This window comes from Piliocolobus tephrosceles, chromosome 3 (genome assembly GCF_002776525.5).
Source record: "Piliocolobus tephrosceles isolate RC106 chromosome 3, ASM277652v3, whole genome shotgun sequence".
Classification (NCBI taxonomy): domain Eukaryota; kingdom Metazoa; phylum Chordata; class Mammalia; order Primates; family Cercopithecidae; genus Piliocolobus; species Piliocolobus tephrosceles.
In genome coordinates this window covers 79,046,923-79,107,360 of record NC_045436.1, presented here as the reverse complement: position 1 = coordinate 79,107,360, position 60,438 = coordinate 79,046,923, and the positions used below count along the sequence as shown (strand labels likewise).

Here is a 60,438-nt window from a genome sequence, read left to right as displayed (position 1 = left end):
GAGAGACAGTTTGTTATAATTTCTGTTCTTTTACATTTGCTGAGGAGTGCTTTACTTCCAATTATGTGGTCAATTTTGGAATAAGTGTGATGTGGTGCTGAGAAGAATGTATATTCTGTTGACTTGGGGTGGAGAGTTCTATAGATGTCTATTAGGTCCGCTTGGTGCAGAGATGAGTTCAATTCCTGGATATCCTTGTTAACTTTCTGTCTCGTTGATCTGTCTAATGTTGACAGTGGAGTGTTGAAGTCTCCCATTATTATTGTATGGGAGTCTAAGTCTCTTTGTAAGTCTCTAAGGACTTGCTTTATGAATCTGGGTGCTCCTGTATTGGGTGCATATATATTTAGGATAGTTAGATCTTCCTGTTGAATTGATCCCTTTACCATTATTAATGGCCTTCTTTGTCTCTTTTGATCTTTGATGGTTTAAAGTCTGTTTTATCAGAGACTAGGATTGCAACCCCTGCTTTTTTTTGTTCTCCATTTGCTTGGTAGATCTTCCTCCATCCTTTTATTTTGAGCCTATGTATGTCTCTGCATGTGAGATGGGTCTCCTGAAGACAGCAGACTGATGGGTCTTGACTCTTTATCCAGTTTGCCAGTCTGTGTCTTTTAATTGGAGCATTTAGTCCATTTACATTTAAGGTTAATATTGTTATGTGTGATCTTGATCCTGCCATTATGATATTAACTGGTTATTTTGCTCATTAGTTGATGCAGTTTCTTCCTAGGCTCGATGGTCTTTACATTTTGGCATGTTTTTGCAGTGGCTGGTACCGGTTGTTCCTTTCCATGTTTAGGGCTTCCTTCAGGGTCTCTTGTAAGGCAGGCCTGGTGGTGACAAAATCTCTAAGCATTTGCTTATCTGTAAAGAATTTTATTTCTCCTTCACTTATGAAACTTAGTTTGGCTGGATATGAAATTCTGGGTTTAAAATTCTTTTCTTTAAGAACGTTGAATATTGGCCCCCACTCTCTTCTGGCTTGTAGAGTTTCTGCCGAGAGATCTGCTGTCAGTCTGATGGGCTTCCCTTTGTGGGTAACCCGACCTTTCTCTCTGGCTGCCCTTAAGATTTTTTCCTTCATTTCAACTTTGGTGAATCTGGCAATTATGTGTCTTGGAGTTGCTCTTCTGGAGGAGTATCTTTGTGGCGTTCTCTGTATTTCCTGAATTTGAATGTTGGCCTGCCCTGCTAGGTTGGGGAAGTTCTCCTGGATGATATCCTGTAGAGTGTTTTCCAATTTGGTTCCATTTTCCCCCTCACTTTCAGGCACCCCAATCAGACGTAGATTTGGTCTTTTTACATAATCCCATACTTCTTGCAGGCTTTGTTCATTTCTTTTTCTTCTTTTTTCTTTTGGTTTCTCTTCTCGCTTCATTTCATTCATTTGATCCTCCATCGCTGATACTCTTTCTTCCAGTTGATCGAGTCGGTTACTGAAGCTTGTGCATTTGTCACGTATTTCTCGTGACATGGTTTTCATCTCTGTCATTTCGTTTATGACCTTCTCTGCATTAATTAGTCTAGCTGTCAATTCTTCCACTCTTTTTTCAAGATTTTTAGTTTCTTTGCGCTGGGTACGTAATTCCTCCTTTAGCTCTGAGAGGTTTGATGGACTGAAGCCTTCTTCTCTCATCTCATCAAAATCATTCTCCGACCAGCTTTGATCCGTTGCTGGCGATGGGCTGTGCTCCTTTGCAGGAGGAGATGAGCTCTTATTTTTTGAATTTCCAGCTTTTCTGCCCTGCTTTTTCCCCATCTTTGTGGTTTTATCTGTTTCTGGTCTTTGATGATGGTGACGTACTGATGGGGTTTTGGTATAGGTGACCTTCCTGTTTGATAGTTTTCCTTCTGACAGTCAGGACCCTCAGCTATAGGTCTGTTGGAGATTGCTTGAGGTCCACTCCAGACCCTGTTTGCCTGGGTATCAGCAGCAGAGGTTGCAGAAGACAGAATATTGCTGAACAGCGAGTGCACCTGTCTGATTCTTGCTTTGGAAGCTTCCTCTCAGGGGTGTACTCCACCCTGTGAGGTGTGGGGTGTCAGACTGCCCCTAGTGGGGGATGTCTCCCAGTTAGGCTACTCAGGGGTCAGGGACCCACTTGAGCAGGCAGACTGCCCCTTCTCAGATCTCAACCTCCGTGTTGGGAGATCCACTGCTCTCTTCAAAGCTGTCAGAGTCGTTCGCGTTTGCACAGGCTTCTGCTCCTTTAGCTGAGCCCTGTCCCCAGAGGCACAGTCTACAGAGACAGGCAGGTTTCCATGAGCTGTTGTGAGCTCCACCCAGTTGGAGCTTCCCAGCGGCTTTATTTACGTACTTAAGCCTCAGCGATGGCGGGCGCCCCTCCCTCAGCCTCGCTGCTGCTTTTCCGTTAGATTGCCGCAGACTGCTGTTAGCAAGGAGGGAGGCTCCGTGGGCGTGGGACCCTCCCAGCCAGGTGTGGGATATATTCTCCGGTGTGCCGGTGTTATAGCGCAGTATTGGGGTGGGAGTTACCCGATTTTCCAGGTGTTGTGTGTCTCAGTTCCCCTGGCTAGGAAAAGGGACTCCCTTCCCCCTCGCGCTTCCCAGGTGAGGCGATGCCTCGCCCTGCTTCAGCTCTCGCTGGTCAGGCTGCAGCAGCTGACCCGCACGGATTGTCCGGCACTCCCGAGTGAGATGACCCCAGTACCTCAGTTGAAAATGCAGAAATCACCGGTCTTCTGTGTCGCTCGCGCTGGGAGATGGAGACTGGAGCTGTTCCTATTCGGCCATCTTGCTCCGCCCCCGGATTATTAGATTTTTTCCGATAGAATTGTTTGAGATCTTCATTTATTCTGCTTATTAATCTCTTGTCAGATGGGTAGTTTGCAAATATTTTCTCTCATTCTGGATTGACTCTTCACTTTGTTGATTGTTTCTTTTGCTGTGCAGAAGCTTTTTAACTTGATGTGATCCTATTTGTCCATTTTTGCTTTGGTTGCCTGTGCTTGTGGGGTATTACTCAAGAAATCTTTGCCCACTCCAATGTCTTAGAGACTTTCCTGAAAGTTTTCATTTAGTAATTTCATAATTTGAGGACTTAGATTTAAGTATTTGATACATTTTGATTTGAGTTTTGTATATAGTCAGAGATAGGGATTGAGTTTTATTCTTCTCCATATGGATATCCAGTTTTCCCACTATCATTTATTGAAGAAACTGTCCTTTCTCCAATGTATGATATTGGTGGCATTGTCAAAAATTAGTTCACTCTAGATGTGTGAATTTGTTTCTGGGTTCTCTATGCTGTTGCATTGGTCTATGTGTCTGTTTTTATGGCAGTACCATGCTGTTTTGCTTACTATAGCTCTGTGCTATAATTTAAAGTCAGGTAATGTGATTCCTTCACTTATTTAGCTTAGGATAGCTTTAGGTATTCTGGGACTCTTGTGGTTCCATATAAATTTCAGGATTGTTTTTTCTATTTCTGTGAAGAATGTCTGGTATTTTGATAGGGATTGCACTGAATCTGTAGATTGCTTTGGGTAGTATGAACATTTTAACAATATTGATTCTTCCAATCCATGAACATGAAATATCTTTTCATTTTTTGTAGCATCTTCAATTTCTTGCATCAATGTTTTATACTTTTCATTGTAGGGAGCTTTCACGTCTTTGGTTAATTCCTAGGTATTTTATTTTATTTGTTGCTTTTGTAAATAAGATTACTTTCTTGATTTCTGTTTCAGATTGTTTGTTGTTGGCATATAGAAATGCTACTAACTTTGTATGTTTATTATGCATCGTGAAACTTTACTGAATTTGTTTATCAGTTCTAACAGTTTCTTTGTTGGAGTGTTTAGGTTTTTCCAAATATAAGATCATATTATCTGTAAACAAGGATAAATTTGAATTCTTCCTTTAAATTTGGATGCCCTTTATGTCCTTCTTTTGTCTGATTGCTCTAGCTAGGATTTCAGTACTATGTTGAATAATGGCGGTAAAAATGGGCATCTTTATCATGTTCTTGACCTTAGAAGAAAGGCTTTCAGCTTTTCCCCATTTGGTAGGATTCTAGCTATGGGTCTGTCATATATAGCTTTTACTATGTTGAGGTACATTCCTTCTATGCCCAATTTTTTTCAGGATTTTCAACATCTCATGATGCAATATTGAATTTTATCAAATGCTTTTTCAGCATCCATGGAAATGATCATAAGATTTTTGTCCTTCATTCTGTTGATATGATGTATCACATTGATTGATTTGCATATGTTGAACCATCCTTGAAGCCATGGGACAAATCCCACTTGATCATGATAAATGACCTTGTTAATTTGTTTCTGAATTCTGTTTGCTAGTATTTTGGTGATAATTTTTGCTTCCATATTCATCAGAGATGCCTGTAGTTTTCTTTTTTCAATGTGTCTTTGTCTGTTTTGGTATCAAAATAATACTGGCCTTGTAGAATGAGTTTGGAAATATTCCTCCTCTATATTTAGAACAGTTTGAGTAGGATTGGTATTAGTTCTTCTTCAAAAGTTTGATGGAATTCACCAGTGAAACCATAAGATCCTGGACTTTTCTTTGCTGGAAAATCTTTTATTATGGCTTTGATCTTGTTACTTCTTACTGGTCTTTTCAGGTTTTATATTTTTTCATGGTTCAATCTTGATAGGTTGTATGTGTCTAGGAATTTATTTATTTCTTCTAGATTTTCCAGCGTTTGGCATACAGTTACTCATAGTAGCCACTAATGATCCTTTGAATTTCTGAAGTACAAGTTATAATGTCTTTTTTTTCATTTCTGATTTCATTTATCTGGATCTGCTCTCTTTTTTTCTTAGTGACCTGGATAAAGGTTTGTCAAATTTGTTTATCTTTCCAAAAGACCAACTTTAAGTTCTCTTACATTATCCATTTCAATAAACTTTCTACTCCTATCACTTTCTCTGCCTCCTCTTTAAGGTCAATAACTCTAAGGCTTATCCCTCTGAGGCATTTTTCTAGACCTTGCAAGAATGCTTCTTGCTTTTTTATTCTTTTTTCTTTTTGTCTCCCCTGTGTATTTTCAAATAGTCTGTCTTCAAGTCTCACGAATTCTTTCTTCTGCTTGATCAGTTCTGCTATTAAGAGAGTAAGATGCATTCTTCAGCACGTCAATTACATTTTTCACCTCCAGAATTTCTGCTTGATTCTTTCTAATTATTTCAATCTTTTTGTTAAATTTATCCATTAAAATTCTGAATTCCTTCTCTGTGTTATCTTGAATTTCTTTGAATTTCCTCAAAACAGCTATTTTTAATTCTCTTTCTGAAAGGTCACATATCTCTATTTCTCCAGGATTGGTTTCTAAAGTGTCTTAAGTAGTTCATTTGGTGGCATCATGTTTTCCTGGATGGCCTTCATGCTTGTGAATGTTCATCAGTGTCTGTGCATTAAATAATTAGCTATTTATTGTAGTCTTGCAGTCTGAGCTTGTTTGTACCTGTCCTTCTTGAGAAGGCTTTCCAGATATGAAAGGGACTTGAGTGTTCTGATCTAAGCCATATCTGATTAGGGATCTCCAAGTTCAATAATGCTGTGGTTATTGCAGACTCACAGAGGTGGTCTTTGTTCTTGCAGACTCACCTTGGTGGTCTTGAATAAAATTGAGAAGAATTCTCTGGATTACCAGGCAGAGACGCTTGTTCTCTTCCCTTATTTTCTTCCAAACAAGTGGAATTTTTTTCTTTGTGCTGAGTCATCTGAATCTGAGGTTAGGGTGACACAAGCACCCCTGTGGCCACAACCACTGTATCCACTACCTGGCTACCAACTATGTTCACTCAAGGCCTTAAAGTTCTAAGTTAGCAAGAACACTTTAGCCTGTGACATAAAGGCTTGCTGAAAGTTAAATTTAGTTGACTGGGATGGACAATTCCCCTCTGACTAGGCTGGTCTAAATGCTCCCTCAGTGGGTGGGAATTAGCCGAGTTCAGCCCAATTTTGCTTTCTGCTATGACAGGCCAGCACTGAGTTCACTGTAAAGTTCCACTATCACTGCACTCTCCCTCCCCTAAGTTCACAGATTTTCTGCACCACAAAGCTGCTGCCAGGGTATAATGGAGGGGTAGCATCAGTGACCCATGACTGTCTTTTCTACCCTTTTCAGTGCCTCTTTCAGCTATATTAAGTTAAAGTCTGGTACTGTGATGGTTCTCCTGATTTTTGGTTCTTATGAAGATGCTTTTTGTGTAAATAGTTGTTAAATTTGGTGCTCCTGGTGGGGGCACAGGTGGTGATCAGTGGAGGCTTTTATTTGGCCATCTTGCTTTGCTCCTCCAACAAGTACAGTTTTAAGAATGAATGGCTTCATTATTGATAACTATGGTAAGACAGGGGACACAAGCCATCGGGAACCCAGAAAAATTAGGACATATAGTCACCCTCTACTTAGTTTTCCACTCCTTCACTCTCCTCCTTTGTTAGGAGCTGCTCTTAGAAAGGGAATATCAGTCACTGCATGAATCAGACTTCTTTGTCTTCCAGAGAAATTTTTAATGTTAACTCACATGGAAAAGTAAATAATTTTATTTCCTTTGTAAAGGAAGTAGTTTCTATCTTTGTTTAATGAAAATATTGTTTCAGTACTGCAAGATAAAGTTGCAGAGATCTAATTCACAATAATTTATGTATGTTTAGTACTACTAAACATTACACTTAAAATGGCTAGAATAGTAAATTTTATGATAGGTGTTTTTTGCCACAATAAGAAAATAGATTCAAATTGAATTTTTAGATATTTGGAATAGAAACTGGATAGAAACCATCTGAATAGTTTCTATCTTTTTTTATGTAACATATCAAACCATTTTGCCTTTTAAGTTTACAATGTTTTCAAAAGATAACTTTATGATTCAGGGCCTTTAATCAAAGACATTCCTATTGCAGCATAAGGGTTTTTTGTTTATTTGTTTGTTTTGTTTTGGTTTGGTTTTGGTTTTTTGGTTTTTGAACACAGGAAGATAAAGTCAGCCTGGTGACTGTTAGAAGTTAGAAGAGTAATAAAGAAAGATTACCCTGATCAATCTCATAAGGTATAAGCAGGCCTTTTAAAAACTTCTTTGGTTCTAGATGCTTGATGAATCACCACAATGTCTTCCACAATAATTGGACTACTTTATACTCCCACCAACAGTGTAAAAGCACTCCTATTTCTCCACAGCCTCGCAGCATCTATCGTTTTCTGACTTTTTAATGATCGCCATTCTGATTGGCATGAGATAGTACCTCATTGTGGTTTTGATTTGCATTTCTCTAATGACCAGTGATGTTGAGCTTTTTTTCATATGTTTGTTGGCTGCATAAATGTCGTCTTTTGAGAAGTGCCTGTTCATATCCTTCACCCACTTTTTGATGGGGTTGATTTTTTCTTGTAAATTTGTTTAAGTTCCTTGTAGATTCTGGATATTAGCCCTTTGTCAGATGGATAGATTGCAAAAATTTTCTCCCATTTTGTAGACTTCCTGTTCACTCTGATGATAGTTTCTTTTGCTGTACAGAAGCTCTTTAGATTAATTAGATCCCATTTGTCAATTTTGGTTTTTGTTGCAATTGCTTTTGGCAAAGTATTATAAATCATTCTACTATAAAGACACATGAATACCTATGTTTATTGCAGCGCTATTTACAATAGCAGACCTGGAACCAAACCAAATGCCCATCAATGATAGATTGGATAAAGAAAATGTGGCACATATACATCATGGAATACTATGCAGCCATAAAAAAAGGATGAGTTCATGTCCTTTGCAGGAACATGGATGAAACTGGAAGCCATAATTCTCAGCAAACTAACACAGGAACAAAAAATCAAATATCGCATGTTCTCATTCACAAGTGGGAGTTGAACAATGAGAACACATGGACACAGGGAGGGGAATATCACACACCAGGGCTTGTCAGGGGTGTGGGGACAAGGAGAAGGAGAGCAATAGGACAAATACCTAATGCATGTAGGGCTTAAAACCTAGATGATGGGTTGATAGGTGCAGCAAACCACCATGGTACATGTATACCTATGTAAGAAACCCGCATGTTCTGTACATGTACCCTGGAAGTTAAAGTAAAATTTTTTTTAAAAGTAGAAAATAAATTTTAAAAAGGCCTCTTTGAATCATAACTGCTATACAATATACTGCACAGATATAAAGTGTACAATTGGATAACTGTTTATATGTATTCACAATCAAGGTAATGAACATGTCCATTATGCCACAAAGATCTTTGTGCCACACTGTGATTCCTATTCCTGCCCCTCCCTGTCTTCCCCATCCCAACAGAACTCCTGATCTTATCGCTGCCATTGTCAATTTTCCTTCTGCTTGAAGGATTTTCTTTAGTATCTAGGCTATAATTTCTTATTAAATAACTTAAGCTTTTACCTGTTAGTACAGATGAGAGCATATCATAAACTTTAGTATATGACTTTCCAAAAAGTCCACAATTTCATTTTTAATTTATTCTTTAAAGCAATAGCTAATGAAGGTTTGTGGGTTTTTTTATTGGTTGGTTGGTTGGTTAATTTCTTTGTTTAAATCTGTATAATTAAATTTTAATCTAGTTTTCGGACTATATGACTTGTATAATTTCTGCTCTTTGGAGTTAATAAGACTTCTGTTTATTAGGCCATCATGCATTTTATAAGTCTTATACAAACTTTCAAGAAAAGATTTAAAGTCCAAAAATTTTATAAAGCAGAGGTTCTCATTTTCAAAAGACATAATGCTTAGAATTCATTATACTCTTTACAGAATATCATGTAATATTGACATTACATTTAGAGTAAGTAATTATGTAATACTGAGATTATAGAATAAACATATGGAAGCAGATGTTTAAGTTTATGATAGAGAAAAATCATATTATTTTGCTTACTTCTGCTTCCTACTATTTTCATGTTCTACATATTCTTTTTAATTATCTTTTTAGGTCTAGAAGACTTTTACAAATTGGCCATACAATGAACTTTTACTGAACTTTTCAGATTCTTGAGAATCTTATTTGACATGAGGTGTCAAAACACATATTAAACTTAGCTTGTATAACTTTGTTAACAAGCTGTTAAATTGCTATTAAACTTTGTTATTTAATTATTCTAATCATAACATAATTCAGAAGAAGGCAACTGTGACCCCATGGCTTATGCACTTGGCTTGATCCTTTGGGTCTTTCCAATTACGGTGTGGTGTTTGAAGTAGACTTTAATCCCATAAGAGTAAGAATAAACATTTATTTCCTTATGTTCCTTTTAAGGGCAGAAGCTTTGAAATAAAGTTGAAATGTGTCGTGTCATTCTACCTGGAACATGTCCACATAGAACGAGGAGCATTTTTTTTCCTTTTCTTTTGGCAGCAGTGCAAACAGGGTGCACATGCACAGGAAACGTGACTGGGTGTTTTTACTAGTGTATAACACATATCTGGGAGTGCTTGCCTTCTTAAAAACCATGACTTTTTCACTTATTTTTCACGTGGTACCTTGAAGTTGTGAGAGTGCTACAAATTATTCAGTAAACATGTGACAAAGTTCAGAAAGCATGATGGTAGAAATGGGTGTTCAGAAAGAGGGTAAACAGATGTTTTATTCAACAGTCATGACCTTCAGCTTTGGCAATAAAAGTAGATTTAAATGACTTGGAATTTTCCACCCAGCTCCAAGGTTAGCCTTCCAGTTTAAACTTCTTTATATCTCTATGACATTATCTCCTTCTAAGAGCTTCTTCTCAACTGACCTGAAACATCCATATGATTGGTGGCCAGAGAAATATCGATCAAGATTATTGCTATTTACTCCCCGATGTTTAAAATAGGACTTTGAAGTTAAGACAATAAGCTTAAAAGCCAAGCTTTTGAGGGTAGAGAATTTTCTAAATTCCTTTTTCTTTTCTTTTTTTCTTAAAAGCTGAAGAAGACTCAGATTTCTGACACAATGGTAACATCTTTCCCTTCTGCCTGTGACAGCCAGGGCTTGCTGTATGATGATAGCAAGAGAATGTGACACAGAGGAAGGGGAAAAAGTTCATCCCTCTGGTAGCAGGGGGGTGTGGAATGGGAGAGGAAAAGGGAGAAGGGGAAGTGGAAAACATTCAGATCTAAATGTCTTGATGTCTTCTGCTTGACTTTAGCCAGGAATGAGTGTTAGGAAAGAGGGAATGCTCTAGATGACGAAGCTATGGAGTCTTATTTGGGTCTATGTAAATAGTCCAACCACAAGCCATCCTGTCCAATCTAGGGCGGAGCCATACCAGAGTTTAAAGTGGCAACAAAGTGTGGTTAGACAGAGATTAGGCACGGAGTTTAGCTTTTCAAGACAGCTTTCCGTCACTACAAGGCAAAGGCAAAAAGTAAATATCTCATTTCCTTTTTGCAGGGTAGGGCAAGCTGGGGAAAGGTGAATGATTGAGCAATCAGGTGACTTGAGAACCAAATAACATTCCCACCCACAGGGCCTGAATTGGTGAAATGTATCAAGATCTTCAGCTTTAGCTTGAGATGAACCATCAGAGCAGGAGGCCAGATGAGAGACATGGGGTTTGTTGTGATAACTAGAGCTAAAGTGAGCTAAGTGATCAGTAGAGCAATACTGGGCTCTGGCCAACCAAAATAAACCAGACCATGAGCTCCAACAGATAAGGCCCTCTGCTACAAGTACAGTAGGTGAGCAGCACCCAGGCAGACAGAAGCATTGTCATGAAGACTGAAGGAAAGAAGCACATCACAAGTGCTGAGGAGCTGATCTTCACCTAGGCGAGGAAGTGGGAAAGTCTTCCTTCCCCCAGATGTCCTGGGAGAGAATTGGGGAACAGGAAGACTCTGGCAAACTGAGCATTTCTTTTTATCAAAAGATAAAGAGCACAAGGACTATTTAGATCACTGTAATAACCTACTTTTTTAGGCATAATTTTAGAAACACATCTTGACTGCATATATATGAGATTGCTTACATTTTTAAACATTACAATTGCTTATTAAATAAATGAAGGACCCAAATAAGAAAGAAGAAGTAAATAAGATGCTTAAAATGACTTATCTCCTTCAACAGTAGAGTTCTTGGACAAGAGAAATACTAAAACCTAAGCTATTGCTTTAGCACTAAGATTAAGGCTGCTTCCCAAGTGTTAGTCCCAGTAAAGAAGAGTCTGAGAAAAAATTGTGAAGTGCATGCAATTTGTTGTTAATTCTTCATGATTCAACATTCTACTAAGCTACCTGATTTACCCTGGTTTTGTTGTTGTTGTTCTTGTTGTTAGCCGTTACAAATACCTTGCTCTCAGGGAAGACAGTGAAATTAATTATAAATCTCAGGGTGAGTTTATTAATGCTAAATGATGAACAGTATTATATTTAAAGATATTTCAAAAACAACCAAATCTAGTTTTCACAGCAAGTATTTTGTATTATGGAAGAGACACAGAAGTTAAAGTAAAAAGACCTACCACTTACTGTGTGACCTTGACCTCTTTGATAATGTTTCTTCATTTGTGAAATAATGAAAAACTAATCATTACTCTATCAACTCTACTCATTTTTATGAAGATTGAAACCACATTAGTGAAAGTGCTTTGTGGTCTTTGAAGAATATAGTTATAATTGTTATGTCAAAGACCAAAAGAGACATTTAGGGCTCAAGGTAGGCCTTCAAGATTTCCCTGAGATAGCGTTGTGGGCATTGTTTCATGATCTTTTACTATGGGAGATGTAGAGAAAGGAAGAGAGTTCTAAATGTTCATGTACTGTGGTCATGAAATGCTTAAATTACTCCCTCCTAATCCGCTTCTAAGATAAATATTGGTGAGGAGCCAGGATTGGCACTTTTGTTTGTTTGTTTACAATGGTGGGGAAGGAGTTGAGTTGAAATCACAGACTTTAGTAATGTAGTATAATGGTGTATAGGATCTGAGTGCTCTACTGTCTCCTAGCAATAAAACGTTTGACTTCTAGAGCCAAGAAATTCTGTTTCTGCTAGTCTCCCCAAAATTGTCACTCTGTGAATGTACACATTTTCTGTTCACAGTAGTAGGGATATTGATTTTTTGCTTATCATGTTAGTTAGTCCCCTGAAAAACTGAGTGGTATTTCTGTGATTGATAAGCTTATATACCACATAAAACCTATGCTCCAGCTTGAACAGTTATGGATGGATAATGATATGTCTTGGTTTGCTGAGAATGTAATTACAAAGTAATTATTAATGGCTTACCTTTCACTCTCAAAAGTGTTCTGGATCCAACAATTAATTATATGATCACTTTACTTATACCTATGTGTGAACCAGAATTGGGGCACATGGGCACCCTCAATAAACCCATATTTAATCAGCTGCAAAAATCTTCTTCAGAAAAAGAAAAATTCAAACTTTCAAGAATTAGAACTTTATGTTAATTTTTAACAAGTAGCTCTGATGTTAGTGACCTATTTAAGAAATATTGTAGCAATTAAAAGAGTAAGAGAATAACAACTTTTGCTACTTTGTGGATCATACAAGCTAGTATCAGATTAGAAAGAGAAAAGATCAGTGTAATTGATTTGATTTGCTAGAATCATAAAAATTACTCAGCAGAATTAGAGAGAATGAAGTCTATATTCGATAACTAGATAATACTTAAATATTAACCATTTCAGACATTTTGAGTGTGATTTTGTAGAACTGGGTACATCTTGATGAAGTTTCCAAGTCATTTGAAAAGAATATATACCATTTCATCATTGGATATAATCTTCAGTTAATGTCAATTAGCTCAAGTTGGTTCGTAATGTTGTATTATTCAGGTCTAGTATATCCTCACTAATTTTCTTTCTACTTCTTCTATCAAGTACTGACAGAAGATATGAGAATGCTGAATTCACTCTCATGGTGTGAGATAAGAGTGTGTCAAATTCATTCTCACGGTGTTGAATTCACTTGATAGAATTCAGTACTTCTATCAAGTACTGATATGAGAGTGTTTAATGAACTCTATAACCCTGCAGTGATACAGAACAGTAGAACTTATTCCTCCTATGTATCTGTAATTTTGTATCCATTAATCAACCTCTCCCTATCCCTCATTTTCCCCAATCCTTACCAACCTCTAGTGAGTATTCTGCTATTTTTATGAGATCAACTTATTTAGCTTCCAAAAATGAGTGAGAATATGCAGTATTTATATTTCTGTATCTGGCTTATTTCACTTCATATAATATTCTCCAAACTCCTCCATGATGCCACAAATTACAGGAGTTTTTTTTAGCTTAAAGTCTATTTTATCTGATGTAAGTTTAGCTACTGATCATTTTTGGTTTTCCTTTGCATGGAATATCTTTTTCTACCCTTAACTTTAAATCTATGTGTGTTTTTAAAGGTGAAGTGAGTTTTTTATAGGAAGCATATAGCTAGGTGTTGTTTTTTTAATCCATTCATTTAAAAAAATCCATTCTTTTTTTTAATCCAAATGGTTTTTTTAAGCCATTTTATATCTTTTAATTGGGGAATTTAACCCATTTATACTCAAAGTTACTATTGGTAGCTGAGGTCTTACTCCTCTCAATTTGTTAATTGTTTTCTTCTTGTTTTGTGCATCCTTTCTTTCTTCCTCTAGCACTGTATGTCTTTTTGGCTGGATGCATTTCTGTAGTGATAAGTTAGATGCCTTTCTCTTGCTCATTGGTGTACCCATTCTATCAGTGAGTTTTATATTCTCATCTGTTTTCTTATCCTTTCACTTTCAGATGCGGGATTCGCTGAAGTATTTCTTGTAAGATCAGTCGAGTGGTGATACATTTCCTGTTTTTGCTTGTCAGGGAAAGACTTTATTTAGCCTTCATTTTTAAAGAATAGCTTTTCTGGGGGTAGTATTCTTGGCCAGCAAGAGTTTTTTCAGCAACTTGAATATGTTGTCCCATTCTCTCCTGGTGTGCAAGTTTTCTGCTGAGAAAACTGTTGTTAGTCTAATAGAGATTTCCTTATATGTGACTTAAGGCTTTTCTCTATTTTTAAAATCCTTTCTTTGTCTTTGCCTTTTGATAGTAAGAGCCTAATAGGCCTTGGAGAGGAGCTTTTTGGGTTAAGTATATTTGGAGGCTTTGAGAGCTAGATATCCTAGATAATGTGGATCTAGATATCCATATCTCTCTGAAGACATGGGAAGTTTTCAACTGTTATTTTCTTAAATATGTTCACTGCGCCTCTTCCCATTTCTTCTACTTATGCAACTCTCAGATTCATATATTTCATTAAAGCTACTTAATGGTGTCCCATAAGTCCTATAGGTTTTGTGAAAGGAAAATAAATCTTGGGACCCTAGCCAGAAGGAAAAGTCAATCTGGGAACTGCAAGGGCAAACCTACCTTTCATTCTACTTTAAATAAGACAGCTACAATTTTTTTAAAAAAAGCTACATACCTCCCTCACAATTTGCCCATGAGGAAATTCCTTGCGAACAAAGGACAGACAGAGCTCAAAGTCATCCTTCTCCTCATGTAAGACAAATGCCTATCTGATTGCTTCCTTTGCCCTATTGTTTCACTAAGCCAGACTAAAGCATAAGTGACTATGCCTGTAAATTGTGTATTTAGTAGCAGACTAATCGGAAACTCAAAATAACGTATCTGTTTGTCTTTTACCTACTTATGATCTGGAAGCGGCCTCCCTGCTTCAAGTTGTCCTGCCTTTCCCGACCGAACCAATGTACATCTTACATATACTGATTGATGTCTCATGTCTCCCTAAAATGTATAAAACCAAGCTGTGCCCTGACCACCTTGGGCACATGTCATGAGGGCCTCCTGAGGCTGTGTCATGGGCATGTCCTTAACCTTAGCAAAATAAACTTTCTAAATTGATTAAGACTTGTCTCAGATGCTCTTGGTTTACAACTGCTTCATTCTTTCTTATTTATTTACTTATTTTGTCTGACTGTATTATTTCTAAAGACTTGGCTTCAAGTTCAGAAATTCTTTCTTCTGCTTAACCTAGTCTATTGTTGAAGCCATGATTGTATTTTTCATTTTATTCTTGAAATTATTTAGCCCAACTTTTTGGGTTTTTGGGGGATTTTGTGTTTGTCTTTTTGAGATGGAGTCTCACTGTATTGCCCAGGCTGAAGTGTGGTGGTATGATCTTGGCTCACTGCAACCTCTGCCTCCTAGGTTCAAGCAATTCTCCTACCTCAGCCTCCTAAGTCGCTAGGATTACAGGCACACACCACCACACCTGGCTACTTTTTGTGTTTTCAGTACAGACGGGGTTTCTCCATGTTGGCCAGGCTGGTCTCGAACTCCAGACCTCAAGTGATCTGCCCACCTCAGCTTTCCAAAGTGCTGGAATAAAATTAACTTTTTAATTACAGTACTGGTTTGCTTGTGGGTTTGTTTATAATTTGTCCCAATAAACATTGTATATTAGAATATAATAATGTAGAATGTAAAGAAAACTAAATATTTAAATTCCCAACATTCACACGTAATTGTAATAGAACTTAGTTATAGTCATTCTTGTTTCCATTAAAAAGAAAGCCTTGGGCAATATTTTCAAAATAAAATAAACTATTAATAGCTGTCTCTAAAACCTTGATAAGTTTTTTAGGGACTCTGTACAAGATGCACATTAGAAACAGATATAGAAATGTTACTTTCTTACTTCACCATTAAGAGGGTGAAATCGGCTGGTGCAGTAGCTCACGCTTGTAATCCCAGCACTTTGAGAGGCCAAGGCGGGTGGATCACTTGAAGTCAGGAGTTTGAGACCAGCCTGACCAATATGATGAAACCCCTTCTTTACTAAAACTACAAACATTAGCGGGATGTAGTGGCATGTGCCTGTAATCCCAGCTACTCAGTAGGCTGAAACAGGAGAATCACTTGAACCTGGGAGGCGGAGGTTGCAGTGAGCCGAGATTGTGCCATTGCACTCCAGCCTGGGCAACAAGAGCGAAACTCTGTTAAAAACTAAAAAAGGTGAAATCAAGGTGCTAAAAAGGCAGCACCCCCTCTAGAGTCTCTGGGAGAGAGCCTGATTATCTAAAACAGATGGCAATTCAAAGAAGCTGAATAGTTGGAAACAAACCTAAAAACACATGTGAATTATTTGACAGATTTCTTTCTTTAACTGATAATCATGCTATTGTAGAGTTTAAAGTATTCTGGTTTATATATTTAAAAGATTAAAATAATCAGGCTTTCTGGGTTAACCTGAATAGTCATAAATTTTTGCCATTCCCTCCAGGTGGTTTGTTTCTTGGCTTCTATCTCATACTGCATTTATAGGTTCTCTTTAGGAATCTTTGCCACCCCCCCCCCCTCCACCGCCATCCTGTTCCCAGAATTCTGGAAGGTAGGCAAATATTGTCTCTTCTGTGGGAAATTCCAAACATAAAGGGCCTAAATATTCTGACATTGTGGATTCTCCAAGTAAACCTCCCAGATGCCCTATAATGTATCTAGCAGTGGATAAACACTATTTATGTGCTCAGAATGTCTAAAGCAGTCTTAGATGACCACCTGTATTAGTCAGCTCTCACACTACTAATAAAGACATACCTGAGACTGGGTAACTTATCAGGTATGTCTGATAAGAGGTTTAATGGACTCACAGTTCAGAAAAAGAGGTTTAATGGACTCATGGTTCCACCTGTCTGGGAGGCCTCACAATCATGGCGGAAGGCAAGTAGGAGAAAGGCACATCTCACAAGGCAGCAGGCAAGAGAGAAATGAGAGCCAAGTGAAAGGGGAAACCCCTTATAAAACCATCAGATCTCATGAGACTTGTTCACTACCAGGAGAACAGTATGGGGGAAACTGCTCCCATGATTCAGTTATCTCCTACCAGGTCCCTTCCACAACATATGAAAATTATGAAAGCTAAAATTCAAGATGAGATGATAGGGACACAGCCAAACCCTATCACCATCTAACAATATGAAATATGTTAGATAACAATCTAACACATTTCATATATAATATGAAAATTTTATATATGTGAATACAATTTATATATAAATATATAGTCTTTGTATATGTTATCTATAGACTATACACATATATATGCATTCAGAGAAGCAAGAAGATGTATTTTCACGAAACAAAACAGTAGGTTATTTCATGTAAAATGCAGAAAACAAAGATAAGCTATTCACTATGATAAGAATTATAGCATAAATTAAAAACTCAACAGAAATGTTGGAAGAAAAATTCAGGAAATTTCCCAGAAAGTAGAGCAAAACACAAGAGATGTAAAAAAGAGAAGGGGAAAAACAAGAAAATTAAGAATAGCAAATGAAGACATTCAATATCTGAGTAGTAGAAGTTCCAAAATCAATGAATAAATAAAGTAGGGTGGGAGGGGCAGGGAAGGAAGACCATTAATATGACAACTTAAGTAAATTTTTTAGAATTGAAAAAAGACAGTTTTCTTAAATCATGGAATGCCAATGAAATGGACAAAAATAGACACACTTAAAGCAGATCATTATAAAATTTCATATTACTAAGGATAAATATGTTGCAAGCTTCCAAAGGCAATAGGAGGACAAAGAGGAAAAGGGATAAAGGATGAAGGATAGGGCTGGAGTAATGTGGCCACAAGCCAAGGAATGCCAGCAGCCACAGGATCTGAAAGAGGCAAGGGACAGGCACTCTCCCAGAGCCTCTAGAAGGAGTGCTGCCCTGCCAACATCTTGATGTCAGCCCTTGATACTGATTTCAGACTTCTGGCCTCCAGAACTGTGAGAGAATAAACTTCCATTGTTTTAAGCCACATAGTTTGTAACAATTTGTTACAGCAGTAACAGGAAACCGACAGAGCAGGTGTGCCCCAGATGTATAGCACACAGGATATATTGGCATAAGTCAGTATTGAAATACAAGAAGGTTATAGAACATCAAACAGATTTAACACAAGAATACCTCAGGCATTTAATAATCAAACTCCCAAAGGTCAAGGATAAAGAAAGAATCCAAAAGCAGTAAGAGAAAAGAAACAAATAGCATACAATATTGCTCAAATACATTTGGCAGCAGACTTTTCAGTGGAAACAGGAGAGAGTGGTATGACACATTTAAAATGCTGAAGAAAAAACTTTTACCCTAGAATAATATATGCAACAAAAATATTCCTTAAGCAGGAACGAGAAATAAAGACCTTCCCAGACAACAAAAGCTGAGGGATTTCATCATGTAGGCCAGACTTGTCCTACAAGAAATACTAAAGGAAGTTTTTAAATCTGAAAGAAAAGGGTGTTAACAAGCAAGAAGAAATCATCTGAAGGTACAGAACTCACTGATAATAGTAAGCACACAGAATAACATAACACTGTAATTGTGGGGTATAAATCTTTAGATAAGTAGAAAGACTAAATGATAAACGTATCAAAAATAATAACTTCAACACATTTTCAAGACATAGTACAAGAAAGACATAAAGAGAAACAATGAAAAATTGAAAAGTTTTGGGACAAAATTAAAGTGTAGAGTTTCTATTAGTACTTTTGCATGTTTATTTGTTTATGCATCAGTGTTACGTTGTCATTAGTTTAAAATAAAGGGTTATAAAGCTGGGTGCAGTGGCTCATGCCTGTAATCCAGCACTTTGGGAGGCTGAGAAAGGTGGATCATGAGGTCAGGAGTTCAAGACCAGCCTGGCCAAGTGCTGAAACCCCGTCTCTACTAAAAATACAAAAATTAGCCAGACGTGGTGGCACGCATCTGTAATCCCAGCTATTCGGGAGGCTGAGGCAGGAGAATCACTTGAACCCAAGTGGCAGAATTTGCAGTGAGCCGAGATCACACCACTGCACTCTTACCTGGGCAACAGAGCAAGACTCCGTCCCCAAAAAGAAAAAAGGGTTATAAGATAGTATTTGCAAGTCTCATAGTGACTTTGAATTAAAAAACACACAATGGTACATCAAAAATAAAAAGTAAAAAATTAAAGCATACCACCAGAAAAAAACACCTTAACTAAAAGGAAGACAGAAAGAAAGACCAGAAAACAAATAACAAAATGGTGAAGGAAACCCTTACTTATCAATAATAACATTGAATGTGAGTGGACCAAACTCTCCAATGAAAAGACATAGAGTGGCTGAATGGATGAAAAAAACAAGACTCAATGACCTATTGCCTACAAAAAACACACTTTATCTAGAAATATCCACAAAGACTGAAAATAATGAGATGGAAAAAGATATCCCATGCAAGTGGAAACCGAAGAAGAGCATCAGTAGCTATACTTATAAGACAAAATAGATTTCAAGACAAAAACTGTAAGAAGAGACAGAAAAGGTCATCATATATTGACAAAGGGGTCAATTCAGAAAGAGGGTATAACAATTGTAACTATATATGCACCCAACACTGGAGCAACCAGATATATAAAGCAAATATATGGAACCAAAGAGACAGACCCCAATACATTAGTAGCTGGAGACTCTAACACCCCCACTTTCAGCATTGGACAAAACTCAAAGACAGAAAACCAACAAAGGAACATCAGACTTTTTCTGCACAATAGAACAAATGGACCTAATGGATAGTTACATAACATTTTATTCAATGGCTGCAGAATACACATTTTTCTCTTTAGCACATGGATCACTCTCAAGGGTAGACCATATGTTAGGTCACAAAACAAGTAAAAACATTCAAAAAATTAAAGTAATATTAAGCATCTTCTCTGCAACAATGAAATAAAGCTAGAAATCAATAGCAAGAGAAATTTTTAAAACTATACAAATATATGGAAATTAAATAATATGCTCCTGAATGACCAGTATGTCAATACAGAAATTAAGAAGGAAATTGAAAAATTTCTTGAAACAAATGATAATAGAAACACAACATACCAAAATCTATGGAATACAGTGAAAGAAGTAGAAGAAAAACTTCAAATAAATAACCTAATGATGCATCTTAAAGAACTATACAAGCAAGAGCAAGACAAATCCAAAATTAGTAGAAGAAAATAAATAATAAAGATCAGGGCATAAGAGAATTTTAAATGAAGAAAACAATGCATAAGATCAATGAAACAAAAAGTTGGTTTTTTGAAAAGGTAAACGAAATTGACAAATCTTTAGCCAGACTAAGAAAAAGTGAAAGAATACCCAAATAAATAAAATCAGAGATTAATAAAAAGACATTACTGCCGAGACCAGCTTGGCTGTGGAGACCTTAACACAGCAGTGCTGGGGGAATTAAAGACACACACACAAATATAGCATGTGGAGTGGGAAATCAGGGGACTCACAGCCTTCAGACCTGAAAGCCCCAAACAGAGTTTGACCCACATATTTATTAACAGCAAGCCAGTGATAAGCATTATTTCTATAGATTATAGATTAACTAAAAGTATTCCTTACGGGAAACAAAGGGATGGGCTCTGGCTAGTTATCTGCAGCAGGAGCATGTTCTTAAGTCACAGATCGCTCATGCTGTTGTTTGTGGTTTAGGAACACCTTTAAGCAGTTTTCTGCCCTGGGTGGGCCAGGTATTCCTTGCTCTTATTTTGGTAAACCCACAACCTTCAGCATGGGCATCATGGCCATCATGAACATGTCACAGTGCTGCAGAGATTTTGTTTATGGCCAGTTTGAGGACCAGTTTATGGCCAGATTTGGGAACCTGTTCCCAACACATTACAACTGATACACCAGAAATTCAAAGGATCATTATTAGGTACCATATGTTGATAAACTGGAAAATATAGAAGGAATGGATAAATTCTTAGGAACAGACAACAGGCCAAAATTGAACCATGAAGAAATCCAAAACCTGAACAGGTCAATAAAAAGTAATGAGATTGAAACCATAATAAAAGATCTCGCAGTAAAGAAGAGCCTGGGACCCAATGGCTTCACTGCTAAACTCTACTAAACATTTAAAGAACTAATACTAATCCTACTCAAATTGTTCCAAAAAACAGAGGAGGAGGAAATACTTCCAAACTGATTCTATGAGGCTGGTATTACTCTAATGCCAAAACCAGACAAAGGCATATTAAAATAAATAAATAAAAACTATAAGCTAACATCTCTGATGAATATTGATGTAAAAATCATCAAGAAAATACTAGCAAGTGAAATTCAAAAATATATTACAAAGATCATTCATCATGACCAAGTGATATTTATTCCAGGAATCCAAGAATGGTTCAGCATATGCAAATCAGTCAATGTGATACATTATATCAACAGAATGAAGGAAAAAACCATATGATCATTTAAATGGATGCTGAAAACCCTTTTGATAAAGATCAACATCTTTCATGATTTAAAAAAAAACTCAGAAAACTGGGTATAAAAGGAGTGTACCTCAACATAATAAAAACCATATATGACAGACCCACAGTTGGTTTTATACCTTCTGGGGAAAAACTGAAAACTTTTTCTCTTAAATCTGGAACACGATAAGGATGCTCACTTTCACCGCTGTTATCCAACATAATACTGGAATTCTTAGCTAGAGCAATCAGGCAAGAGAGAGAAAGAGAAAGAAATAATGGGAATCCAAACTAAAAAAGAAGTCAATTATCCTGTTGGCAGATGATATAATCTTATATTTGAGAAAACCAAAAGACTCCACCAAAAAACTACTCAAACTGATAAACAAATTCAGTAGTTTTAGGATACAGAATCAATGTACAAAAATCAGTAGCATTTCTATATATCAACGGTGAACAATCTGAAAAGGAAATCAAAAAAGTAATTCCATTTACAGCCACCACAAATAAAATTAAATACCTAGGTATTCATCAGAGAAGTTAAAAATCTTCACAACGAAAACTATAAAATGTCGATGTAAAAAAAATGGAAGAGGACACAAAAAAATGGAAAGATATTCCATGTTCACAGATTGGAAGAATCAACATTATTAAAATGTCCATGCTACACAAAGCAATCTACAGAGTCAATGCAATCCCTATCAATATACCAATGACATTCTTCACAGAAATAGAAAAAACAATCCTAAAATTAAATGGAATCACAAAAGATTCAGAATAGCCAAAACTGTCCTGAGAAAAAAGAATAAAACTGTACGAATCACATGATCTGATTTCAAAATATACTACAAAGCTATAGTAACCAAAACAGCATGATACTACCATAAAAACAGACACATAGACCAATAAAACAGCATAGAGAACCCAGAAACAAATCTTCATACCTACAGTAAACTCATTTTCAACAAAGGCACCAATAACATACACTGAAGAAAAAAAGTCTTTTCAATAAATGGTGCTGGGAGAATTGAATATTCATATGCAGAAGAATGAAACTTGACCCCCATCTCTAACTGTATATAAAAATCAAATCAAAATGAATTAAAGGCTTAAAATCTAAGCCTCAAATTATGAAACTACTACAAGAAAACATTGGGGAAGTCCTCCAAGACGTTGGTCTGGGCAAAAATTTATTGAATAATACCTCACAAGCACAGGCAAACAAATCAAAAATGGACAAATGGGATCACATCATGCTAAAAAAAAACTTCAGCATAGCAAAGGAAACAATGAACAAAGTGAAGAGACAACTCACAGAATGGAAGAAAATATTTGAAAAAACCCCATTTGATAAAGAATTAATAACCAGAATATGTAAGGAGCTCAAACAACTCTATAGGGAAAAAAAATCTAATAATTCAACTTTAAAACAGACAAAATATTTGAATAGACATTTCTCACAAAAAGACAAACAAGTGGCAAGCATGCATATGATGATGATCATTGATCATCAGAGAAATCCAAATCAAAACTACAATGAGATATCATCCTAGCCCCATTAAATTGGCTTGTTTTCTCCTGAGATGGAGTCTTGCTCTGTTGCCAGGCCAGAAGGCAGTGGCACGATCTCAGCTCACTGAAACCTCCACCTCTTGGGTTCAAGTGATTCCCCTACCTCAGCCTCCCAAGTAGCTAGGACTATAGGCATGCACCACTATGCCCAGCTAATTTTTTGTATGTTAGTAGAGACGGGGTTTCACCATGTTGGCCAGGATTGTCTCAATCTCCTGACCTCATGGTCTGCCTGCCTTGGCTTCCCAAAGTGCTGGGATTACAGGTGTGAGCCACTGCACCCGGCCTAAAATGTCTTTTATCCAAAAGTCAGGCAATAACAAATGCTGGTGAGGATGTAGAGAAAAGGGAAACCTCATACACTGTTGGTAGGAATGGAAACCAGTACAACCACTATGGAGAACGTTTTGGAGGTTCCTCAAAAAACTAAAAATAGAGGTATCATGTTATCCTGCAATACCACTGCTGGGCATATACCCCAAAGAAGAAAATCAGGGTACTAAAGAGATATCTGCATTCCCATGTTTATTGCAGCACTGTTCACAACAGCGAAAATTTGGAAGCAACCCGTGTATCTATCAACAGATGAATGGATAAAGGAAATGTGCTACTTATACACAATGGAGTACTATTCTTCCATGAAAAAGAATGAGATCCTGTCATTTGAAGCAACATGGATGGAACTGGAGGTCATTATGTTAAATGAAATAAGCCAGGCAGAGAAAGACAAACATCAAATGTTCTCACTTATTTGTGGGATCTGAAAATCAAAACAATTGAACTTATGGAGAGAGAGAATAGAAGGATGGTTACCAGAAGCCAGCAAGGGTAGTGAGAGGGATGGAGGAAGGTGTGGATGGTTAATGAGTACAAAAAAAAATTTAGAATAAATAAGACCTGGTATTTGACAGCACAGCAGGGGGACTATAATCAATAATAATTATGCACTTTAAAATAACTAAAAGAGTATAATTAGATTGCAACACAGAGGATAAATAGTTACGGAGATGGGTACCCACTTTTCCACGATGTGATTTTTATGTATTGCATACCTATACCAAAATATCTCATGTACCCCATAAGTATATACACCTACTGGGTAGCCACAAAAATTAAAAATTAAGACTATATTAATGTAAAAAAAAAAAAAGAGTTGCTTACATTCCAAAATTCACAAAATACAAAATGAATAAAAATCATAGAACAAATTTCATAGCATTGTACAAATAAGTATATATGGCTGGGGATAATATTTTCAGTGACTATACTTTATAAGAATTCTAAAGGTACTATGTTTCAAACACCTTGGAAGTGCTCTGGAAAACTTCTACTTGGAAAGCCAATGCAGGATGTATAGAAAATTGCAGAGCGGAGCTATGTCAAATCCATAACAGAAGAGAGCAACTGGGGCCCATTAGTTAGCTCCATTGGCTTCCCCTTGGTTGACTATTCTGGATCTTTTCCTTTCTTTTCACATCCCTTAAACTAACTTACTCCAGTGCTTTCCATATTAGCAAATTATAATCATTAAAAAGACATCAACTCAGATATGGGAACAAAAAAGACACAGAAAAAGAAAGAATAAGAAAAAAGATAGAAACTAAATCTGTGTAAACACATGTTTACTTGAGGGTCTGCTTCTGGTACCACTGCTGGGCCAAGAACTATATCAACGTGTCCAGTTAGGAAAGAGAAAATTCTTTCAAACAAAGGCGATTTAATACAGAAAGTTGGTTATTGATGTGTTGGAAGGTGAAAAAATTACAAAGGGCAAATTGAGGTCACCCAAAACATTAAGAACATTAAGCTCCTGAGGGAGGACTAAAAAGAGGTGGTACGGTTACCAGAACTAAAACCTCAGAGGAAAGGGTATAGCCCAGTGGCTGCTCAGAAGGCAAAGCTCATACTTACACTTCCAAGAGAATGTGGCCCAGCTGTGGCTGGTTGTCCCGTCCTGCAGGACAGTCGGTCCCTGGAAGGGGGAGTGGGAATGGAGGAGACAAGAAAACACAAGAAATGGAGACAAGACAAATAGCCTGATCAAGTCTCGTTTAATGGTGGCAGTGCAATGCCTTATATAGGCTGGCAGGGGAAGAGGTTGGGCCAGGGCGGTGACGGGGGGGCTGGGTCTTCTCAAATTACAATTGCGCATGCGCCGTGGGTTTGTAATGTTCCCGGGCGCGGGATTGCACCTGCGCCTTAGGCTGCATATCTTTCTGGGCGCGAAAAGGTCGGCGCCTGCGGGAAAGGTTTGGGCGCCCGCGGGAAAGGTTTGGGCGCGCGCGGGAAAGGTTTAGGCGCCCGCGGGAAAGGTTTTAGGCGCGCGGGAACAGGTTATAATGAAGAACCCGGAAATGTGCCATTTTGTCTCCGCTTTGCAGAGATCAAGCAACAGAGGTCGGCTAACTCCCGGCCTTATGGCTCCGGACAGCTGGTCCCTGTGAGAGTAAGGCAAGGCTGGTGCCAAGAGGGCCTAAAACAGCTGATCCAACCGTGTGACATGGAGTGACACTAGTGGGAATTGGAAAGAAAGTCCCTTCTCCCCTCCACTGCTTTCAAATCTCTCCAGCACCTCTCATTGGCAGAACCATTAGAAAAGCCAGATGTCAAGGGAGACTGGGAAATCAAATTTGGAGAGTCACAGCACTGACAGCATAGAACAAATTATAAAAGGGTAAACTGTGTGAGACAATAGGTAAATAAACAACATTGCATTTTTGTTTACTTCAATTCCAACCTACACTCATCCTTGCTTACCTCCAATGGCCACATATACGACATCTCCCTTTCAGAAAATGAAACTCCTCCTTCTGGTCCTTCCCAGCACTGTTTCAAGAGGTTCTCCTTTCTCCAGCATCTTCAGACACCCCGAGCTTTCCTGACTGAGAAACAATTCTAAGAGGTTTTCTCCAGAGTTCAAGTTCCTAACTAAGGAATAATAATGATGGTAATAAAAATAGCTAACAATTAAGTGGCACTTAATATATGCCAGGCACTGTTCTAAGTGCTTTATATTTACTAACTCATTTAATTCTCAGATCAATCCTATGATGTAAGGTACTACTCTGATTCCTTTTCACAGGTAAGGAAACCATAGCTCAGAACCAGGGCCCCCAGATCTTTCCAGACTGCCATGATCTTGTGAAACAATAGGTAAATAAATAAACTGTGTGAGACAATAAGGTAAATAATCTTTCCAGACTGCCATGGTTCTTGCACAGACAACTAATTGCTGTGAAAGAAACTCCCACTTAATCTAATTTTCCCTCCAGCTGCTCTACTGTTTCCTTCCCTTGGATGACAAACTCCTAAAGAATAACTTGCTCCCCTTTCTGACCCTTTCTGATTCCTCAGCCTTTGGCTGCAGGCCCACCCTCCCTCCACAGTCATTAAGGACCTCTGGGAACCAATTCCAAGGCTTCCTTCAGCTTCCTTCCTCTTGACTTCCTGCGGCAGAGTTATCTTCTTTTCATGACTCTGCCTTATGTAATTTTCAGATTGTTGTCCATCTCTTCACTTTTCGCTATCAACTTTCTCAAAGACGGTTCTTCCCTCTAAAATTTATCTCTCAAAAAATTAATTCATATTGAGAGTTAGAAATTATCACCTCTCACATTATTGGTCTCAAATCCATGTATTGGGTCATTTTATATTGCATACAACATCCCTTTGCTTCCCAGTACCCAGCTGGAATTTTCACTCAGCATATTTCAAAGTTACCTAAAATTTAACATGTTCAAATTAACTTTCTTTTTTAGTCAATAAAGCTGCTTTCCTCCTACTCCTTCAGGCAGGAATGTTTGGAGTTGTTTTGGAGTTATCACAAGTTTTGATTTTTTTCTTTAAAATTTATTTCTTCATTCCTCCCTTGCTATTTCTGCTAAGTCCTGGAACTAGAGCAGTGAGCAGATGAAAGCACAGACTTTGGAGGCAGACAGTCTGAGTTCTTACTCTGATTCAGCCACACCCCGGCTGGGGGCCCTGGTTCTGGGCTATGGTTTTCTTACCCTCGAAAAGGAATCATGTTACTACCTACATCATAGGATTGATCTGAGGATTAAATGAGTTAGTAAACATAAAGCACTTAGAACAGTGCCTGGCATATATTAGGTGCCACTTAATTGTTAGCTGTTGTTATTATCATCATTACTATTCCTTAGTTAGGAACTTGAACTCTGGGGAAAATCTCTCAGAATTGTATCTCAGGAATTTGCTTAACCTCTTTTATCCTCAGTTTCTTTACAAAGTGTGACTTATGATACTATTTTCCTAAAGAGAATTAAGTTAAAAGATATAAGTAAAGCACTTAATAAAGTAATCACTCAATACATTTTGGCCATTGTTAGTAATATAATGTGATTATCAATGAAATTAATATGATTCTATGTGAAATCACTGTAGATTCTTCATCCTTAAAAAACTATTTTCAATTTATAGATGGTGTATTCATCTCTTCTGACACTATGAAGAAATACCCAAGACTGTGTAATTTATAAAGGAAAGAGGTTTAATTGACTCACAGTTCTTCATTGCTGGTGAGGCCTCAGAAACTTACAGTCATGGGGGAAAGCAAAGGAGAAGCGGATACTTCTAAAAGGGTGGCAGGACGGAGTGAGTGCAGCAGTGGAAATGCCAGATGCTTATAAAACCATCAGATCTCATAAGACTCATTCATCATGAGAACAGCATGGGGGGAAACCACCCTCATGATCCAATTACCCCCACCTGGTCCCACCCTTGACGCATGGGGATCATCAGGATTACAATTCAAAGTGAGATTTGGGTGGAGTCACAGAGTCAAACCAAATCAGATGGTATATATTCTTTTGTTGCCCTTCATTTGTATATATTCTTTTATTGTTGAAATTGTGGAATTCATGCCGTTTTTTATTATTTTAAATTATTATATGATATTTTTGTTTCTCCATCATGTTAAAATGATTATTGACATAGCACTTTCTTATACCAATCTACAATATTTAACTAAACCATTTGCTGAACATTAAGATTTTTTGAGTTTGGTACTCAGAGGAAGCTGCCAGGAATACGTGTACAACTTTGTCTTTTGGCTTGTCTGAGATTATTTCCCAAAATCTTTCATAGGGAGAGATATGAACAAGCATTTCCAACATTCTATATATATGTGTTTTATGAGAGAATTAGGACCAAGTTGGAAAAATATTTTCTTTTTTCTTTTTTTTTTTTTTTTTTTTGAGACTGAGTCTCGCTCTGTCGCCCGGGCTGGAGTGCAGTGGCCGGATCTCAGCTCACCGCAAGCTCCGCCTCCCGGGTTTACACCATTCTCCTACCTCAGCCTCCCGAGTAGCTGGGACTACAGGTGCCCGCCACCTCGCCCAGCTTGTTTTTGTTTTTGCATTTTTTAGTAGAGACGGGGTTTCACCGTGTTAGCCAGGATGGTCTTGATCTCCTGACCTCGTGATCCGCCAGTCTCAGCCTCCCAAAGTGCTGCAATTACAGGCTTGAGCCACCGCGCCCAGCCAGGAAAAATATTTTCTAACTCGAGGGTAGAGGAGATAACTTTAACTTTAACTCTCTCACCAACTTTGGTTTCAATGTCAAAGTGAAATGAAGTGAATACTTGATTTGTGGTGTTGAATTTGGGTAGATTAAACATACGACCCTAGAAGCTTAGACTTTTTGCTCCTTAGTCTGCTTCAACCCCACAATGTCTGAAATATGTTAGACTATGCATCTGTGATAACAGTCCTACATTTTCCCTATCCAAATATGTTTAAATAAATATTAACCACATTGTTTTGCCAAGTCATTTGACCAATAAAATGAGGAATTTGAACAGTATAACTTCTGAGATCCTTGCCAGTTACAGTGTTTTTCCTCAAGCCTTGTGCAATGTGGAGCTATTATTCAGGGTGGATAGCTGTCTTACTCAAACTCTGTTTTGCCCCACACCTTTTTTTTAGTGGAAAGAATAAGGGCATCAGACAGATGTGAGTTGGGATTCTGCCTCTGCCACTTACTAGCTTTGTGACACCTTTGAAGATGATGTGGCTTTCTACACCTGCATAACCTCAACCCTCTGGTTTTCACTGATTGCTTCACAGCCAGACATCAGACCCAGGTTGGACCCCTGACTCAACTGTGTCATTGAGAGACTCCAGTTAAAACATAGAAGAATCAGGGTCAGAGTGTATTCAGAAAGAGAAAGAGAAAAAGAGAGAAGCAATGAGGAGAGACAGCCCTTGATGTCCAGTTGCTCAAGATATACCAGTCACTTCCTGTGCTTTGATGTTTCTGTGACTGTCTGTTACATTATACTATAAAACTCATTAACACCAGCCTGACTGCAGTTCTGTTTTTGAAGCCAACATCTCTGACTTAAAAAGCACATTCAGAGATCTGTAACTTCTGAGCTTCTTTTACCTCATCTATAAAATGAAACTAAATAATAATAACACTTTCCTTGTAAGATTGAACTGAGGATTCTATGTAATAATGGATGGAAAACTCTGAGTTCTGAAAACATAGTAGGTGCTCAATAAATTATGGTCATTAACTTCCTGCAAATTTATGCATCATAAATAAACCGCCAATATATTAGGAATTCAAATTATTTCTGATTCCCTACCATGTCTGTACATCACTCTGTAAACACGCCAGTCCAATGAGTCTTTTAAATTGGTTGCAACAAGTGAACTCTTTGATGCTATCCAGACTAAGTAGCTACACTCCCTTCCTTTACACTGCTCTCCACAAAGTGGGTGAGCAGAGTAATGGCCATTTTCTAGAAGTGATGCCTACTCAATCACCATAAGACCACAATGAGGCAATGAAAAACCTTTCTCACCTCTCTGCTAGGTGGAGTAGTGCAGCCCTAGTAGGACTCTCTATACCTGCATAATTGGTGTAACTAGAAACAGACAATAATGTTGTTACCTTGACAATTCTAGAAGAATATAGTTTATGTATATATGTTGACAGACTACATCCAATTGAATAGTTAAATGCATTGTAGTCCTCAAGTCTTGGTAGAAGACTTGAGATTTATTTTTAAAAAATCAAACTCATATTCACCTATATTCATGGCATTGAACAAAGAACAATGGAGTGCCCAAGTGAGTTTTTTGGTCTGTTTGCCAAGGTGATCACTTTTGAGTTTCTAAATGTCTTCTCTCTACAAAGTCTTCTTCTTCTAAGTTCTTTGATCAGAATGCCCTCTCCCTGACACAGTACTACCCAGATAGGCTGACATGCCTTCCTGTGTGCCTTTTTCCTCCCTAGATTGAGAGCTTCCATTTATGGATAATAATTGCAGCTAGTATTTGTTGAAGATTCTCCTATCTGCCATAGATGCTTTACATGGATTATTTCATTTACTCACTAAACAATCTTTTAAAGAGGTGCTACTGTGTCCAGAATGGGTTCCTTCTGGTGGGTTCTTGGTCTCGCTGATTTCAGGAAGGAAGCAGCACACCCTCGCAGTGAGTGTTACAGTTCTTGAAGATGGTGTGTCCGGAGTTTTGCTCCTTCAGATATTCAGATGTGTCCAGAGTTCCTTCCTTACGGTGATTTGTGGTCTCGCTGACTTCAGGAGTGAAGCTGCAGACTTTCACAGTGAGTGTTGCGGCTCTTAAAGGTGGTGCGTCCACAGTTGCTCATTACTCCTGGTGGGTTCGTGGTCTCACTGACTTCAGGAGTGAAGCTGCAGACTTCCGCAGTGAGTGTTACAGTTCTTAAAGGTGGTGCATCTGGAGTTTTTTGTTCCTCCTGGTGGGTTCATGGTCTCGCTGGCTTCAGGAGTGAAGCTGCAGACCTTCGTGGTGAGTGTTACAGCTCATAAAGGCAGTGGGGACCCAAAGAGTGAGCAGCAGCAAGATTTATTGCAAAGAGCAAAACAACAAAACGTCCACAGCAAGGAAGGGAACCCAAGGGGGTTGCTGCTGCTGGCTCTGGTGGCCAGCTTTTATTCCCTTATTTGGCCCCACCCACGTCCTGCTGATTGGTCCATTTTACAGAGTGCTGATTGGTCCATTTTATAGAGTGCTGATTGGTGTGTTTTTACAGAGTGCTGATTGGTGCATTTACAAACCTTTAGCTAGACACAGGGCGCTGATTGTTGCTTTCTTACAGAGTGCTGATTGGTGCGTTTACAAAGCTTTAGCTAGACACAGAGTGCTGATTGGTGTGTTTACAATCCTTTAGCTAGACAGAAAAGTTCTCCAAGTCCCCAACTGACTCAGAAGCCCAGCTGGCTTCACCTCTCAATCCCCCACTAAAGATGACACCCCAACTGCTGTTGGGAATTGGGTGATGACCGCTCTAGCTACTTCCTGCTGGATAGGGGCTAAGAAGGGGCCCTGTGGTTGTAGTGTCTTCCAGAGTGGAACTCTTTAGGCCAGTGAAAGGGCCAGTGGATTGGTCCAGCAGTCCTCAGTAGAAGTTGTTAGTTGAGCTCATTTGGGGTTCCATTTGTAAGACCATCTGTAGCTTAGTGGCCTCGATTCTAGAGGAAACAAATTTGACAAGGAGGTTAAAAATACAGGGCCTGAAGGCAAGTAATAGCAAGATGGATGCCATGGGAACTAGAAAGGGGAGAAGTCATATTGCCCAACTCCAGAGGTTGGTATAAGAGTTTGAAAGGCAATATCTGATTTCAGAAGCCTTTTCCTGTAAATGCTGGGAGACATCTCGTACTATCCCTGATTGGTTAGTATAAAAATGACACTCTTCACCTAAGAAGGTGCAGAGTCCTCCTTTCTCAGCAGTGAGAAGGTCTAGGCCTCAGCAGTTTTTGAGAGTCACTGCTGCCACAGAGTCTATTTGGGATTGTAGAATAAGGATAGGTTTTGTTCTTTCTTGTAAACTGTCTGAGAAATCCTTTTGGAGTGTGTGGTAGTAGGATAATACATGTTACACTGTTGACTTTTAGCAAACTTTACTTTTGTTGAAAAATTTGTAAGCTTGGGATTTCAATTATTCTTTGCTATTAATAAGACCTCATGCAGTCCATATTAACTTAGAATTGGTATAGAAGCCTCCTTCCTGATACTGTAAGTACTTTAAGCTTTGGCTGAGCACAAACAACTTGCAAGTTTGATACCCATTGTGTCTTTTTCCCTTAATCGCCTGTGAGGAACCACCTATCATCCTGTCCTGAAGGGAGTTCCTCCTAGATCTGGTCAGACCTTTGTATGGTAATTAATTAAGATTTAGATCCCCTGTTAGGAAACCTGTTGGGTTAAAGATTTTTGATAGGAAGGCTACGGGTTGTCAGTGGCCTCAGTGCTTTCAGGGTACACCCTTGTTTACACTGACAACAAGGTAGTATTGGAGTGTTATAGGGTTACAGAGAAGACCTTCAATTATCAATTATAGGTTTTAAATTTACCCTGGCTTTTAAAGGAATAGGGTACACTGTTTTTTCTTTACTACTTCTATCTCTCTTTCTCTTTGACTTTTTCTTTGTCTCTCTCCTTCTGACTCCCTTTTTGTCTGTCTCTTCCTCTCTCTCTTTGACTTTGTCTCTTTCTTTCTTTCTCTCTGACTCCCTCTTTGTCTCTCCCTTCCTCTCTGTCTCTTTCTTTCTCTCTTTCTGACTCCCTTTTTGTCTCTGTCTCTTTCTCTCTCTCTATGACTTTCTGTCTATTGAGAGGTGAAGCCGGCTGGGCTTCTGGGTCAGGTGGGGACTTGGAGAACTTTTCTGTCTAGTTAAAGGATTGTAAACACACCAATCAGTGTTCTGTGTCTAGCTAAAGGTTTATAAACGCACCAATCAGCACTCTGTAAAAATGGACCAATCAGCACTCTGTAAAATGGACTAATCAGCAGGAGGTGGGTGGGGCCAAATAAGGGAATAAAAGCAGTCACCTGAGCCAGCAGCAGCAACCCACTGGCATCCCCTTCCTTGCTGTGGAAGCTTTGTTCTTTTGTTCTTCACAATAAATCTTGCTGCTGCTCACTCTTTGGGTCTGCACTACCTTTATGAGCTGTAACACTCACTGCAAAGGTCTGTGGCTTCACTCCTGAAGCCAGTGAGACCATGAACCCACCAGGAGGAACAAACAACTCTGGATGCACCACCTTTAAGAGCTGTAACACTCACTGCGAAGGTCTGTGGCTTCACTCCTGAAGTCAGCGAGACCACGAACCCACCAGAAGGAATAAACTCTGGACACATCTGAACATCTGAAGGAAAAACTCTGGACACACCATCTTTAAGAACTGTAACACTCTGCAAGGGTCCGCGCCTTCCTTCTTGAAATCAGCGAGACCAAGAACCCACCAGAGGGAACCCATTCTGGACACACTACTATTCATTCTCACCTTAAAGACAAGGAAACTGAGGCAAAGAATAGTCAACTAATAAGTCCAAGTATACAGAGCTAATAAGGAATAGTCTGCCGGATCCCAAAGGCTATGTCATAACCACTTCCCTATACTGCCTGTCAGCAGAGGTAAAAGTCATGTCTTATTCATCACTGCCACCCCACCAAACCCAGCTTAATGCCTGACACAGGGAGATGCTCAATCAATGCTGATTGTTATTGAGTGGAGTAGAAATGCAAGGCACAGTGAGCCCCTTTGCTGTGACTGATGGGGTGTCTGATTTTCTGCTATAAAGAGAAGGAGAGTGCTGTATCAAACACACTCCTCTGGCTCCTAGCTCTCTATGTTCCACTTCGTTTATCCAGTTTCCCTACTCCTCCTCCTTCCTGACTGCACCATGTGGATTCAAAATTGCAGCTTAGTGCAGACAAAGGGAAAACAGAACTCTGAATGAGCCCAAAGGGAAAACAGATCTCTGAATGACCCCTGTGAGTTTGAGAGAAAAGAAGCAGGAATTTGACCAGGAAGAGAGAAAGTGATTAAAATTTATCATTTTAACTTAATATTTAACCGAATGAAAGCAAAATCTTATCTGAAATTGGAAAAGTCAAGGTTTTGAGTGCTGGTTTAGTGCCCATTTCTTTATGATTTGATAGTCTGAGAAGAATATGATGGGTGTGGCTTAAAAACCTAAATCACGTGTAGTGTTGGAATTGGGTGTTATACGAGCAAACAAAATAAATACTTGTGCAATATACCTGCTTTGTGCACTCAAGCAGAGAAGAGATCCACAGGTACTCACCAGTCTCCTGTTCTGCAAAGAAGAGAGAATCAACATGAGCACGGCAGGAAAAGTAAGCAAAAAATATATTACTGTTGGTAATATATTCTCTTTAATATAGCAAATAAAGGAATACAGTATCTGATGAATAATTTAAAATTCATATCTAAATTAGAAATGATACACTGAAATATGATATGCAATATATGCTATAACATATAATGTATACTGAACTACAGTGGAAATAAGCTATTCCTAAACACCTTCAAAAAGAATATATAGAATCTGTATCTAATAAGTCTTTATTTCCTACATTAAATAAATTTGCAGTAAAGTGATAGTTTATTCCAAGCTAATCATGACTGATTTGTAAATCTAAAGTTAGAAAAGTCTTTAATCAGAAGTTATCTTTATATTAAGAAACCATAATTTAAATGTGTTATTATTTGTGTTCATATTTTTTGTCAACACAAGAAAGTTAAGTCTGACATAACTTTTATGAGAGGAATTTGATTCAGAAAATTTTGAAATATCCTTTTAACCTTACTATAAAATGTCTTACGAAATACTCATTGATCTCACAGCATTAGAATCATCAAGGTTAAGCAAGACATCACATGCCAATTCCATTTAAAGGGGGCCCGTTATGACATGATTCAGGCAATTTCCACAGAAATCTTATGGAACAGTGTCTCCCCTATATAAAAGTCAATATGATCTTACAGAAAAATAATAATACAATTTGAATCACTTATTAGCACTCAGAACACAAATATTTGTTTTTTTTCTTCTATAAATTTATATTTATTTTTTCAATGTGTTTACAGGTGCACAGAAATGCATGTCATCATTCAATATAATCAACTGGTATTTTTAATTGCCTAATTAAAAAAAACCTGTGTAACTATTTCCAGCCATTTGTTGTGTTAGGAGTGCATCACACAGTAAAATATCTCACTATGATAATTTAGTTTAAAGGTTCTGTGGCTTATCTCTATGCTGTGCGACAAAACAGGCTCATATCAATAAGACTGGTTGGAAATCACATGAGTGGCCCATTGGTACTGTTCTTACACCACTTCACTTTGCTTCATTTTCATTCATTGTTGATTAATATTTACATTCCTCATAGAAAATAATTAGAAAAAAGAAAATTTAAATTTACCATTTACCAAACTCAACTTAAAAGAAATAATGAGTTCATAGAGCAAAAGTATAAACCAATCATATCAATAAAAATTATAACTGATGAAATAGATAATCCTCCCCTCTTGAGTGCAACATCAATAACTTAGCTTTTTGACAGCATTGCATTTATGTTTACGTGTCCCACATTTTATTTTCTTCAAATCCTAAATTGTGACAGTACTAATGTCTATTTCATAAGTCAGTTGTGAGAATTCAATAAATTAATAGTGAAAAACACTCAGAATAGTACGTGGTAAATAAAAGTAAGTCAATAAATATTAGCCACTATTATTATTGTTGCTATTTAACTTTTTGATATTTACTATCACGGAGTACTGAAAATGTGAGGCTAGATTAATTTTTTTGTTTCTTTGTTTGGAGACAGAGTATCTTTCTATTGCCCAGGCTGGAGTGCAGTGGGGTGATCTCAGCTCATTGCAACCTCTGCCTCCCGGGTTCAAGTGATTTCTCCTGCCTCAGCCTCCCAAGTAGCTGGGATTACAGGCGCACCCCGCCATGCTTGGCTAATTTTAGCATTTTTAGTAAGACGGGGTTTCACCATGTTGGTCAGTCTGGTCTCCAACTCCTGACTTCAGGTGATCCACCCACCTCGGCCTGCCAAAGTGCTGGGATTAAAGGCGTGAGCAACCGCGCCCGGCCTGATCTTTATTCTCTGGACAACCAGCTTTGAGACTTCAGGAAAATTATTCAATCACTGAGTCAGTTGATCTTCAATTATTTCAGATGTAGTAAGACCAATAAATCAATGGTACTGTCCTGGTAGCATCCTTTTTAGGTTTAAAAGTAATACATGTTGTTTATAACAGCACAATTTGCAATTGCAAAAATATGGAACCATCCTAAATGCCCATCAACTAACGAGTGGATAAAGAGAATGTAATATGTGTACACCATGAAATACTACTCAGCCATAAAATGGAACAAAATAATGGCCTTTGCAGCCACTTGGATGAAGCTGGAGGTCATTATTTTAAGTGAAGTAACTCAGGAATGGAAAACCAAGTACCATATGGTCTTACTTATAAGTGGGAGCTAAGCTATGAGGAAGCAAAGGCATAAGAATGATATAGTGGACTTTGGTTAGGGATAAAAGACTACACATTGGGTACAGTGTACACTGCTCGGGTGACAGGTGCAGCAAATCTCAGAAATCACCACTAAAGAACTTATCCATGTAATCAAAAACCACTTGCATACCAAAAACTATTGAAATTAAAAATAAATAAATTTTAAAAATAAAAATAATGCATGTAACTCACTCAGCACAAGCCACAATGCACCTGTCACATCACAGGCACCTGACAATCAGGAACTCTAATATAACTTCTAATAAAGTTACTATTAGAACTTTATTTCCAAGTATTCTGATATTTATTTTGGCATGGACCACATTGAAAATCCTGCAAAGTTGAAGGATTTGACAAATGAATAATGAAAATGAATTGGCAGAAGATGAAATTTCAATTTTTATTATATTTGCAATTATGTTGATTCTATATAGAAAGAAATTTGTGAATTGTACATGATTTACCACAACAAAGATGGGTTTTACAGTACACTGATAAGCACTGGAAATATGCTTTTATTTTATTTATTTTAAAAAAATCAGCTTTTATTTTTAAGGACATCTGTGGATAAGCTTGCTAGCTAGAAACTCAAATACACAGTTTCTCCAGTTTTTAAATATATATGTGTGGTCTGAATGCACACACACACACACACACACACACACACACACAAACACACATGCATACCACCAACTCTAACCTCTGTAATTTTGGGCTCAAATCTAAGCTGGAAGGAGTCTCCGCACATAAATTAGATGACAAAACAGGCTACTAAATCTAAGTTTCAAATGGGTGTTGAGACAAGTTACACACAGAAGTGGAGAGAGAAAATTAAAAGAGGGCAATAGGCAAATAGAAAGAGAAAGAGACATCATCCTAAGCAGGAAGGTAAATGTATAACTGTTCTTATGGAGTCAGATCCTTTTGGCCTAAGCAGAAAATTGAGCAATAAAGCAGTGTATTTTGGACAGACACTGACTCTGTCAGCAAAAGTAAAGGTGACTTAGAACATGTGCCAGCCAATAGTTGTGGGTAAACACGTGTTTTCAGGACAGTTTTAGAAAATAATCAGGATTAAACATCTTTGGAGAAAAAAAAAAAGAATAGGCTAAATGAAGATATTCCATTTTATCTAAGTGCCTTATTGTACTTAACTGTTTTTCTTTCCTTATTTTATTACTTTTTAAAAAGATACTCTTACTCTCTTTATAAACCAGAGAACTTCATTTCTATGCAACACTTATTAGGTGCCAGACATGGAACTCAATGTTGCATGTACAAAGATGAAAAGACACAATTTCTGACTTCAAGAGTGGGAAAACACTGGTACCATGTCTCTGTTTGATTTTCTAGGTCATCAAATGCAAAGCAGCTGTGCTATGGGAGGTAAAGAAACCCTTTTCCATTGAGGAGGTGGAGGTTGCACCTCCTAAGGCTCATGAAGTTCGCATTAAGGTGAAATATTTTTTTCCATTTGTATTTAATTTTAAGTTTAAAAAATTCAGAAAATATTAAAAACAGAAACATCCAAAATCCACTAAGAGATTTTTTTTATAATTATCCAGAAAATAAAATTACATTTGTTGTCAAGGAAAGTAGAAATATAAATTGTTAAATCTTTTTAAAGTGAGCAAACAGTACATGAAGTATAATTCCAGTAAAATACAAAAAAATTTATAGATTTGTACAGAAGAAAATGCAAAGGGATATATATCAAGACTTCACAATCAATTTGTGTTAGATATTTTCTTGGTATTAATTTGCAATTTCTACTTCTTTTTCTTTTAACTATGCATTCTTCTATATTATACAAGACAAATATTTTAGGATCAATTATTTCACAGATTATTCTAAATTGTTAAATTCAAGGGAGAAAGATAGAGGAAGGTTTTAGGCTGGATAACCTTGGAGATAAACTGAATCTTTCATATTTGGGAATAGTAGGGATTATCAGCAAAACCCTTGAAAATATTTTAGAATAATAATTTTAGAAAATTGGGTTTGTTAAGTCCATCTGACACTCATAATCTTTTCCGAATCTAAACATCTTCTCTTTATTCTGTAGATGGTGGCTGCAGGAATCTGTCGTTCAGATGACCACGTGGTTAGTGGTACCCTAGTGACCCCTCTTCCTGCGATTTTAGGCCACGAGGCAGCCGGCATCGTGGAGAGTGTTGGAGAAGGGGTGACTACAGTCAAACCAGGTACAGGATTCACACTCAGGGAACATGCCTTGGTTCACCATCACAAGATTAGTCAGCCTGGATGAGGAAACCGAGGCAATGAAAGACAAAAGGGCTTGCACAAGGTCACAGGTCAGCAGGGACTTCAGGAGTTTCCTCCTTCCCTCTCTGCTTGCCTGACTCAAGCAGGTATGACTTCAGGCATGCATGTATTCTAACCTTCAACCATTATGCACTGACTATCTACTAGATTCCAGTCACTAGGTTAGAGCCTGGAGATATATGAGGATCAAAAAAGACAGTGCTTACCAATGTGGAATTCATAATCTAGTAACTTCCTTGTTAGTGTTGCTGAACACTGTCTTCTGTAAGGGTCCAAAAAACTAGAAATGGGAGGAGGGAAACAAATATAAGTATGGACATTGTTCTGTGCTGAGTTCACCAAATGGAGGCTACATGGCTGTGGCTGAATAAATATGACCTTTTCTTAGGTGACCTATGCAGCCCCTTCACCAATTTCCTCTTCCAACATGGTCTCTCTTCCTGAGCATGGAATCAATGAAACTGACTAGGTGAAAGGAAACCAAAGAAACATAGCAGGAGCCATCCACCATCAACAATGTCTGCCTTATTACCTTCAGCCATGCTTAAATGTGACTGGTTACAGATTACTAATCATTTTATCTTCAATACTTATTTTACCCTAATCTTATGTATTAATATAAATATTTCAGAGGTAAAGGATGAATAAGTAGGACATTTCCATACCATCATTTCTGTATAAACTTTACCTATAAAATATTATGCACCAATCATTTTTCTTGGTCTTATGAAATAGATAGCATAGGTGATTAAAAATAAAAATTATCTTTAACTCTAAAGAATCACTTTAGTCAGTAGATTAGACCTGTCCCCTTACCAAATACTAATTTAGACTGTGAACAGAAAATAATAAAATAAACTGTCCAATTTGAGTTTCAGCTCTTACTATTTCCTTTACTCAGAAATAAATTAATAACAAAATGACTGCCTATTTCTCACCCCTCCTCCCCACACCATAACAGTAAAAAAGGATAATTCACAAATTATCAGCTAAAAACATTTGGAAGTCAATTCTTATCCTAAAAGAAAGTGCCTAACTTATTGTGGAGGGTTGAAATTTTCAGACAAATTTCTATAATTCTTCTTTGTCCTATTTTTGTTCATTTTCCTCAAAAAAGAACTAAGATATTTTTAAAAACATTCATTTTATAATAAATATAAACCTAGTCACTTTGACAAGTCAAGACCTACTTTAAAAATCTCATTTTTATTGTAAATCAAACTCTTACAAAATACCAGATCTTCCCAACATGTACTGGGACTAAAATAGATGACTTTCAACTAAAATTTATATTTATAATTACAGTAAGAATATATAATTAAGATTTAATTAGACAAGGACTACATAAATTATATTTGCAAAGCCTCCAGGAGAAATTAGTGCACTGCGTAAAAGTTTATTAATACATTGGATGGAATTTTGTTAATCCATCTTGTTTCCCAAACTTGCATTTTCTCTTTAGGATTCTTCAGGCACTTGTAAACCCAAACTAAAAAACAAGGCCTTGGCAGGCAATGACAAATGACATAGCTGTGGGAATTAGACCCTATTTCTTAGAAACTATTCAGACACATGATTCTAATCTATACATGTGAGCTTTAAGGTTTTGCTGTATTAATTCCTCCATAGAAATTTAAGAAGAATTTGTTTTATTCCTCTCCAGGTGATAAAGTCATCCCGCTCTTTACTCCTCAGTGTGGAAAATGCAGAGTTTGTAAAAACCCAGAAGGCAACTACTGCTTGAAAAACGAGTAAGTTTCTGATGCTTTCTTTGCACAGATTTTGAGTTTGCACATTAGTTATGCTCCTGTCTCATGCCTTCATGTGTCTGTGTATTGCACTACCCAGTCTGAGCAATCCTCGGGGGACCCTGCAGGATGGCACCAGGAGGTTCACCTGCAGGGGGAAGCCCATTCACCACTTCGTTGGCACCAGCACCTTCTCCCAGTACACGGTGGTGGATGAGAATGCAGTGGCCAAAATTGATGCAGCCTCGCCCCTGGAGAAAGTCTGCCTCATTGGCTGTGGATTTTCGACTGGTTATGGGTCTGCAGTCAAAGCTGCCAAGGTAGGAATAACAATGGATGAGAAAACCGATTACACGCAGACTGTCAGGAACCAAAAGGGAAGCAATTTCTTGCAAGAATCAGAAATTAGTTTTATAGATTGGAAGTGTCGATTAAGAGTAGAAAAACAACCCAGAAAGAATTGAGAGCACATGCTAGAAATTTCACCAATTTATTGCAGATAACAAGTTGTTAAGAAAATATAAAGATGTCGTTTTCCACAATTTTTCTTCTGAATTTGCTATTTATGGGATCACAAAATTTTAGGTCTGAGAACTAACTCATGTAGTAATGCATTCAACAATTAGAGAGAACCTATACATGCCTCAGGCATCATAGGTTCTGTTGGGTTTTAAAAGCAAAAGTAAATGAAATGAAGCGTTTGCCCTTGAGGAACATCTAGTCTGTGGATCCTCTACTCCCAGAATTAGGATCAACAGTAGAGTCCAAAACCTTACCTGATGCACTTCCAAACCAACGCTCACCCACTCTGTGGATTCTTAGAAGGAAAGTAATGAAGGTTCAGTGATGCGTAATTCACTCATTATGACATTTCACTGCTAAAACTATCTTCCCTGACGTGAACGTACACATATATTTTAGAAGTGATAAATTTCAAGCAGAAATTCTTTAAAATCTCCTCCTCTGAGTAGTATGAAAATCTAATAGCATGCTTTATTTTATGAAACCTAAATCAATAGATAAAAAGATATTTGTCCAAAAACTCACTTCTGCTTAATATGAGAGCTAAGACTAAAATATCTTTCTCAAATCTCCTGCTGAATCTTAAATCGCAATCCATAATTATTAGCACTTTTAAACCACAGTCACAAACAAGCCTTGTATTTTTCTAAGTAAGGTAGAAAGTGGTGTTGTCCCTCATAGTATTGAATAACACTTGGTGAATGAATGAGTGAAATAGACAGCCTTAAGGGACTATAAGAATGAGATTATTTGGAACAGGAATAGCATGTTACCAAAACAAAAGCTGACTATGGGAGACTAGGTTTAATAAATAACTGCTAGCCAATTTAAACAATTTAGAGGACATCTTTTCCAAATTTCAGTGACTTTAGCACTTACTCCCTTGTTCAATTACCTCATCTATTTTAATGGGTAGTGTAAGTGAGCCTACCCAAGAAAAGAAGCTGAGGATACTCATAACAATAGATTTTATTTGGGGGGGGCACACCTAAGATAGCCGAATAGGAACAGCTCCAGCCTCCAGCTCCCAGCGTGAGTGACACAGAAGACAGGTGATTTCTGAATTTTCAACTGAGGTACTGGGTTCATCTCACTGGTGAGTGCTGGACAATCGGTGCTGGTCAGCTGGTGCAGCCCGACCAGTGAGAGCTGAAGCAGGGTGAGCGCAAGGGGGAAGGGAATCCCTTTCCTAGCCAGGGGAACTGAGACACACAACACCTGGAAAATCGGTTAACTCCCACCCTAATACTGCTCTTTACCACGGGTCTTAGCAAATGGCACACCAGGAGATTATATCCCACACCTGGCCCGGAGGGTCCCATGCCCACAGAGCCTCCCTCATTGCTATCACAGCAGTCTGAGATCTAACTGCAAGGCAGCAGTGAGGCTGGGGGAGGGGCGCCCACCATTGCTGAGGCTTAAGTGGGTAAACAAAGCCACCAGCAAGCTCAAATTGGGTGGAGCCCACCACAGCTCAAGGAGGCCAGCCTGCCTCTGTAGACTCCTCCTCTGGGGACAGGGTATAGCTAAACAAACATAACAGAAACCTGGGCAGAGGTAAATGCCCCTGTCTGGCAGCTTTGAAGAGAGCGGTGGATCTCCCAGCATGGAGGTGGAGATCTGAGAACGGACAGACTGCCTGCTCAAGTGGGTCCCTGACCCCTGAGTAGCCTAACTGGGAGACATCCCCCACTAGGTGCAGACTGACACCTCACACCTCACACGGTGGGGTACACCCCTGAAACAAAGCTTCCAGAGCAAAAATCAGAGAGCAACACTCACTGTTCAGCAATATTCTGTCTTCTGCAGCCTCCGCTGCTGATACCCAGGCAAACAGGGTCTGGAGTGGACCTCAAGCAAACTCCAACAGACCTACAGCTGAGGGTCCTGACTGTTAGAAGGAAAACTAACAAACAGAAAGAACACCCACACCAAAACCCTATCAGTATGTCACCATCATCAAAGACCAAAGGCAGGTAAAACCGCAAAGATGGGGAAAAAGCACTGCAGAAAAGCTGGAAATTCAAAAAATCAGAGTGCATCTCCCCCTCCAAAGGAACACAGCTCATCACCAGCAACAGAACAAAGCTGGATGGAGAATGACTTTGACAAGCTGAGATAAGAAGGCTTCAGTCGATCAAACTTCTCAGAGCTAAAGGAGGAACTACGTAACCAGCGCAAAGAAACTAAAAACCTTGAAAAAAGAATGGATGAAAGAATAACTAGAATAGTCAATGCAGAGAAGACCTTAAAAGAACTGATAGAGATGAAAACCATAATACAAGAAATTGTGTATTTCAATTTGTTCAATTTCAAAACAAATGCACAAGCTTCAGTAACTGACTCGATCAACTGGAAGAAAGAGTATCAGTGATTGAAGATCAAATGAATGAAATGAAGTGAGAAGAGAAGTGTGGAGAAAAAAGAGTAAAAAGAAATGAACAAAGCCTCCAAGAAGTATGGGTTTATGTGAAAAGACCAAAACTACGTCTGATTGGTGTGCCTGAAAGTGACGGGGAAAATGGAACCAAGGAGGATATCATCCAGGAGAACTCCTCCAACCTAGTAAGGCAGGCCAACATCCAAATTCAGGAAACACAGAGAACTCCACAAAGATACTCCTCAAAAAGAGCAACTCCAAGACACGTAATTGTCAGATTCACCAAAGATGAAATGAAGGAAAAAAATGTTAACAGCAGCAGAGAGAAAGGTCAGGTTACACACAAAGGGAAGTCCATTAGACAAACAGCAGATCCTCGGCAGAAACTCTCCAACCCAGAATAGAGTGGGGGCCAATAGTCAACATTCTTAAAGAAAAGAATTTTCAACCCAGAATTTCATATCCAACCAAACTAAGTTTCATAAGTGAAGGAGAGATTTTGTCACCACCAGGCCTGACCTACAAGAGATCTTGAAGGAAGCACTAAACATGGAAAGGAACAACAGGTACCAGCCATTGCAAAAACATGTCAAAATGTAAAGTCCATCAATGCTAGGAAGAAACTGCATCAACTACCAAGCAAAATAACCAGCTAATATTATAATGACAGGATCAAGTTCACACATAACAATATTAACCTTAAATGTAAAAGGACTAAATGTTCCAATTAAAAGACACAGACTGGCAAATTGGATAAAGAGTCAAGACCCATCAGTTTGCTGTATTCAGGAAACCCATCTCACATGCAGAGACACACATAGGCTCAAAATAAAGGTATGGAGGAAGATCTACCAAGCAAATGGAAAACAAAAAAAAGCAGGGGTTCCAACCCTAGTCTCTGATAAAATAGACTTTAAACCAACAAAGATCAAAGGAGACAAAGAAGTCCATTACATAATGGTAAAGGGATGAATTCATCAGGAAGAGCTAACTATCCTAAATATATATGCATCCAATACAAGAGCACCCAGATTCATAAAGCAAGTCCTTAGAGACTTACAAAGAGACTTAGACTCCCATAAAATAATAAAAGGAGACTTTAACACCCCACTGTCAACATTAGACAGATCAACGAGACAGAAAGTTAACAAGGATATCCAGGAATTGAACTCAACTATGCACTAAGCAGACCTAATAGACATCTACAGAACTCTCCACCCCAAATCAACAGAATATACATTCTTCTCAGCACCACATCGCACTTATTCCAAAATTGACCACATAGTTGGAAGTAAAGCACTCCTCAGCAAATGTACAAGAACAGAAATTATAACAAACTGTCTCTCAGACCACAGTGCAATAAACTAGAACTCAAGACTAAGAAACTCATTCAAAATCGCACAACTACATATAAACTGAACAACCTGCTCCCGAATGACTACTGAGTACATAACGAAATGAAGGCAGAAATAAAGATGTTCTTTGAAACCAATGAGAACAAAGATACAACATACCAGAATCTCTGCGACACATTTAAAGGAGTGTGTAGAGGGAAATTTACAGCACTAAATGCCCACAAGAGAAAGCTGGAAAGATCTAAAATTGACACCCTAACATCACAATTAAAAGAACTAGAGAAGCAAGAGCAAACACATTCAAAAGCTAACAGAAGGCAAGAAATAACTAAGATCAGAGCAGAACTGAAGGAGATAGAGACACAAAAAACCCTCCAAAAAATCAATGAATCCAGGAGTTGGTTTTTTGAAAAGAGCAACAAAATTGATAGACCGCTAGCAAGACTAATAAAGAAGAAAAGAGAGAAGAATCAAAAAGACGCAATAAAAAATGATAAAGGGGATATCACCACTGACTGCACTTGAATACAAACTACCATCAGTGAATACTATAAACACCTCTACACAAATAAACTAGAAAACCTAGAAGAAATGGATAATTTCCTGGACACTTACATTCTCCCAAGACTAAACCAGGAAGAAGCTGAATCCTTGAATAGACCAACAGCAGGCTCTGAAATTGAGGCAATAATTAATAGCCTACCAACCAAAAAAAGTCCAGGACCAGAAGGATTCACAGCCAAATTCTACCAGCGGTACAAGGAGGAGCCGGTACCATTCCTTCGGAAACTATTCCAGTCAATAGAAAAAGAGGGAATCCTCCCCAACTCATTTTATGAGGCCAACATCATCCTGATACCAAAGCTTGGCAGAGACACAACAAAAAAAGAGAATTTTAGACGAATATCCCTGATAAACATCGATGCAAAAATCCTCAATAAAATACTGGCAAACTGAATCCAGCACCACATCAAAAAGCTTATCCACCATGATCATGTGGGCTTCATCCTTGGGATGCAAGGCTGGTTCAACATATGCAAATAAGTAAATGTAATCCAGCATATAAACAGAACCAAAGACAAAAACCACATGATTATCTCAATAGATGCAGAAAAGGCCTTTGACAAAATTCAACAGCCCTTCATGCTAAAAACTCTCAATAAATTCAGTATTGATGGAACATATCTCAAAATAATAAGAGCTATTTATGACAAACCCACAGCCAATATCATACTGAATGGGCAAAAACTGGAAGCATTCCCTTTGAAAATTGGCACAAGACAGGGATGCCCTCTCTCACCACTCCTATTCAACACAGTGTTGGAAGTTCTGGCCAGGGCAATCAGGCAAGAGAAAGAAATAATGGGTATTCAGTTAGGAAAAGAAGAAATCAAATTGTCCCTTTTTGCAGATGACATGATTGTATATTTAGAAAACCCCACTGTCTCAGCCCAAAATCTCCTTAAGCTGATAAGCAACTTCAGCAAAGTCCCAGGATACAAAATCAATGTGCAAAAATCACAAGCATTCTTATACACCAGTAACAGATAAACAGAGAGCCAAATCATGAATGAATTCCCATTCACAGTAGCTTCAAAGAGAATAAAATACTTAGGAATCCAACTTACAAGGGATGTAAAGGACCTCTTCAAGGTGAACTACAAACCACTGCTCAGTGAAATAAAAGAGGACACAAACAAATGGAAGAACATACCATGCTCATGGATAGGGAGAATCAATATCGTGAAAATGGCCATACTGCCCAAGGTAATTTATAGATTCAATGCCATCCCCATTAAGCTACCAGTGACTTTCTTCACAGAATTGGAAAAAACTGCTTTAAAGTTCATATGGAACCAAAAAAGACCCTGCATTGCCAAGACCATTCTAAGCCAAAAGAACAAAGCTGGAGGTATAATGCTACCTGACTTCAAACTATACTACAAGGCTACAGTAACCAAAACAGCATGGTACTGGTAAAACAGAGATATAGACCAATGGAACAGAAAAGAGTCCTCAGAAATAATACCACACATCTACAGCCATCTGATCTTTGACAAACCTGACAAAAACAAGAAATGGGGAAAGGATTCCCTATTTAATAAAAGGTGCTGGGAAAATTGGCTAGCCATAAGTAGAAAGCTGAAACTGGATCCTTTCCTTACTCCTTATACGAAAATTAATTCAAGATGGATCAGAGACTTAAATGTTAGACCTAATACCATAAAAACCCTAGAAGAAATCCTAGATAATACCATCCAGGACATAGGCATGGGCAAAGACTTCATGTCTAAAACACCAAAAGCAATGGCAACAAAAGCCAAAATTGACAAATGGGATCTAATTAAACTAAAGAGCTTCTGCACAGCAAAAGAAACTACCATCAGAGTGAACAGGCAACCTACAGAATGGGAGAAAATTTTTGCAATCTACTCATCTGACAAAGGGCTAATATCCAGAACCTATAAAGAACTCAATCAAATTTACAAGAAATAAACAACCCCATCAAAAAGTGGGCAAAGGATATGAACAGACACTTCTCAAAAGAAGACATTCATACAGCCAACAGACACATGAAAAAATGATCATCATTACTCGCCATCAGAGAAATGCAAATCAAAACCACAATGAGATACCATCTCACACCAGTTAGAATGGCGATCATTAAAAAGTCAGGAAACAACAGGTGCTGGAGAGGATGTGGAGAAATAGGAACACTTCTACACTGTTGGTGAGACTGTAAACTAGTTCAGCCATTGTGGAAAACAGTGTGGTGATTCCTCAAGGATCTAGAACTAGAAATACCATTTGACCCAGCCATCCCACTACTGGGTATATACCCAAAGGATTATAAATCATGCTGCTATAAAGACACATACACACGTATGTTTATTGCGGCACTATTCACAATAGCAAAGACTTGGAATCAACCCAAATGTCCATCAGTGACAGACTGGATTAAGAAAATGTGGCACATATACACCATGGAATACTATGCAGCCATAAAAAAGGATTAGTTCGTGTCCTTTGTAGGGACATGGATGCAGCTGGAAACCATCATTCTTAGCAAACTATTGCAAGAACAGAAAACCAAACACTGCATGTTCTCACTCATAGGTGGGAATTGAACAATGAGATCACTTGGACACAGGAAGGGGAGCATCACACACTGGGTCCTATTGTGGGGAGGGGGTAGGGAGGAGGTATAGCATTAGGAGGTATACCTAATGTAAATGACGAGTTAATGGGTGCAGCACACCAACATGGCACATGTATACATATGTAACAAACCTGCACGTTGTGCACATGTACCCTAGAACTTAATGTATAATAAAAAATAGATTTTATTTATTATTAAAATATAGACTAATGTTTCATTGTTGTGTTGTTCATAAGTATATTTTTTAAAGCAGGGATATACTGGTCACGACTACTGAACAAAAATGTACATAGGAGTTTAAGAGTTTAAGTGGAATATTTTTGAGAGTTTAAGTAGAATATTTTTCGGTCTCCTGGTGTAGCCTTTTCCACTTATTTTATTTTCCAAATATTGCCTTGGTGTATGTATGAGATACTGAAGTTGGTTATTAAGGGATTTCAGCAATCGAGAGTCCCTACAAGATTGTAATCACTGCCATCTGGATCTCAAAGATCATCCGGTCCTCCTGTTCCCAGTCTGACCCATTGGAGTCCCCTGGGGACTGAGTTCCACCTGCAGAGATTCTCATTTAATTGGCATGGTCTATGACCTGAACTGCGGGATGTTTTTAAAGCTCCCCAGATGAATTTAATATGCAGCAGTTTCAGAACCACTAAATTGATTCATCCCCTTGAATTTAAACATGAAGCATCTCAAGCCAAAACAGGTTTCGATAACATATTGAACAGAAGAGTCTGAGTAGTTCTTGTTAACACACAAGACATGGCACTTTATAAAGCTTAAGCAATTTCTAACAAACATAATTCATTTTTGCATTTTCTGAAAACATAGGTCACCCCAGGCTCTACCTGTGCTGTGTTTGGCCTGGGAGGGGTCGGCCTATCTGCTGTTATGGGCTGTAAAGCAGCTGGAGCAGCCAGAATCATTGCGGTGGACATCAATAAGGACAAATTTGCAAAGGCCAAAGAGTTGGGTGCCACTGAATGCATCAACCCTCAAGACTACAAGAAACCCATCCAGGAGGTGCTAAAGGAAATGACTGATGGAGGTGTGGATTTTTCGTTTGAAGTCATCGGTCGGCTTGACACCATGGTGTGTACCATGACGTGCCCTGAGATTTCTGCCTCTGCAACCTGGAGGATGCATTTAGGCAGTATGATATATGTATTATGTATAAAGGATATGGTTAATTATGAATGGAAATTTCCCATCATCTTTTTGTGACCTGGCTTGTTTAATTTATTGTTATGAGAAATCTTCCATTCGATCAGCTACTCTTGAGAAAAGAAAAAAGGCTTTTCTTAACACAGTCACTACAGATATAGTTTATTAATTTTTAGTTTAAAATGCAAACATATATAAATAATACAAATCCTTTTCTCAAATTAAAAATTAAGAAGTTTTTTAAATACTCTTAACAAAAATATTTTAACAATTTTGTATACGCTCTTAATGAATTACAAACTTTTTTACGTAGTATTCTTCGGTCAAAAGAAATGAGCAATTTTAGACCAACTATTATCTTATTAACAGAAAATACACCCTAAGGAAAGTGACTGCTTTAATGCATTGCTATATTTTATCACAGAAGCTGGACAGTGCCTGGCACAAAACTAGTACCCAATACTACTTGGACTGAATACTTTAAAAAGTCAACAGATTTTATGACCTGCAAAAGTTAAGTGCTACATATCTCATGGCATCTTTTATGAAACACATGAGACAATGCATGTAAAATACTTTGCACAGTACAACCCATCATGTGGTAAGCTCCCAATAAATGTCAGCTGTCCATCCACCCCCACTTTTTTTTTTTTTGAGACAGGGTCTCACTCTGTCACACAGGCTGGAGTGCAGTGATATTTTTATAGCTCACCGCAGCCCTAACCTCCTGGGCTTAAGCGAGTCTCCTACCTCAGCCTCCAAAAACGCTGAGTATAGACATGAGCAACCATGCTGAGCCTCAGTTGGCATTATTGATATGAAATACTATTTCCAATCTTGCAGTGCTTACATCATCTTTGAATTATTATATTATATCACTTTCAAACAGTTACAAATACCAAAGGCAATGGGAAACACATCTCTACTATATTTCACCTATCCAGAATTCTCTAGAATCCTACTGAAAAAGTCTCTAGAAACCAACAAGCTTCCATTGCTGAGGTTTTCTAGAAGGTCCAGCAGTGTGGGTAACAGGGAGCAGCACCCTGAGATCAAAGTTCCCACCAGCCTTGACCTGGAACAAACGCCACAGAGGAATAAAGTGTCAAGAGAATCCAGTGTTTTCCAGGTCTATAGCTTTTCTCCTTGTGCTCTTTTTCTATATCTCTCTCCATTTTCTCACGTGGAACTGGAGTGTACCTTATCTCAGGACACCAAATTTCTGACAGCCACATGTTCTGAGGATGTGTGGTCTCCCAAAGGTCAGAATCCAAAATCAAAGAACTTATCATTATATACCTAGAGGGATCCTAAACCATTTTCTAACTACAGAACACATTCCAAAAGCTGACTGGAAAAGATATTCTGAACTGTCTTTTGAGGTTCCCAAATAATAAATGTAATTTAATGCAAAACCAATATATATTTGGGGAGGTAAAAACATTGTTTAAAACATGTCCACTTGAGAAATGGAGAGTAGAATAGGAATCTGTTAAAAAGGGAGTCTATTAAGTGGACAAGAGACTAATTTTGGTGATATACTCATTTATCTTGTTCACCATCAAAATATCGGATTGAAAGTACTGGGTTCAAAATACCTATGAAATAAATCAATGAAAAATGAACCAACTCACAGATTGCCTAAGAATGATGTACACTTGTACAAGGAACAGGCCTTAAAATGTTTGTAATGATGTTTGCCTCTTTATTCCTTTATTAGGAAGAACTAAGTGCACACCAGTTTATTCATCCATGCTTTCATTCAAAAACCATTTTCTGGGTATTTCCTACATCCACAGCACTATCCTATACAAATAAAAGGGGAATGAAGGAGCAAAAGACATGATCTCTTCCCTCTACACAGTCACAATCCCGCTAAGCCTATTACATGATATTGTGCATTATGAGTAGGAACTATGTCACTCCACATTAAGGATGCTAAGTATTCACTTTATTCCAGATGGCTTCCCTGTTATGTTGTCATGAGGCATGTGGCACAAGTGTCATCGTAGGGGTACCTCCCGATTCCCAGAACCTCTCAATAAACCCTATGCTGCTACTGACTGGACGTACCTGGAAAGGAGCTATTTTTGGAGGTATGTAGTTAGGCTTCAGAGCCAAATTCTCATTAACCTAAGAATTTCTCTCCTTTTATGAGTGATAAGGCAAGGTTTTGAAAAGCAATGAAATTAAAAATAAATTAAAGTTTATTTTCTATCTATAGTCTCCAATAATGCAGAACTTGTCTTTTTTTTTTTTTTTTTTTTTGGAGATGAAGTCTTGCTCTGTCACACAAGGTGGAGTGCAGTGGCACAATCTTGACTCACTGCAACCTCCACCTCATAGGTTCAAGTGATTCTCCTATCTTAGCCTCCAGAGTAGCTGGAGTACACCACTGTGCCCAGGTAATTTTTTTTTTTTTTTTTTTTTGTAGAGGTGAGGTTTCACTATGCTGGCCACGCTGGTCTCGAACTCTTGACCTCAAATGAGTTGCCCACCTTGGCCTCCCAATGTGCTCATGCTGGGATTATAGGCATGACCCACCATGCCCAGCCCCAAGATAGACTTTTCTGATGTCACTATCAACCAGGACTTTCATCTCCACCTCTTTTTGTACTTGTGACTGCATAAGGCAAGGACATTTCTAGTAGGCGGTGGAAATCTATAACGATAAATCATCTCTACACAGAAATCTAGACAACTAATAAATTTGCTCCTTAACCTGGGGTATAACATCTGTCCTATAATTTCTCTGTGAGAGAGAGAATAAGTAAGGACCCTTGTTTATCTGTGATTTTTTTTTAAGTCAAAGCACTGTAAAAGCATATTGAAGTACTCTATCTCTTATTATCCTCAGTTATAGCAGTACCTTTTCTAAACTTGTATTTATTTGGAAAATCTTCTCTTCAGTTCTCCTACTTACCTTGGTTGAATCTAACAATGATATTTTCTTCTTTTCAGGCTTTAAGAGTAAAGAATCTGTCCCCAAGCTTGTGTCTGACTTTATGGCTAAGAAGTTTTCACTGGATGCATTAATAACAAATGTCTTACCTTTTGAAAAAATAAATGAAGGATTTGACCTGCTTCGCTCTGGAAAGAGGTAGATTTTAAGCTGTTTTTTGTTGTTGATTTGCTTTGTATTCTACGGTATTGGGGTGTCTAGCAGAGAATGCAAACGTGGAAGGATGAGAAAAAATTAGAGTGCCTTGGTTTTCCTTTGCCAGTTCAATCTTTGCATGGAGCACATGTAAGGTAATACTGTGAGAAGCTAAAAACAGTTGCTTTACATTTCCTATTCTGCTGAAGTGAAATTAGGTTGATTACAGCATATCTGAATGATCAGAGTCACTCAACCTTCTTTAAAAAAGAACGCTCACCTTGGCCCCCACCCCCCCAAAAAATAAGTTTAAACAACCATAATTATAACATGGATTCACTGACACCTCTGCCTGTCATCTAAATAAGTGTGACATCTAATGGTTGTATATTAAAATTATTTTCAGGACATCCTCAGCATATTCATCATGGGAGTAGGTGGAATTACATTAGGATTGATTTCTAAGTAGATATTACTAGATTTTCCTTTTTCTTTTCTTTTTTCTTTCTTTCTTTCTTTCTTTTCTTTTTTTTTTTTTTTTTTTTTGCAGTTTAGAAAAAAATTTTACAAAGAAAAGTTGTTGTAAAAGAGAAGGGTACTAAACCCTATTTTAAATGTTTGTCTTACATTTTCTCCAAGTCTTAGAAAAATAAGCCAATTCTATTTCCTATCTCTAACATTTACACTTACAATCACCTAATATAATGAACTTTGTCACATGCATGTATATGAAGCATAACTGGAAACAGGCAGTTATATCTAACCTCTGCCTTCTAGCTCCAGAGTCTGAGATTTTTCTACTATTCAACATTTATTTTCATGAGGTTTTCAACTTTAAGTAGTGTTTCTTTGGCACTCACAAAACTATCATACTAGACAATTTATCTGACAAATATTCTTGAGTAAGGAAAGAAACTAGCACCCACAGAGCACCGGCTGTTCTACTAAGTGTCTTACCTGCATCTTCTCATGTGATTCGCAAACAATGCTCAGTGTCAGTCTCTATCTCACTATCTTAGAGAAGAGAAAACTAAGAAGCAGAGAAGGCATGACTTGGTCAAAATCATCAGGTGGTAAGAAGAGGAGCCAGAATTCGAAGGAAGATCTTGTTAGCAAATCTATTCACTTTCTATTTAATCACACCGCCCCTCAAGAGTGCGCATATATATATATATATATATAGAAAACAGTATTCATCAAAGGTTAATTATCACTGTCAACATTATTATCATTGACATCATCATTATCATCATAGAATTAATAAGATGATGGCAAATAGAGATGACCAAAACCAGAGGACAGTGGTGAGCAACAAAAGAAGTCATGAAGCATGCCTAAATTCATTTTACAAGAATATCATATAGTAATATGCATATGTAAATAAAATAAATCTTATCAGTAAGCAAAGATTGAAAATTGTGATAATCAATATTGGTAAGAGTAAGGTGACTCGGGCACTTGCATATACTTTCAATAGTAATTGATACATCCTTTTGGGAAAGCAATTTGGTAATTTGTTTCAGAAACCTCCAAAAAAACCTAGATCCTTTGTCCCAGCAATACCATTTCTAGAGATTTATTCTATAGAAATAATCAACTCAAACATACATATATGTTTAAGCATGTTTACTTGTTAGCTGTAATATCAATATTTAGAAACATTCAAAAAGTACAACATTAAGAATATGATTTAATAAATTCCAACCAACTGTTAGACATGAATAAAAGACTTCATTGGAAAATTCTCATAATGTAATTTTAAACTCATAAAATAAATCATATAAATTGTATTTATAAGATGATCCCCAATTTTCAAAAAAGACAGTAAACAGTAAAAAATGTATCTGTGTCTAGAAAATGTTGATAGGATTCCAGAAAACATTGACCATGATTACTCTGAGGTTGTAAGATTACAGATTTTTTTAACCAGCTTCTTCTGTCCTGTATTCTCTAAATTATGTGTATATATTTTTCTTATTATGTGTATATACATACACACCACACACATACACACACACACACTATATATATATATAAATTCTCAGTCTCAAAGATCATCTTTTCTTAAAAGTATTCAACAAAAGTTGGTTTATAGAAAGGGCATTAATTCTAATGTAAAGTGTACGTTTCTAATATTCACAAGAATGAAGTATCTTAGAATTAATACAAATCAACTTTATTCTCTACTTGTAAGAATCCTTAAACATCTCTGATTCAAAGATTAAACCTCCAGCATGGTCCTAACTTTATTAAATTATCAGTTCTTTCAGGCAAGGTATCTATCATCTTATAATTTGTGTAAATTTGTATTTGGGTTTGAATCCCAACATCCTATACTATATGCGTGACCAGAGCAAGTTACAAATCTTTCTAAGTCTCAGTTTTTATAATCTCTAAATGGAAATAATATGGAAACCAACTTCCTAGTGTCATTGTTTAGGTTGAGATTTAAGTGAAAAAAATGCATGAAGCATGTGACAAATAGCAAAAACTTATTACATGTTATTATCTATTATTGCTTTATATTCCTTATTTTACCAGGAATGTAGGCAAGCAAAAATGATTTTTTGAAGATGCTAGTGTAGAACTGAAATATAAATGACAGGCATATTCAGGAGGTTGTGAGTGAGCTTAAGATTGAGGAAAACACAAGAGAAAACCAAAAAACATGAACTTCCCTTTACTTGACTTGACCCAGATGCATAGGGATGGGAGTGGAGTGGCTGAGAACACAGACAGATTTTCACTAAGACACCTCAAATGCTCCTTGGACTCTCACATGGAAGCATGTGGGTTGTCTAAATGTTAACACAATGTCTCTTCTTTCCTATTGCAGTATCCGTACCATCCTGACCTTTTGAAACAATACAGATGCCTTTCCTTGTAGCAGTTTTCAGCCTCCTCTACCCTACATGATCTGGAGCAACAGCCGGGAAATCATTAATTCCTAGCAGAAATCATTAATTCTGTTCTTCAGAGATGTTAAAAATAAATTACACATGGGAGCTTTCCAAAGAAATTGAAATTGATGTGAAATTATTTGTCAAGCAAATGTTTAAAATCCAAATGAGAACTAAATAAAGTGTTGAACGTCAGCTGGGGAATTGAAGCCAATAAACCACCCTTCTTAACCATTCTACTGTGTCATCTTTGCCATTGAGGAAAAATATTTCCTGTGACTTCTTGCATTTTTGGTATCTTCATAATTTTCAGTCATTGAATCTGGTGGAGAGGAACGTTCCCTTGCTCTGAACATACACCTGCTGGACCACTGTGCTTGAAGTCTTCTAACTCTGTCTCAGTTTTCACTCTCGGCATTTTCCTTTTTTAAATAAAATGTACCAATTCCCTAGGCTGAAAACTACAGTATGGTAAAGAATAGACTCAAATTTACAAGTGAAGAAGATCCAGAAGTTCTAAATCCATGATTTTTCTTAGTAACTCAAAGAAAATGCCACACATTTTCATACAATGAAGGGAAGTGTTTTTATTGCTTTTATGCTATTTGTTTACAGTGAAGATACAACTGACTTTTAAAAATACAAGCAGATTTTGTGCTTCATGTGATGAACTTAGGTTTGGACACTAAATGTGAAAACTGAACTATTACTAGAATCATGTTCAAAAAATCTGCAATTTTTCCTCATGAAAGTGCTTCATTAGCTAAATAGTCTTAGTTTATGATTCCAATGGGCTGAAAATGAAGTATAAAGTAATTTAAAGTATTATGGTGGCTTTATGTGTAGATATTGGGTGACAAATGCTGTGAACACAGAGTGTAAAATTGGTAACTAAGAAATGGCAAAAACACCTAAAGCAATATGTTTTCCAAGTAGACATACACACACACACACACAATTTGTATATTTGTGCAAAATTGTTTTTAATCTAGAACGTTCCTATTAACGACCATGTCTTACATCAAGTCTACAATCCTAGAATTAGTTTAATATTTTGAATATGTAAAGGCCTGTAGTGCTCATTTGTTCATGCTTTTCCACTCTCAGGGGAAGATTTGCATTTTGAGCTTTATCTCTAAATGTGATGTGCAAACATTATTCCTGGTAAAGGAGTTACAGCTGTCTTCAAAAATGCTACTTGTTGCAATACATACAATCTATTTTATACTGTGGAAGAACCTAGACATAAAGTAAAATAGTCTATCATTTGCTGTGTGACCTTCAGTAAGTCACTCAGTCTCTCTGAGCTTGTTCATCCTTTGTTTTGAAAAAAGTACTCAACCAGCCCATTACATCTTTCCTGAGGCTAAATGTGATGATATTAATGAAAGAGTTTTGCTAACTGGGAAGGGCCTCCTAAATGTAGAGAACATGTGACTGGTTTTTCAAAAATGCTGAAGGAGATACTCAGGGTCAAGACACTTTTCAGAATCTACCTAAGATAACATCATGGGACACTACCTGGCGCTGGGTGCTCTGTGGCTTTTACACTGATGCTGATGGTGTGAGATTCAGAAAAAGAAGAAGCAATTCTACATGCCCACCCCACAACAGGGTCATCAAATCTTGCCAGTGACACAGAGGCTGACATCTACCTCCCACCCTCCTTCCTCCCAGGCTAGGGGAGCAGGTAGAGTGGGGGGCATTAGGTGGGCACTGCCAGTGTTGTCATAGAGTGGCACAGTCCTCCATGGGGTGGGACTGGCACGTGGGAGGCTTCTGCACCATGCACTGGCTCCTAGTTACATTGACATTGGTGGGTCTAAAGAGGCAAGTCAAAATCAAAAAATGAAAGTGGAACCCCAGAGTGGCTTGCGTCCTGGTGAACCTAAAGTGGTGCATATGATCTGGGTGACTTGCAGCAAATTTTGACTCTAGAATCAAGGACTTCTATACATGCTGATCACCCCCTCCATAATATAACTCTGTGAATGTACATAGTTTGCACTCATTTTAGCTAGCAGCAAAAGGTTTTGTCAAAATAAAGAAACTTTTCAAACTTTAAAAGGAGAAAATATTATGTTGATGGTTTAATTAATAACTACGTGAGGTGCACTGACTTAGCACCTCCAGAAAGAGCATACAAACAAAACTCTGAATTAACTTTTTGCTACTTTAGAAATCATACATGCTGCTCTGGGATTAGAAAGAAAGTCATCTTGACAGAATTATTAGAAAATTGCTCAGATGTTGAAGTATAGTGAGAGCAAGTCTATATCTGATAAATACATGCTTAGACACCTGACTATTCATTTCTGTAACCAAATGATTATTACACAAATAATCTCTAGTTAGGTGTTCCCTGAAAATGTTAAAGTAACTATTTTATTAAAGTACCTTAATAAAGATTAGCAGCTAGTAACCCCTTAAAATGGATAAAAACACTTGGAAGCTCTGTGATTTCAATGATGATTGTGTTTTTAATCTGTGTTGTTTGTATAGTCTGCAGAAGCAGATCCTGACTCCTGCAAGAAGCAGCTCATCGTGTCAAAGCTGCCTTTCCTTTTATCGCTTTGCAAATCAAAGAAGGGGGACATGTTGGGAACAGGACCCCCAAAATCTGGCCATAAACTGGCCCCAAAACTGGCCATAAACAAAATCTCTGCAGCACTCTGACATATTCACGATGGCCATGACACCCACGCTGGAAGGCTGTGGGTTCACTGGAATGAAGGCAAGGAACACCCGACCCACCCAAGGCAGAAAACCACTTAAAGGCGTTCTTAAACCACAAACAACAGCATGAGGAATCTGTGCCTTAAGGACATGCTCCTGCTGCAGATAACTAGCCAAATCCATCCCTTTATCTTGGCCCATCCCTTTGTTTCCCATAAGGAATACTTTTAGTTAATCTGTAATCTATAGAAACAATGTTTACCACTGGCTTACTGTTAATAAATATGTGGGTAAATCTCTGTTTGAGGCTCTCAGCTCTGGAGGTTGTGAGACTCCTGATTTCCCACTCCATACCTCTATATGTTTGTGTGTGTGTGTGGTGTGTGTGTGTGTGTGTTTAATACCTCTGGCGCCGCTTGGTTAGGGTGTCCCTGACCAAGCTGGTCTTGGCACCTGTCTCTACAAAAAAAAAAAAACACAAAAATTAGCCAGGCAGAGTGGCATGCAACTATAGTCCCAGCTATTTGGGAGGCCGAGGCGGGACAAAGACTGGAGCCCAGAAGGCAGAGGTTGCATTGAGCCATGATCATGCTGCTGCACTCCAGCTTGGGCAACAGAGCAAGTCCTAGTCTCAAAAAAAAATTATATCTTAAAATCCAGAGGGATTAATATAATGCATCACTAAGTATAAAAAGCAAGGTACACAGTAATGTGTATTATATGATCCAATCTTTGTGAAAGACAGAACAAATTAAAATTTGTAAATATTATATATAGGTTTGTATGAGCATGGAGAAAGATACAGAAATGGACAGAACAGGCTGTTCATCTCAGAAACCAGGATCTGAAAAGAGTTGAAAAACTGAAGTTAACTTTTTAACCATAACTGTTTGGTTTTACTAGTTAGGATGAGATTTATAATTTTATTACTTTTTTAAGTTATAAAGAAACTGTAAAGAAACATTCCAGCTGCCAACATGTACATGTAATTGTAAAATAAAGGTATTGTAATTGCAATTTTATTACTAAAAGGAAGTCTGACCAAATAATTGTCAAAATAATATAAACTCTCAGCCACTTCTAAAGCCTTAGGAAGATGTTACTCATCATGGAGTAATAGAGTCATAGAAATGTTTTCTTACTGGATCATTCAGGAAACTAAGATTATCAATGGCAGACATTTAAGTCTGGATATAAGAAAATTCTCACAGGCCTAAACAGAAAACTTCTAGAGCTATTAAAGATGAGTTTATTATAAGGTCCAATAGATTTTTGGCTATAGTCTTGCAAGACTAATGCAAACAAGCTTTTGGAGTTACCTGGGTAGTCCTGGATTTTGCCTTTTTTCTCCCAAGTGGCTTATATTTGAATTTTCAATTGCTCTCTTGGGCCCCAGAGTGCTGGCAGCTGGTCATGTTTCTTCTACATGGAAACTTTGAAAATCATCCTTTGAAAAATCTGACCAGTCCAAGAGAAAATACCTACTCTTACTGACATTATATTTCCCAGCAATTAAGCCCACCAGATAGTTCTGTAGTAAATCTCACATGACACAGATGCCACCCGTGTGTTCACAGCTTCCCAATAACTCATTAGTGCCCCATCCTGCAACAGAAGACAACCAAGATCATCAGACATGTGGAGTGATTCTAGCTTTGTAATAAGAAAGACAGAAACAAAGCAAAGAAAAAAGAAGTTGGAAGAAATAATCCATGAAATAAAAAAATACAAAATCTTTCTAAAAGCTGTTAATAATATGTGTAATATTATACACAGGAAAGAAGAATATGATGCCATAAAAAATTCTTGAGAATTAAAACTCATCACAGCAGAGTAGAAATCCAATAGAAACAAAAGAGCTCAATAAATTCACCCCTTGGTGTACCTTTTCCTCCAGAAGACAACTAATGAAGTGCCCCCAAACTGATAAATTAATTCAAAGAATGATGTGGTATCTGAGAAGCTGATGCTGTCACCCTGAGAAGAGGGAAGGGATTCTCCAGGACGAAGGTGGGGAGGCTCCAGGATGGCAGGCATGGCCAGATGCAAACCACCTCCTCCAAACATGGGAGTAAGTCAAAGACTCCAGGGAGATATACAGCTGGGAATAAAATTTCCAGGGACTATGTCATCATGCCATATCTCAAGCAATTTAAATGGAAATAAAATTGACATGTTCTGGGAAAATATGCTAAAAAACTCAAAAGTGCCTTTAAGGCTGATGAAGACATACAAAATACATATTTTTAATGTGTTATATCATTTTGTATGAAATGGTAATAGTAGAATCTGCCTCATAGTGTTATTGTGAGGTTTACATGATCTGTTAATTGTAAAGCATTTAGAACAGTAAGTGGCACATACTGAGAGTGACAAGGATATTAGCTATTTTATTGATATTTAGGTTATTAGACTCTGGAGTTAGGCTTCCTGGGATCCTGGCTCCACCACTAGCTGTGTTACGTTAGGAAATCTATGCAATCTCTCTAAACCTCAATGTCTTCATCTGTAAAATGTGCATGGCAACGGTATCTACCTGATAAGTTAATGCTAAACATTGCTATAAGTGAGGCAATGTGTGCACAGAAATGAGCAAGGTCAGCACTCCATGAATGTTAGATATTGATAGTAATCAGTTGTATTTTTTAAAAATATATATATATACTTTTAATTTTGAAAAGGAAAAAATTCTCCACTATTAAAGAACTCTTTAGCTTTTAGATATTTTTATATTGTGACAACCATATCATTTGTATTACTTTGTATTGTTTTAATAAACACTTCATATTCCCACATCATCTCAGTAAATATACTTTTAAGCATCTTCCAAGCACATCATCAGAATAACTTAAAATGCATCAATAACTCATTTAAAATACATCAGTAAATCATTCGTGGAACATTCAGATGGTTTATAGTTTGGCTCTCACAGAGAAGACTGGATGGAACATCTTTGCTTTTGGATTGAGCTTCTTAGATTATTTCCCCACTCCTTCACATAAGGAAAGTACACA

General features: G+C 37.7%; 1 protein-coding gene across 1 annotated transcript; it reads left to right on the top strand.

The window, feature by feature from the left end:
• Nucleotides 1-33,711: 33,711 nt before the first annotated feature.
• Nucleotides 33,712-54,985, top strand: LOC111547998 (alcohol dehydrogenase 1C). Its single transcript, XM_023220154.2, has 9 exons — nucleotides 33,712-33,933; nucleotides 37,490-37,591; nucleotides 38,202-38,340; nucleotides 40,086-40,173; nucleotides 40,271-40,490; nucleotides 48,419-48,679; nucleotides 50,712-50,847; nucleotides 51,713-51,851; nucleotides 54,685-54,985. The coding sequence occupies exons 1-9, from the start codon at nucleotides 33,916-33,918 to the stop codon at nucleotides 54,707-54,709; spliced, it is 1,128 nt and encodes a 375-aa protein (XP_023075922.1). The 5' UTR covers nucleotides 33,712-33,915; the 3' UTR covers nucleotides 54,710-54,985.
• The last annotated feature ends 5,453 nt before the right edge of the window (nucleotides 54,986-60,438 follow it).

What these genes read in the sequence shown, in the direction of transcription:
- LOC111547998 (XM_023220154.2), top strand. An exon ending in AACTACTGCTTGAAAAACGA is followed by an intron (nt 40,174 to 40,270) that starts GTAAGTTTCTGA and finishes TGCACTACCCAG; the next exon opens with TCTGAGCAATCCTCGGGGGA. An exon ending in CTGCTTCGCTCTGGAAAGAG is followed by an intron (nt 51,852 to 54,684) that starts GTAGATTTTAAG and finishes TTCCTATTGCAG; the next exon opens with TATCCGTACCATCCTGACCT.